General features: G+C 45.8%; 3 protein-coding genes and 1 long non-coding RNA gene across 17 annotated transcripts; 2 read left to right on the forward strand and 2 right to left on the reverse strand.

The window, feature by feature from the left end:
- Positions 1-5,043: 5,043 nt before the first annotated feature.
- Positions 5,044-23,914, forward strand: LOC124653292. Of its 14 annotated transcripts, XR_006987856.1 has the most exons (26): positions 5,045-5,166; positions 5,980-6,077; positions 6,282-6,338; positions 6,495-6,679; positions 7,012-7,102; positions 8,034-8,163; positions 8,282-8,437; positions 9,177-9,347; positions 9,923-10,095; positions 10,474-10,648; positions 10,777-11,027; positions 11,627-11,802; positions 12,200-12,389; positions 12,478-12,577; positions 12,706-12,952; positions 13,523-13,736; positions 14,217-14,314; positions 16,415-16,660; positions 18,316-18,413; positions 19,243-19,402; positions 19,511-19,830; positions 20,336-20,549; positions 21,030-21,127; positions 21,946-22,105; positions 22,967-23,078; positions 23,510-23,914. It is a non-coding gene; the product is annotated as an uncharacterized LOC124653292 (long non-coding RNA). The 14 variants fall into 14 exon arrangements; XR_006987854.1 differs by having other exon boundaries at positions 5,044-5,166; positions 10,462-10,648; positions 12,200-12,577; XR_006987858.1 differs by having other exon boundaries at positions 12,200-12,577; positions 23,578-23,914.
- A 13,434-nt stretch (positions 23,915-37,348) lies between these two features.
- LOC124655617 (uncharacterized protein C6C3.02c-like) lies at positions 37,349-38,832 on the reverse strand. Its single transcript, XM_047194483.1, has 5 exons — positions 38,814-38,832; positions 38,187-38,237; positions 37,992-38,081; positions 37,671-37,837; positions 37,349-37,571 (listed from the first exon to the last, which is right to left on the reverse strand). The coding sequence occupies exons 1-5, from the start codon at positions 38,830-38,832 to the stop codon at positions 37,467-37,469; spliced, it is 432 nt and encodes a 143-aa protein (XP_047050439.1). The 3' UTR covers positions 37,349-37,466.
- Positions 38,833-40,256: 1,424 nt separating this feature from the next.
- LOC124655618 lies at positions 40,257-40,974 on the forward strand. Its single transcript, XM_047194484.1, has 4 exons — positions 40,257-40,310; positions 40,393-40,524; positions 40,623-40,771; positions 40,858-40,974. Exons 1-4 carry the CDS (start codon positions 40,292-40,294, stop codon positions 40,972-40,974), a joined length of 417 nt encoding a protein of 138 aa, XP_047050440.1. The 5' UTR covers positions 40,257-40,291.
- A 2,501-nt stretch (positions 40,975-43,475) lies between these two features.
- On the reverse strand, positions 43,476-47,102 carry LOC124655620 (LRR receptor-like serine/threonine-protein kinase FEI 1). The gene is made up of 13 exons (XM_047194485.1): positions 47,006-47,102; positions 46,789-46,924; positions 46,484-46,555; positions 46,329-46,400; positions 46,166-46,237; positions 45,990-46,061; positions 45,819-45,890; positions 45,378-45,484; positions 45,087-45,266; positions 44,662-44,994; positions 44,289-44,543; positions 43,832-43,965; positions 43,476-43,700 (listed from the first exon to the last, which is right to left on the reverse strand). The coding sequence occupies exons 1-13, from the start codon at positions 47,100-47,102 to the stop codon at positions 43,476-43,478; spliced, it is 1,827 nt and encodes a 608-aa protein (XP_047050441.1).
- Positions 47,103-71,195: the final 24,093 nt, after the last annotated feature.

Consider the following 71,195-nt stretch of genomic DNA (forward strand, 5'->3'; position numbering starts at 1 on the left):
GGCCGGGTGCCAGAAGTAAGTGCCCAGATTAAACAATCACTTGTTCTCGCAATTTGCAGCACTTGGGTGTCTAGATGATGATGATGATCAAACAATCACACCTGTTCGCTTGATCGAATGCATGATAACAAAATAACAAGAAAACGTCTCTTCATAGTTCTACTTTATTCAACTGGACTAGTGACCTTTAACATGTCGACGAGAAGACTACAGCACTGCATGGCAGAGACGAATAAACCGAAACTGATCCACCATGGGTGAAAAGCACTAGCTATCGTGATCAACCAAACAGAAATTAATTCGAATAGGATCAACTATGGACCTATCTAGGCGATGGTGGCGGCGGCGGCGATGCCAGCATGGGATCCGCGGCGGCACTGGTTGAGCATGTCGACGTAGAACTGGCACCGGCTGATGTCGCTGCCGTTGTGGGAGATGCACTGCACAAAATCAATCAACCGCGCGAGGGCCATCAGCATAAAATAAAATCAGTCCAGTCGGTAACACGATATCGGTCTGGATGGACTTACGTCTGCGAAGGCTTTGTTGTGGATGTCGCAGGCGTCGAGGCCGGCGCGGACGCCGGCGCTCGAGACGAAGGAACCTCGGTGACTCGGATGGTGCGCGGCCCGCCGAAGAAGTCGACGATCCCGTGGCCCGGCCGATGCCGGCGCCCCAGGTCAAGCCTTCCACGACGCCGGACACGAACGATCCTCCCGTCGTGAGGCCGCCATTGCTCCGTGGAGCGGCGCGAGGGCCGCGGCCTGTTTCGCGGGGGCCGGCGCCCGGTGGCGCGGGAAGCGGAGCGGAATCCTCCTCCTGCAAATCAGATCATGAGGTAGGGATTGAGTCCTCGATTTCGTAACGATCAGCTGAACGTCGATTGGATCACGAACAGAAGATCAAAACTAACTAACTGCTCGATTGGATCCGATTATACAATGTTACGTACCTGAGCCGCGGCGTCCCATAACCGGCGAAGATGGATGGCCGGAGATGCGCGATTAATATTTCTCCAGGGGAGGAAGATCTTGATCGATGACTGGCACGATCCAACGAGGTATGTGTGGACGGCCCGGGAGCGGTTTTATAGACGGCCGGTTGTTCCTGAGCCAAGCCGAGTCGGGTCCAGAATCTCTCACCGCACGTGCTGGCCCACGCGGGAACGTTGTGATTTCCTCGCGTTAAACGATCAAAGGTCGATGCCCTCGTAGGTAGGGTGAGAAGATGGCTGACGAGGCGGCGAGCTGAACACGTCTCCTCGATCGTGCTGCCAGCCTGGCACTAGGGACCGCGCGGCGCGGATGGAGGCGTGTGGATTTTCTCGATCTTGTCGTACAATACAATACATGCATGTGAACGCGTTCAATATGTCTTTGACTCCCCATCTCGCCTGCTGGGCTGCTGCAAACAAACAAACAAAGATAGTACGTAGCAGCTACCGTAATAAATCCATCTCATTGTTAACTCCGTCTTCCTTCAAAATTAATATAATGCCTTTCCGTTTCTATCTAGTACTAGGCATGATCTTACACGTGTCTGGGCGGACCTTTCGTCGGACCCGCCTGCCAGAGACCCTGTCTCGATGCGTCTTTTCAGCAGCGCCAGTACTGGCGACAAGGCTTCGTTTCGGCAATCTGTGACACGTTAATGGTGATGCATCTGCCAACGAATTTAATGATGCTACCAACCGTGTCATGCCACTCGGCTGCCTCCAGCGTATACAAAGAGGGGCGCGCGCTCGGCTGTCTCATCTCATCTCCTCCCACACAAAACCTAGCCGCCGCACAACCACAACAACGAGTGCAACCTGTCACGGAAGTTCATGCCCGGCGCGGAGCAGGAAGCGAGCAGGAGCGAACGGCCCACGCGGCGTTCGACGCGAGCAGAACGCCGCAGCGAGGCGGCGGCCGTAGAGGACGCCTCCCACAACTCCTAGTTCGAGTGGGACTATGACGAGCCCGGCCCGGTGGCGAAGAGGGCTTTAATCTAGTCTTTCGAGACGCTCAAGAAGGCCTAGGATGCCGCCAACGAGGCGCTTCGGTAGCGGCTGCTAGAGGACGCGGCGGCCCACCTAGATCTGGCGGCCGCACGGTAGGCGGCGGAGAAGCTAAGGAGGAAGGAGGGAGACAACGATGGTGCCAGGCCGTCAACTGCCCCGAGGGGCGGCAACTAGTCTAAGGATTTGTTCTTCTTTTTTGTTTTAGACGCATGGTAGAAAAAATAATTATTTTCGTGTACATGATCCGACACAAACGAAAACGTGCGCGGCTATTTTAGATGTCCGAAATACATCGCCACGCAGGAGATGTCCTAAACGTTTCTAAGCATATGAGCATAGCTGCCCAAGCTAGTCGGGGCTTGGCTCTGCCACTGGCTGCACTTAATCTAACCTGACTACCTGAGCGGCAAGAGTACAGCGTGGATCAAATATAGATACTCGTTTTCAAATTGTGTCTATATGAAACGAACAAACCAGCTATTTATTTGGATTTGGCAGGCACATGCACGCGACCCTCCTCTTTATGCACGTTCGCTGATATGAGCATGCAGAGCCGCTCACTCCCCCCCTCCCCCCCCCCCAAAAAAAACCTCTCTCGTCTCTCTACAATACCTGCCCTCTATTCTCTCCTCGCCGGGTCGCTCCTCCCTCCTCTCCGCCGGAATAGCCGGCTGGAGATGGAGAGGGCAGGCGCCGGAGTAAATACTAGTAGTACTAGGTGCAGTCTTTGGTCCTTCGTGGCGTTTGGCGACGATACCGGGAGGGAGGTGCCAGATCTCAGCGGCCAGATCTGGTGCTGCCCCGTCCTCGTTCTCTGCTTCCTGGAGCTCCGGCGGTCGGAGTTGTACGGGAGATGGAAGAGGGAGACGGAAATCTCCGTAAATAAGGCGGCTTTTTGCGGATCTGGTGGAGAGCGATGCACAGGCACGCTTCTTCTTCCTGTTCATCATGGTGACGAGTGGGGAGAGGAGCTTCTGCCTGCTGCCTCGTCTAGGCCACCACTTCTGCAGCAGGGGAGCATGTTTGCTTCTCACCGGAGGTCAATCACGACGCCGATGTCGCCGTACTCCTTGGCCGTAGGGCGGCCCCTCCAATCGGAGAGCCTTTGTGCTCTCGTCTCAGGAGCTATTCACCAGAGGACTCAAGCAGGCGGCCTGCACCGCCCCACCTCTGTATCTTATGGTCGAAAGGCGACCCTCCTTATCCTCACATCTTCTTCCGCTTCGCCTGGACGACGCTGCTGCGCGCCAGAGCTCCTGTGGAAGCTCATCTCTGATCTCAGCTCGAGTTCCATAGTTGACACCACCCCAAGTGGCATGTTTCCCAGCGGTGGTGTCGACCCCCGAGCGGCGATATCTCCTGTCAGCGGTGGAGAAGACAAAGGACTCGATTGCTTTTCCTTTTTTCAGTCCTAGGGTATGTTCTGTAAAAGTCGCGGCTTTATCTGTTAATTCCCAAATTGTAAGGGGCTTTGATGTAAGTTGTAACCCACCACCGTATTAATGAAGCAGCCTCTCGAACCTTCGGGCCCTCCTTTGTTCAAAAAAAAAAAGTATGAGCATGCATGTGCCGCACGCGCACGGGAAAGCAAGCAGCGTATGGCGCGGAACAGGAGGAGAAGCAGCACGTGCGATGCGAGGCGACGCATCAAATCGTGTCATCCTTGGTTGGCTGGGCATGCTCTTTAATTTCTTCAACCCAATTAATTAAGCCAGCCAAACCAAACCAAACCAAAAATATCGAATCACCTCTGCACTACCCTACATACATCTTTTTTCTGGATTAATTTGAAGCTCACATTTTTCTTGGAGTACAGTACCTGATGAAACACGTCTCCAACAACGAGCTGTCTCCAACGAGCTGTCTCCAGCTAGCTAGTACTATCTTCCATCTAGGAATCTGACCAAATTAATACTAGAACGCTCGATGTTCGTCAAATTAACTCGTCCAGCGCGCGTCTCATCGATTCAGCCAACAATCATATCGATTCAAGTCAAAAATAAATACCATGCCACAAAAAATTATACCATCGAATTCATATTTAAAAGAAATATGATTTTGGTGGTATATTTTTTTTGTTGACTAAATTTGGAGCCACTTTTTCTTTCTTAAAATGCGTAATTACCCCGTAAAGTAGTACAGAGGGAGTACTCTACTCTCCTCCAACCCCCATGGGCCATGGCATCCCGTCCCGCCGCCGCTAACCCTCGAGAGTCCTTCTTGCTGGAAAAACAAGAAAAATCAAAAGAAGATGAAGCGGAGATTTGTATATGTATGCTATATATATTCACACACAAAAAATCGACAGAAAGACATGGTTTTGATCGATTTACATAACAACTTTGGACATTAAGGTGTTTGTCATATATGGAGCGGAGAGCTCTTGCGCAGACAAGCACGACGACGGTGAAGAGATGCTGCTTGCATCGCCGGTGGTGATATCCGACCCCTTCCACTTGCTGTGACCGCCAACGATGCCTCGTCCTTCCACTCGCGCTCGATGGAGGAGCGCATGAAATTTTGAGGTTGATAGAGGGGCGGGTATATTTGGCGGGTGTCACTCACCCCGAATCGCTCCAGCCAATTAGATCACACTAATTGGGTTTTCGTGGATCGCGCGCGTTAAACTCGATTGGAGCCATCCATCCATCTGGGCTAAATCTAACGGACTAATTAGAGAGAGCCTTAGCTCAGCTCCCGAGGAGTCACACGCACTAATTGTGCCCACACTAATTGCGTTGCTGAACCCAACCACCTAAATTAAATCAGTCTCTGTTGGATACACAGCAAGCCGCCCAACCTCCTCTCCCCGACGCCTGATCGATCTCGCCGCCGGCGCCGGCGCCGCCCCTCCTTCCCTCGCCGGCCGCCCTCCACAGCTCCCCGCAGCGCCGACCCGCCCAACGAAGAGGATGCTCGCGGGGCTCCTGGTGGTGGCCGCCCAAGCAACGGGGACAACAAGGGTGGGCGGGCGGGCGGGCGGACCTTAGCCGCAGGAACGGCAGGGGAGTCGAAGGAGGAAGGCCTGCAGGCGACGGCCCTGACCAGGATGCTGCAGCCTGCCGGCGACCACGTCCCTGACCTTCTCCCCACGCCGGCAACATACCTGCTTCTGACGCCATCCGGCTTCCTCTCCGCCCCGGCCCCGGCCCCGGCCCCGCCAGGTGAGCATCCTTCAAGATCCCGTTGCTATCTAGCATCACCTTGAGTGAAACACTCTTAATTTCTGGGTCTCTACTCACGTTACTTTCCTTCACATCTGCCTCACACATGCGAGGTATTCATCGATCTGCACTTTTAGTTATGCTCCTTCAACAAATTGATTGATTTGGGGACAGATCCTGCACAACTGCTTGCTTGGACAGTGGGACATGATTAGTGGACAGCGGGTCGATCTTGCATTTTTCTGCAGGACGTCACTACTTCTCATCATCAGTCCATCTAATTTATTCTTTACCTGGTATGCCATAGCAGATGACCCAGCTTTTGGCTACATGCATAATCCTCATATTAATGAGCCAAGTGTGCAAATGCTGCTCACCGGCCAGAAATGATACGGACATTTAGACGTGCTGAATTTCTACATGTATGTACCTCCTCACGACTATAGTTTCGCACCCGTAATCTTGTATCTTCATCAAGTTATCGTACTGCACATGTATGTATGTCACTCACCCAGTAGTTTATGCGTACTGGTTATGCAAGGGGAAAGGCCTTATTTAGAATAACAGGTTCAGATAAACTTGGATCATTTGACCAGCCATCTCCAACATTAAGAAGAAAAGAAGAAGCACTACAGTTTAGAATTTTAACTTAGCATCGCAGTTCAAGCCTTGCCATGTCCATGAATATCCAATGGCCTTTTCAAAGTGATGATATATTGCATGCGCTCTGTTTTGCTTAGATCTGTGCCCTTTTTTTTTTGTTCCCCGTTGAATGGGTTACTTGTCTAACCCCAACATTTTAACCATGGGCAGTGAGTCCTCTGCTTTTTCCAGACAATTCAATGCCTCGGTTTCTGGCTCGGCGTCGACATTGGTGGTTGTCATGCTTCTGGTTTTTATGGTCTTTATATGTGAGCTCTCCAGCAGCTCCTTATCCATACCTATTATTGTAATTAATTCCTTACTATTCTAGTTGATTGTTTGATCAAACTTCTTGGTCAAGTTCACATGAGTACTTGATATGCTACTGATTTAACTTGATGTCCCATATTTGTTTATGCTATTGTTGAGTTCTGTATATGGAGTGTTCCTTATAGCTGAATAATTGGCAGCAGGTTCAGGAGGACTTCCTCCTCTCGGATGCTGTCGACAAAAATGAGTAAAACGGATAGGTGCATCTTGCTGCCTTTCGATAATAATTTTCTGCTGTTTTGGCTGCCTATGCATTACAATCGCCAGTGAGTGCGATTTAGCTTGTGTTTTTTAATGCTCACTTGTGTTCATGATTCTCTGTGGTGATGAAATGCTGCATTTTCTTTTCTGTGTAGGGTGAATACCCTAGCTACCTTTGTATGGTGGTACAGACCAATGCGGCAGCGATGGCGAGGAACCGCAGCTCCAAGTTCAGGACTACGCCGGAGACAAGAACGACTCATAGTAAGGTGCATCCTGCTGCCTTCTCTGATCAATCCGTGATATTTTGGCAGCCACGCAATTGTTGCTGCACAGAAAGGTTCGAGCTAGTTTCGACCTGACCATTGCTAATTTAGTTTTTGGCTTAGAGTGTTCAGTTGCTATAATGGTGTAACCTCAAGTTCACAACTGTCTTATGACACTGTCTTATAAAGCGGGTTCTACAAATGTCATATTCATATGCTGATGGCCTGATTTTAAATAGCCGAGACATGAGATGTTTGTATTTAAGCTTTGCTGGCATATATTGCAACTCATACAAGTATTGAATTACATTCTATATTGCAATTATAGACCAAACGGAATGGATTGTGTTATTTTTTTTGGTGCTGCTTATGAATCAACACAACTGACAACTTTTATTGCTTTCAGGTTCAGATCATACCAGTGTTGAATAGCACCAAGCTGAGCGTACCAGGAGGCGGTGTTGGAGGGTGGACCAGGACTCCACTTGTGCTTTCAGGTCTCCGATTTTTCTGCATGCATAGGGCTGCTCTTATGATTCCTCTCCTCTCCTTTTCTTTTTGAATGTACAGTCTGTTGTATGCATAGTCTCTGGAAGTATATACAAGATTGCTCAAATATGTATATTTCTGGCTTCTTTGTTCATGGAGAACGGCATCTTAACAAATATTTCTCGACGCTTTGATTAAATCATGAAAAAAAATAGCGCGCTATTCCAACGCTAATAGCACGCTATAGCATATCTGGAAAAGCCGACGCTACGCTATTTCGGCGCTATAGCGCGCTATTCGCGTTAATAGCACGCTATAGCATGCTAATAGCGTATTTTTAGACCCACGCTATTTTGTTATAGCGCGCTATTTTTTTCCTTGGATTAAATTAGTAGTATTGAGTTCTAAGCATCCTCTTCGTTTTTCATCACACAATTTCTTGCGGCCACTTTCCCTTACTATTGGAGCGTGCCTTGGAGGTGCACAATAGGTGGGTTCAGGATGACTTCCTTCACTAGGACGCAGTTGGGGTTAAGAACGACCCAGTGCCTCCAGCCTGCCTTTTACCTTGTAAACAGCACACAACGTTGAGTATTTGATTTAGGGGTTCTTGAGTTCATTCATCTCTTTTGGTGCATAAATGGGATTGTTTCTACTTAGGTTTATGTGCTACATTAGCAAAAATTATCTAACTAGTAAACGACGATCCGGAAAAACTGATAAAGGTGTAGTAATTTTGTAGATTATATTCTTAGGTTTCTGAATTAATGGCAGCACCTACATTGATGTCCTCGTGTCGATATTATATCTACACTCTTTGTTAGTTTATCATGAATCAAATGGGTTCAACCGCAACACAAGGCAGTAGCATGAGTGTTTCTAGATACATCAACACTTTGAGTTTTCTCTTCTAATTATTCTCTTCATTCGTGATTACAGATTTTTTTGCCGCCACTTATCTTGAATGTGGATTGTGCCTTGGAGCTGGAAAATGGGTGGCTGGGCTGCTGCTATTACTGCTTAGGCTCTCATACGACGGACTTAGACTGCTGAGCGCTGGCACATGGCGGTAAGCCTCACATCCTCCTAGACCTGTCCGGATCCCTTTTGCTGATTAAGAGGCTGCGGCTTCTTCATTTTCTCTGTGGTGAAAGATAACCCTAGCTTCACTTATCTGTTCTCTGTAGAAAGTTCATGATTGGGTCATGCTGGTAGACCCCAATGTCGGCGACAGCATTGATGGCGCCGTGCATGAAGGTTCAGTAGGGCGCCTGGGTACATGATGGTGACTTCCTCCTCCACTAGAACGCATGCCGCCACCTGGGATAAGAACGAACCACTATGTGCCTCTCGTTGCCTGCCCTGCACTGATTGATTATTCCGTGATTGCCTGTTGTGCAACACAATCGTTTGCTTGTGAATTTACCTTGTTGTTTGCAGGTTCTGTTGACTGTATGGTTTTGGTATACAATTTTGGCTAGCAATTATAGCAAGTAGATTGAGCGTAATTGTGTTGGATGCTACAATCTCATCCCCCTCAAGTGTGTATAGAGCGTTCCTGTTGCATATGTTTTTGAGGTTGTAAGAAATGGAATCCTGAGATATGTTATGCACCATTTTAAATTCGTGTTGGCGGCAATGTTATCTCTAAAGAAACAATCTACTGCAGCTGGGCGTGCTCAACTAGTTTGTCATGTTGGTAGTTTTGGCCACACCAAAACATAATCACCTTCTAATCTTGCGAAAATTAATATCATGAACCTTGTTTCTTGATGATTGAGTGCAGCAGTAGTCAACTAGCACCAAGGTTTCAATTGTCGACATTCCATTAAATGAACTTTGTGGTTGAGCCTTCGTTTTTAGGATGACTTGTATTTGGGCTATGATTCCGAAGTGAGAGAATATCCATGTTATATATAGTGTTGATTATTAAGAAACAACATTGTTATTTATTCCATAGTGTCCTTCACCATTGTGGTAGTCCTAGACTTCTAGAGAATATCTGCTACAACCTACTGGTTTGTGATAAATTCATCTCCACTTTCTTAAGTTAGCATTATAACCATATAGTTTTTGTGACAGGGAGTAGTCCAAGCGTTTAGCGGGTGGATCTGGGCCAAGGGAGCTGTGTTGCTGGTTCGAGGATGGTGTTTGTTGAGTGCGACCTGGAGAAGAAGAACAACTTGGTATCGTGGCGGCCAAGTACTTACGGCCCATTAGATACTACAATGACCGTACGAGTGTACCGCAAAGGTAGTGGGCTTATTTCCCTGTGACTTGTTCTCATTTGTTCGTACATATGCTCATTTGAGTTGTGGTAATTTTCTGCCACGCCTTTGAGCGGCGTGGTTCATAACTCTACTCCCAGGTTATTTTGAGGCTGTAAAAAAATAAACAATAATATTTGTTCGGCTGCATTTCAGTTTTCTTTTGGTTTCATTATCTCTGAAGAATCTTGTGTAGCTGGGCATGCTCAACTCGTTTGTCATGTTTCTGGTTTGGTCACACCATAACAGAATCACCTTCTAATCATGTCCAAATTAATTATGTACCCTGTTTCTTGATGATTGAGTGTACCACTGCTCCCCTAGAACTTGCCTATACATTACATAAAATGGACCTGTGGTTGAGCACTTGCGCTTTCATTTTTAGGATGACTTGTATTTGAGCTACGATTTTTAAAATATTGTTACTTATTTCATGTTGTCATTGTCACCATTGAGCTAGTCCTAGACTTATAGAAAATATCTTTTATATCGTACTGGTTTGTGATAAATTGCTACCCATCCTCTTAAGTTCTTATTATGACCATATTATTTTTGTGACAGTTAGTAGTCCTGAGCATGGAGGGGCTATAGCTGGGCAATGGGAGCAACATCACTGTCTTGAGGCTGGACTTGGTTGAGTGTGACCTGAAGAATCAGGGCAAGTCTGGCATTGTGGCGACCAAGTGCTTACCTGCGCTTAAACACAATGAAGAGCTTACAGGAGCACCGCCAAGGTACTGGGTTTATTTGGTTGTACTTATGATTATTTGGTATGGTATATGTTTCCCTGAAATTGAGATGGTAAATTTGTGGTACTCCTATGTATGCTTCCAGATCTGCAATGCGGTGCTTGTGCTGCTAGTTATTAGCTCTATTACTCTAAATTCCAGATAAGATTGCAGTGTAATGCTCTTATAGCAGTTCTAGTACTTGTGATCTCTTAGTTAAATCGTATTATCCGTGGTACTTATCCTGATGCTTTTTAACATGACATTGTTATTTAAGTTACACTGTCCGACTTCTAGAGAATATATGCTATATTCTACCGGTTTGTGCTAAACTGCTGTTAGTGAACTAAAGTTTTGATTCTGACCATATAGTTTTGGTGACAGGGAGTAGTCCTGAGCGTGGAGCAGCTGGAGCTGGTCCAAGGGATCCTCGTTGCTGGTTCGAGGCTGTTGTTGGTTGAGTACGACCTGGAGAAGTATGGCTAGTTGGGCATTGTGGCAGCCAAGTACTCATGGCTGCTTAGATACTACAATGATCCTACACAAGAGGACCACCTAGGTAGTTGGTTTATTCCCCTTTGACTTGTGCTTTTTTATTCGCACTTATGCTCAAGTAGTTACACATATGAAATTAGATCCTTCACAAAGATCCAATTCAAATTCGTAACTCCTATTGGTGATTTTTAGGTCAATGAAGCACCAGAACCCACCACCGGTCTCCTGTGCGGGCGTTGGTCTCAGACAATGCATGTCCACGCAGCTTGGAGCTGCTGCCAGCGTCTTCCACCGGGGGATCCGGCATTGCTGTTCGACTGGTTGTGGCCTACCATGCTTCGTGTGCGGTGGTAGGCTTGGCTGGCTCTGGGCTTCACTAAGCTTGTCATTGTGTTGCTACTGCGGTTGCGGTGTTGTCTTGGCATTGGCTACACCCCTCTCCGGTGAGCTCCTCGGGATCGTTTTGTTGCTTTATTGGGCATCGAGCCGTGGCTATTCTGTCCCCTGCCAATGTGCGGAGGGGTTCGTCTTTTTACTCCATGCAATTTTGTTTCTGTATAAAATGAATCTTGTGTCGTGCCGTGATTCTTCATCATTTTAATTTTGTGTTGGCAGTAATGTTTATCTCTACAAAATCTGGTGCAACTAGGCATGTTCAGCTATTGGTCCATCATCTTTTTGGTTTTGGGCACACCAAAACATAATAACCTTCTAATCTTGTGTAAATTAGGGATTTCATATGTCCCTGTTTCTTGATGATTGATTCATGCACTGGTCAACTAGCTTTAAGTTTTTTTTGTTGTCTACTTGCCAAGCATTGTGGTTGTTCTTTCACTTTTAGGGTGACCTTATTTGAGTTATGATTTCAAGTGAATAATCATATGCTATATCTTGCTTGTTACTTTGAGATGACATTGTTATTTAATTCATGTTGTCTTCATCACAATTGTGATAGACAGTATCTGCTATATCGTACCGGTTTATGATAAATTTCTATCCGTCTTCTTAAGTTTTCATTTTGACCATATCATTTATGTGACAGGTAATAGTCATATGGAGCGGCTGTCGCTGGCAAAGGGTGCAGTGTCGCTGTCTTGAGGCTGGACGTGGTTGAGTGTGACCTGGAGAATCAGGGCGAGTCAGGCATTGTGGTGGGCTGGTGGCCAAGTGCTTACGTGCGCTTAAATACTATGCTGAGCTTACGGCATCACCACCAAGGTAATGGTTTTATTTGGTTATACTTATGCTTATTTGGTCTGCTATGTTTTCCTGTAATTGAGATGGTAAATTTGTGGTACTCCTATGTATGCTTCCATATCTGCCTATGGTAGTGTTAATACTGCTAGTTAGCAACTCTATTAAGTTCCAAAAAGTTTGTGGTGTAATCGTGTTATACCAATTCTGATACTATGTGATTTCTTGGTTAAATCTTCTTATCCATGTTATTTATCCTGCTGCTTTTTAACATGATATCATTATTTAAGTCATACTACCCTTTTCACCATTTGCTATAGTCCTGGACTTCTAGAGAATATCTGCTATATCCTACTTGTTTGTGCTAAACTGCTACTGCATTCTAAAGTTTTGATTCTGACCATATAGTTTTGGTTTATAGGGAGTAGTCCCAAGCGTGGAGCGGCCGCAGATGGGCCAAGGGCGGAAGTCTGATAGGGCTTCAAGAGATAGGGAAAACTGCGGTAAGAAAGACCCACTCAGTGAATTGATGGATCGCACACTTGGAGACAGGGACAGATTTCCGACCTAAGCAGAGGCAGGCCACGAAGGGTGGTCAATAATCCATTTAGGTGACTCATCGAACCCCAATTTGACCGCTCACATCGCTCCTTGACACGAAGGCTTGCTTCCCTTTCTTGTTTTTGGTGGCGTCTATAGCGAAGAAGACCTCCGCGAATGAGGGAGAGTCGAGCATTGTGGCGACCAAGTACTCGTGGCTGCTTAGATACTACAACAAGCCTGCAAGAGCACCGCCCAGGTAGTTGGTTTATTCCCATGTGACTTGCGCTATTTTGTTCGTACTGTAACCAGTTTGTACTTATGCAAATAGATCCCTCATAAAGATCATATTCAAATTCATAACTTCTATTACTGGTTTATTTTTAGAATGATGCACCCTGGAGCCCTTTGTCGTAAATGTGCGTTGGCCCCAAACAACACCTCTTCACACAGCTTGTAGCTGCTGCGAGCGTATCCCACCGAGGGCTCCGGCGCTATTGCTGGGCTGGCTGTGGCCCACCATGCTTCGTGTGAGGTGGTAGGCTTGGCTGTCCCTAGGCTTTGCCTACCTCTTGGTCATTGTGGTGCAACCTCCGTGGCGTTGTTGTGTCAGCCTTGGCTGCACCCCTCTCCGGTGAGCTCCTTGGCTCCCTTTCTTGCTTTGTTGGGCGTGGAGCCGCGGCTATTTTCTGCGCTGTCTATGTGTGGTGGGGTTCGCTATTTTACTCCATGTTATTTTGTTGTTGTAAATAATGAATCCTGTGTTGTGTCGTGGTTCTATATCATTTTAATTTTGTGTTGGTTACAATATTTATCTCTGAACAATCTAGTGCAACTGGGCATGCTCAGCTATTAGTCCACCATCTTGTTGGTTTTGGCCACAAAGTTAGGCCTCTGACAAGCTTAATCGGCACTAACAAATATGTAGTACATTTTTGTGATTTTGGTGGAGATTTTGGGCAGTTTAATTCGTGTGGGGTAGATATCTATTAATTGCTTTAATTTCTGGTTATTCAACCATTCCGTTTCTCCTCCCTGTCTTATTTACGCCCAATCTAGAATAATTTTGAAACATAGATGTGCATTATTTCTGTGGTTTTGTACGATTTGCTCACTTTGATCTGTCCATGAAGTACAGAAGTTGTAGCCATGGCGATCCCTGTTTTTCCTCTGGCTATTTGATCAATTTGTGTTTCTTTCTCAGGTATAGAAGCTGTTACCAATAGCAGGTAACAACCAGACGATGGTATGTTGCTGGGGACACGATAAGAAGAGGAGGTGGGGAAAAAGGGGCACTAGGGGCTGTGCTAGTGTTGTGGTGGACATGACACCACACCACCAACTCCTAGTCATTCTCTGAGCAACAGTGTCGTGGTGGATGAGCTCCATGAACCCAGCAATGGAAGAGTAGAGTAGAGGTAGAATGGAAAAATCTCTCTCGGGCTATCTACTTGTCTCCTTTGTATTTATGTACACACCCATACGGGTTCATCATTGTTGCTAAATCATCCGAGTCAGCAAAAGACAGGAAATACTTCCACGTTTAACTGCCAAACCGAAATATGGAAAATAAACTTCTTAGTTAAAATGCAAATGAAATAGCAACATGTTGGGCTCTGGTAGTTCCTTCAGTTTTCTTCCTAGGCTAGTCATGTTCAATACTCTCTCTAGTAGAGTCATGAAAGTCTGAATCTTCTTATACTTACATTTCAGAGTATTGACATTGAAACTCTAATAGGAAAACCTTCTTACTAGTTTGCTTTGTCTGTTCAGTCTGAAGGTTAATCTTCTTACTAGTTTGGTGGAGCAATTCGTTTCAATCTATGTATCCCTGCTATTTAAGATCATAGTATTCTTGCTCTGCGTGTAACTTTCTATTTTCTTTTCTTTCTTAATAGGATTGAGGAAGCATTGAGCAATTATAGTGCATGGACAGAGATACCATCAGTACAAGATAATCATGTTGGTGTAGGATTTCCAACTTATGAATGAAGAGGTACAATTTCATAGTCCTAGTGATGCTCATTTGTTTGGCAATTAAGTGCTGATTTTGGTGTTAAAGAAATATCCATGTTTTCGTTGTGTTAGTGTTGGCTACAATGGTATCTCTTATCTATTACTAGTACGCATGCTAACTCGGTCACACCGAAACAGAATCACCTTCTAATCTTTGCAAGTACGTTAAACTTGTGTAATCACCATTCATTTTTGTTCTCGTTTGGCTACTGTTTATGCCAGAGTTATCGATATAGTGTTTCTGGTTGTCCGGATCTTACTCCTAGTAAAGAATCATGTGTTGTTCATTTTTTAGTAGCTGGCAGTAGGGGAATTGCTTGTATTTTTGCAATGTTGTTGATCTCTGTGCATTATGCTCTTGCTCAATACGAGGAATAAGTCGTGGATGAGTTTTTCTTTTGGTGGTGCACTGGGTCGTGTCCTTCGTGCCACGGATGTGTGTAAGTTTTGTGCTGGCCGTTGTTGAAACATGGGTCGGTGAAGTAGTATTCCCAAGCGTTGAGCGGCCACAGCTGGGCTAAGGGAGTAATGTTGATGGTTCTAGGTTGTTGTTGGTTGAGTGCATCCTGGCCCATGGGGAAGGGCGGAAGTCTGATAGGGCTTCAAGTGATAGGGAAAACTGCGGTAAGAAAGACACACTCAGTGAATCGGTGGATCACACACTTGGAGACATGGATAGATTTCTGAACTCAACACAGGTAGGCCACGAAGGGTGGTCAATACCCCCTTAGGTGACTCATCGAACCCCAATTCGACCGGTTGCATCGCTCCTTGACACGAAGGGTTGCTTCCCTCTTGGAGCCATACCATAGGTAGGACTTGATGGTCTTGCTGGTGTAGGAGTCCTTCACTCCACATAGGTCAAGATGTGTAAACGAATTTTATTAGCAATGCGAGAAGGTGTCAAGCTTGATGGGGCAGTTTGCAGTTGTACAAAACCGGAAAGGAATAGATAAGAAAATAATAAAATTGCAGAGCTCCCCTTGGTGGTGTCTATAGCGAAGAAAACCTTCCCGAACGAGGGAGAGTCGGGCGTTGTGGCGGCCAAGTACTCGTGGCTGCTTAGATACTACAACGAGCCTACAAGAGCACCTTCCAGGTAGTTGGCTTATTCCCATGTGACTTGTGCTCTTTTGTTCGTACTTATGCTCAACAAGTTTGTACTTATACAAATAGATCTCTCATAAAGATCATATTCAAATTCATAACATCTATTACTTGTGTATTTTTAGAATGATGCACCCTGGAGCCCAACACAGGTCTCCTGCACAGCCGTCGTTGTCTTAAATGTGCGCTGGTCTCAAACAACACCTCCCCACACAGCTTGTAGCTGCTGTGAGCGTATCCCACTGAGGGATCCGGCGCTGCTGCTGGGCTGACTGTGGCCCACCATGCTTCGTGTGAATAGGTAGGCTTGGCTGTCCCTAGGCTTTGCCTACCTCATCGTCGTTGTGCTGCAACCGCGGTGGCGGTCCTGTGTCAGCCTTGGCTGGACCCCTCTCCGGTGAGCTCCTTTGTTCCCTTTCTTGCTTTGTTGGGCATGGAGCCGCGGCTATTTTGTGCGATGTATATGTGTGGTGGGGTTCGCTATTTTACTCCATGTTATTTTGTTGTTCTAAATAATGAATCTTGTGTTGTTGTGATTCTACATCATTTTAATTTTGTGTTGGTTACAATGTTTATCTCTGAAAAATCGAGTGCAACTGGGCATGCTCAGCTAATAGTCCACCATCTTGTTGGTTTTGGCCACAAAGTTAGTCATCAGTACATGTCCTGAAGAGCTTAATTGACACTATCAAATATGTAGTACATCTTTGTGATCGAGATTTTGGGCAGTTTAATTCGTGTGGGGTAGATATCTATTAGTTGCTTTAATTTCTGGTTATTCAACCATTCCGTTTCTGCTCCCTGTCTCTTATTTACGCCCAATCCAAAATAATTTTGAAACATAGATGTGCATTCTTTCTGTGGTTTTTGTACGATTTTTTCACTTTTGATCTGTACCTGAAGTACACAAGTTGTAGCCATGGCGATCCCGTTTTTCCTCTGGCTGTTTGATCAATTTGTGTTTCTTCTTCAGGTACAGAAGCTGTGACCAATAGTAACTTGGCTAAGCCTGGGACTGGGAGGAGCTATAGCAGGTAACAACCAGACGATGGTATGTTGCTGGGGACACGATCAGAAGATGAGGTGAGGAAAAAGGGGCACTAGGGTCTCTGCCAGTGTTGTCGTGCACATGGCACCACACCACCACCTCCTACTCATTCTCTGAAGAGTGTCGTGGTGATGAGCTCCATGGACCCAACAATGGAAGGGCAGAGTAGAGGTAGAATGGAAAAATCGCTCATGTGCGATCTACTTGTCTCCTCCTTTGTATTTATGTACACAACCATACGGGTTCATCATTTGTTGCTAAATGATCCGAGTCAACAAAAGACGGGAAATACTTCCACGTTTAACTGCAAAACCAAAATATGGAAAATATACTTCTTAGGTAAAATGCAGATGAAATAGCAACATGTTGGGCTCTGGTAGTTCCTTCAGTTTTCTTCCCAGGCTAGTCATGTTCAATACTCTCTCCAGTAGGGTCATGAAAGTCTGAATCTTTAAGATGGTACCTCCAGTAGGGGATACCGCAATCAAGTGAGGTGATCTCTATAAAACCAAGATATGATGGTAAGTGCTCCAAACTGTGGTGTGGCTAGATGGTACCAGAAAACTACTTGCTCATTTCCGACATTACTATTGGTATAAGTACTATTAGTTGGTCCTTGCTACTTAAGTAGTACGACGATGCTGCTGAAAAAGAATCTAGTTTTTATTAATTGAATTTGGATCGGTAATAGGAATGGAAAATGCCACATGAAAATACTAGTAGCCTTGTACTAATAGTTATATATAGAAAGAGGGAATACATTTTTCTGCTACATTTGACTCCAGTTAAGAAATCTCAGTGATATTTTTACTCTTTTTTATTTGCCCCCAACCTATTTGGCAGCGCCTATTTCAGATGGGAAACAATGAAAGAGTGTTCAAAGTGTTACTGAAATTCCTTAAACAGAGTCACAAATGTCATGTTGGGATCTTCTTTTGGAGCTTTTTTTTTTGGGGAACTGTTAAGAGCTTGCCAAGCAAGTTCTCCGATAATTATCTGTCTTGCTAATTAGTCATTTGATGTTTCATGAAGACATTTGCTTTCCTTGGTGACAGAAGTTTTGCACTCTGCTAGAGATGTGCCCCCGGAACAGAAGGATCAGGGCCATATAATACTCAACGACTCCCATGTGAATGCTGATGTACAAGAGCTTGTGGAACTTGGTGAGGTGCATATGAAGTTGGTGATAGAGTCTTACAGCAAAGCAAAGGCAATGCTACAAGCCACCAGTGCAGTCAGAGATGTCATGGTAGAACATCCCAACTCATCCGCACCTCCAGAAGGTACTTGCAAAGGTTCGAATTACATTTTTCAGTTACAGATTACTACAAAGAGTTTGTTAAATAAGTTAGACCTGTTAAGAGTAAGCTTGTGTATGCTTTGTTCACATTGCTCATAAATAAATCTCAAGTTCCTGTTTCTATGTGTCAAACAAAGAAGTACTCTTCCACACTGATAGGAATATGACATCCACTACTGTTTTGCAAAGGCTGTAATTTCTATCTTCTTGATATTAATATGTTCTCTTTGTCGAAACAAAACATCTTTGATTTATGTGCCACAGGACATGTCACGGCTTATGAAGCCGATAACTTGGTTGGACCTGTCGAAGATGTTGTGCATCTGATGGAAACTAAGGCCACCGAGAATTGACATTGAAACTCTCATAGGAAAACCTTCTTACTAGTTTGCTTTGTTGCTTCAGTCTGATGGTTAATCTTCTTACTAGTTTGGTGGAACAATTCGTTCCTACCCATGTATCCCTACTATTTAAGATCATAATATTCCAACTCTGCCTGTAACTTTCTGTTTTCTTTTCTTAATAGGATTGAGGAAGCATTGAGCAATTATAGTGCACGAACAGAGATACCATCATTACAAGATTACCATGTTGGTGTAGGATTTCCAACTGATGAATGAAGAGGTACAATTTCCTAGTCCTAGTGATGCTCATTTTGTTTGGCAAATAAGTGGTGATTTTGGTGTTAAAGAAATATCCATGTTATCGTTGTGTTGGTGTTGGCTACAATGGTATTTCTTATCTATTACTAGTGGGGATGCTAACCCGGTCACGCCGAAACGGAATCACCTTGTAATCTTTGCAAGTATGTTAAACTTATGTAATCACCTTTCATTTTTGTTCTCATTTGGCTAGTTATCGATATGGTGTTTCTGGTTGTCAGGATCTTACTCCTAGTAAAGAATCATGTATTGTTCATTTTTTAGTAGTTGCAGTTGGGGAATTGCTTATATTTGCCATGTTGTTGATCTCTGTGCATTATGCTCTTGCTCAATAGGAGGAATGAGTTGGGGATGAGTTTGTCTTTAGGTGGTGCACTGGGTCGTTTCCTTCGTGCCACGGTTCTGGTGGTATAAAAGTTGAGATTTCGTGCGTATGTGTGCTTTCCCTAAATTTTGAAACATGGGCCAGTGAAGTACTAGGCTTTGAGATGAAATTCTCAGGGTACACTTTGGTAAATCATGAATAACATATTACTCATTTTGCATTCATCTGTCATGAAAAATAAACTCATTCCAGTTCTTAGAAACATGACGAAGTTTCAAGAAGTTTGATATATCGTCGGTTTATCACGTTGCTCATTTTCCATTCAGATTTCAGATAAAATAAGTACTTATATTATTTTGTTCATACAACATGTTCTGTCACTCAAGATCACTTTGCATCCCATCTTAATTAAATACTGCACCTCACTAGAATTACCCTAGAATGATCATCTTCACATATGTGATAGGATCCTGCCGAAGCTAAGAAGCAAGATACATGGCGGCCCAAGTCCATGCTATTGTTGCTGCCGTGTTCGTTGACAGATGCCGCCAGCTTTGCCACCTACAGCGGCATCGGCGGGAAGTGGGTGTCCAGAATGTGGAAGTGCGGCTGCCAGTCACTCCAAGGTTTGTCCATGTCTTGCTTCAGAATTTTTGGGCTTGAATGTCTAGCAAATAGACCCCTCATAAAGATCATATTCAAATTCATAACTTCTATTACTGGTTTATTTTTAGAATGATGCACCCTGGAGCCCTTTGTCGTAAATGTGCGTTGGTCCCAAACAACACCTCTTCACACAGCTTGTAGCTGCTGCGAGCGTATCCCACCGAGGGCTCCGGCGCTGTTGCTGGGCTGGCTGTGGCCCACCATGCTTCGTGTGAGGTGGTAGGCTTGGCTGTCCCTAGGCTTTGCCTACCTCATGGTCATTGTGGTGCAACCTCCGTGGCGGTGTTGTGTCAGCCTTGGCTGCACCCCTCTCCGGGGAGCTCCTTGCCTCCCTTTCTTGCTTTGTTGGGCGTGGAGCCGCGGCTATTTTGTGCGCTGTCTATGTGTGGTGGGGTTCGCTATTTTACTCCATGTTATTTTGTTGTAAATAATGAATCCTGTGTTGTGTCGTGATTCTATATCATTTTAATTTTGTGTTGCTTACAATGTTTATCTCTGAACAATCTAGTGCAACTGGGCATGCTCAGCTATTAGTCCACCATCTTGTTGGTTTTGGCCACAAAGTTAGGCCTCAGTACATGTCCTGACAAGCTTAATCGACACTAACAAATATGTAGTACATGTTTGTGATCTTGGTGGAGATTTTGGGCAGTTTAATTCGTGTGGGGTAGATATCTATTAATTGCTTTAATTTCTGGTTATTCAACCATTCCGTTTCTCCTCCCTGTCTTATTTACACCCAATCTAGAATAATTTTGAAACATAGATGTGCATTATTTCTGTGGTTTTGTACGATTTGCTCACTTTGATCTGTCCATGAAGTACAGAAGTTGTAGCCATGGCGATCCCTGTTTTTCCTCTGGCTATTTGATCAATTTGTGTTTCTTTCTCAGGTATAGAAGCTGTTACCAATAGCTGGTAACAACCAGACGATGGTATGTTGCTGGGGACACGATCAGAAGACGAGGTGAGGAAAAAGGGGCACTAGGGGCTGTGCTAGTGTTGTGGTGGACATGACACCATACCACCAACTCCTAGTCATTCTCTGAGCAACAGTGTCGTGGTGGATGAGCTCCATGAACCCAGCAATGGAAGAGTAGAGTAGAGGTAGAATGGAAAAATCTCTCTCGGGCTATCTACTTGTCTCCTTTGTATTTATGTACACACCCATACGGGTTCATCATTGTTGCTAAATCATCCGAGTCAGCAAAAGACAGGAAATACTTCCACGTTTAACTGCCAAACCGAAATATTGAAAATAAACTTCTTAGTTAAAATGCAAATGAAATAGCAACATGTTGGGCTCTGGTAGTTCCTTCAGTTTTCTTCCTAGGCTAGTCATGTTCAATACTCTCTCTAGTAGAGTCATGAAAGTCTGAATCTTCTTATACTTACATTTCAGAGTATTGACATTGAAACTCTAATAGGAAAACCTTCTAACTAGTTTGCTTTGTCTGTTCAGTCTGAAGGTTAATCTTCTTACTAGTTTGGTGGAGCAATTCGTTCCAATCTATGTATCCCTGCTATTTAAGATCGTAGTATTCTTGCTCTGCGTGTAACTTTCTATTTTCTTTTCTTTCTTAATAGGATTGAGGAAGATTTGAGCAATTATAGTGCATGGACAGAGATACCATCAGTACAAGATAATCATGTTGGTGTAGGATTTCCAACTTATGAATGAAGAGGTACAATTTCATAGTCCTAGTGATGCTCATTTGTTTGGCAATTAAGTGGTGATTTTGGTGTTAAAGAAATATCCATGTTTTCGTTGTGTTAGTGTTGGATACAATGGTATCTCTTATCTATTACTAGTGGGCATGCTAACTTGGTCACACCGAAACAGAATCACCTTCTAATTTTTGCAAGTACGTTAAACTTGTGTAATCACCATTCATTTTTGTTCTCGTTGGCTACTGTTTATGCCAGAGTTATCGATATAGTGTTTCTGGTTGTCCGGATCTTACTCCTAGTAAAGAATCATGTGTCGTTCATTTTTTAGTAGCTGCAGTAGGGGAATTGCTTGTATTTTTGCAATGTTGTTGATCTCTGTGCATTATGCTCTTGCTCAATACGAGGAATAAGTCGTGGATGAGTTTTTCTTTTGGTGGTGCACTGGGTCGTGTCCTTCGTGCCACGGATGTGTGTACGTTTTGTGCTGGCCGTTGTTGAAACATGGGTCGGTGAAGTACTAGGCTTTGAGATGAAATTCTCAGGGTACACTTTGGTAAATCATGAATAACATATTACTCATTTTGCATTCATCTGTCACGAAAAATAAACTTATTTCAGTTGTTAGAAACATGACAAAGTTTCAAGAAGTTTGATATATCGTCACTTTACCACATTGCTCATTTTCCATTCAGATTTCTCATGAAATAAGTACTTATATTAGTTTCTTCATACGACATGTTCTGTCACTCAAAATCACTTTGGAGCCCATCTTACTTAAATACTGCACCTCACTAGAATTACCCTAGAATGATCATCTTCACCTGTGTGATAGGATCCTACTGAAGCTAAGAAGCAAGATACATGGCGTCCCAAGGCCATTCTATTGTTGCTGTCGTGTTCGTTGACAGATGCTGCCAGCTCTTCCACATACAGCGGCATCGGAGGGAAGAGGATGTACAGAATGTGAAAGTGCAGCTGCCAGCCATTCTCAGGTTTGTCCACGTCTCGCTTCAGAATTTTTGGTCTTGAATGTTTAGCGAGTAACTTCAATCTGTTCAGATACTCATGTGACAAGTTTCAGTTTAGAAGGTCAAAATGTGTGTTGATCTGCAGCTTTCTGGATGTACCAGTAGCTTGAGCACACTGATTTTGAGGATTAGCCTCCTTTTGCTTTGTTGGTTATCTGATTGTGTGTTGAACCTAATGAGAGGAGAATTGACTTGAGCTTCTCTCTGTGCTAATGTGTACATCCAGAATTGTCATTGATTTATATTTTCTTTGCAAATAACTTGGCAACATCATGATTATAAGTCGTGGTGTACTCTTTTGATAAGCTTGTTAACTCCTGACACTTGTTTTAGAAATGATTGGGTTTTATTTAGAGCATTTTCTTGCGGTTTACGAGTAAAATTTCTCTTTTATGTTACTTAAGCGACCGAGCTCGTGATTCTTGTCTACCATGTTATCCGGCATGAGAACGCACGTAGTACTAAAACTATGGCTTGGCCAGCTTAATTTGCTCCATTTGCTAGGCCATGTCCACATAGAATAGGATTTCTTCTTTTTTGATTGGTTGTGCAAAGTGTATAGGCCATCTCACTGCTTTTTTCTGATGAGCACCAAGCTCCAGGCTGGTTGTTTGTGTTACGGAACTCACATCATGTGCTGATTTGGTTTTAATATGATGAGCTCATAATCCTGTAGAAGATGCATGCGTGGGTGTCATGTTTGTCTGAGTTGAAACAATCATTGCAAATATATTTAGTTGTCGCCAATGAATAGTTGAAACAATCTGCTATATATTTAAATCTGCTATATAGTTGAGATTGATGTTTTGTTTCTCGTCATTCCAGGATTATTGAGAGCAAGAGTATATGGCAGCTAGCATATGAATTTAGAAGCTGCAGATGCTCCCCGCAGCAGCCTGGTACATCATGGCCTTGCTCTTTGACTCTGTTTGTTTTGGTAAGAACTTGACTCATGGTCTTGGTTACTAGGCCCTTGTCCTGTTATGTGTCTGTGTATACCACTGGTTGGTCATTGTGTGATCTTGGTATTTGATTTATTAGGAAAAGAGTAGATTATCATCCTAGTAATGCATGGTTCAAATATTCCACGTGCCTATTTAAACAATGAAGGTATCATTACTTGCTAGAAGAGGAACTATGATGTTACCTTGTTGTATTTTCTGCCTTTGATTTGTGTGCTGAGTTAGCTGATGTAGTCTTCTACACTGTTTAGCTCCTGATGTACTTGTTTTGATGTACAAGTCAGTGACCTTCCTTACCCCTGAGTGTGCTTTAAATCGAATGTTGTCAGTTTGAATGCTTTGTGTTCATTTGTTCTTTGACCTGGTACTTGTAAACTTTTAAAATCATGCTCTTTTGATTATGTAGTGGCATGTAGACGTACGGTTGCTGGATTTTAGTCGAAACCCTATGATGATTTTAGTCAAAACCATCAGGTTTTGGTCTTGTACGAGGATATCATGGAGGATTAAATGACGGACCAGGTAGCTGGGACCGGAAACTTCCTCCCTCAGTGGCAATATATGCGGAAAGCTGTCCTGGCTCGTGTAGTGGTCCTGCTCCTGCTGTGCTGGACAGAGGCGGGCTGGCGTTGCAGCTTCCTTTTGAGCATTGTTTGATTATGTCCGGCGAGGCTTGTGAATTGTACTATAAATTATTTATGTATGTTGTGTATGTACGACAAAGAACAGATGTCATGCCGAAATTTTTAGTACTCCGGCGAATAAACCTTGAATTCATATTTAGCTAAGAAAAGGAGAGGAAGTTCTCAAATTTCTTTTGTTTGATCCTTCAAGTTTGCAGCCGCTAGCTAGATAACTTCAAAATTTCTTGGTTTGATCATTGCACTTCCATCAGCAAGTGCAGACTGACGCAGCTAGCTAGGCCAATGAGCACACGTGAGATTGCCGCCCACAGTTATGCGACTTCATTGTGTATGGGTAAATAGTATCAATTCTGAAGCACTTATGTTGTACGTCTAGTACTAGTAGTGCTTGAAGCCTTGTGCTAGCATGGCCCATGACGTTGTGCTGATGTTCCAATCTCATGTATACCTTGGTTCCAATCGATCTATGGATTTGTGTAGACAGTCCAAACGAACAGTGTACAAGTAAATGTATGAACTCCAGACAGAGAAATGCAGCATAATAACTGTTTTGGATAACAGCTCTTAGCCGCAGCAACAAGCAAGGAAATACTCATGCTAATTTCAGAAACAACCGAGAAAATATGGGGAGCGCACCCAAATCCTCATGCTACAAACTAAAGAAAGTCGCCGTAATGGAGATAGAGGTATAATAAACCTCGGCACCAGAGGCTTACACTATGCCCTTGTGTTGTGGGTGCCTCTCCTGGAGTTGGGCTGCGAGCACAACGGCTAGCCTTGCAGGCAACGGAGACTATATCTGTGGAGATACGGAGTGGCTGTGTCTGTGTGACGTGATTGAACTAGCTGCTATTGTGTTGTGTGTTGGATGTGGAGATCGAGCTGCTATTTTGTATCTGAAAGAATCGAGTCAGTTTGACATGCCTATATGAGCGAGTTGTGTTGGGAGATCGAGCTGAAGCCAAACTGACGTCGGCATCTTGATTCTTGTATACGTCCAAGTTTAGGGCGCACGGCCAGCTCTCCGATATCTCTAGCTACGGGTCGCCACCATGGTGATCACTGATACAGTCAAACTCGCAGGGATCCTTAGGAAATTGACAGGCCAAATGCTGAGCTAGCAGGGCATTGTTTTTGGAAGATTTCTGCAAGAATATATCTAACCTGCGGCTGGTCGGAAACACAGCGGATGCACGGATACATAGAATACAGAGGATTCGTACGATAGAGCGCCCCAGATGATGGAAACAAGACTTGCCAATTAATCCATATGAAGGGCATCAATATGTAGCCATGCATACAAGGTTGTGGGGGCTCACAAAACACCCACGCAACCCATAATAAATAATAAATTATAGGAAGAAGAGCCAATGCATGCATGGCTCCTTGGATTCAGCCGCTGGCTAGCTTAATAAATGGCTAGTTTACCGGGGTGCTTGTTTGGTTTCCTAGACGAACGAAAATTCATCTTCTTCCCGCCCTCTCTTTTTTCCTGAGCAAAGTTCAAAGCCGTCTCCCCTTCCTATAAGTACACGTCCGTTGCAAACCACCGCGTGTGGATTGCGCGTGTGACTATGACTTAGACTTTGACTTTGTCGAGGAGAGGAGAGGAGAGGAGAGCCGACGCCATGCTCGTCAAGACCTGCTCGCCGTCGACGACTAGATCTCCGGCCGACCAGCGACGAGCCCATCTCCGGTGAGGCAAAGATTCATCCTCGGTAGAATCTTCTTTCCATCATAGTACTAGCAGTACCGATGTCTTTTCTGTAAAAGGAGAGCGAAGGAGGCAGGATCTCCGATGAGTCAATACAATCTGCTTCTCATCCTGCTACTAGCAGTACTGATGGCTTCGTTAATAAAAACGAGAGAGGATGATGGCAGCCGGCCGGGACTGGATCGTGGCGTCTCCCTCGTTTTTTTTTACGCGGCGAAGAGAGAGCGAGCGCGTGGGACATGCCGCTGCCCGTCCAGCTCCCTCGCCCTTCGCGGGCCTTGACGTTGTGCATCACTACCACGGAGGCGAGCACCATCATCTAGTTTAACCAACCGGAGGCGAGGCGAGGTCATGGCGTCGCGGATCATTGGGCGGAGGCGAGGGGAGGCCAAGTCGCTACAGATTTCTACGGATTCAGGCTGGGGTTCCCAAGCTGAGTATTTTATAACCAATTTCGTAACTCATTTGTTAGGTATCACTGTCGATTTCATTCTGACGTGATGGTCAGTATTCAATTCAGAATGTTCTTGCCAAGATTCGTAACAGAAAGTGACCCTTTTTTTTCTTCTTGTGAACTGCACTACTGCAGAGATTGCAAAGGAGCTGGACGTGCAGGGCCGCGGGATCCCGGCGACGGTGGCCAGCACGACCTGCATGGGCATGTCGAGGAGAGGAGAGGAGAGCCGACGACATGCTCGTCAACACCTGCCCGTCGACTCGATCTCCGGCCAACCGGCAACGAGACCATCTCAGGTTCGTCGATAGAATCTTCTTGCCATATCAGTACTAGCATCCAGCTCTTCAGGGAACAAACCATCACATCTTCCGACAGCTAGGTTTCTTAGGATTTTAAGTTTTCCAATGCCTGTCGATGACATCTTGGGGCACCCCGCAACTTTAAGTGTGCGCAAATTGGTGCAAGATACCTCCGAGAAGGGCATCATACGGAGATTGGGACACTTGTCAATGCCTACAAGTTGTAGACTAGGGTTTCGTTAGATGTAGAGGGCAAGTAGATCTCGAAGGTTTCAGCCGAAAAGTACTCGACGATGTAAAAACTAGGGTTTGTGAGACAATGATTCGATGCTTTCTTTGTCCCTCGACTCCCCCTTATATAGGAGGTGGAGCCGAGGGATTCGTGATGTACAAGTTACAGAGTCCGGGAAGGTTTCTAACTCCTCCCGTAATATTACAAGTGTTCTCTCCTAATACAACTCTAGCTTTCCTTAACTAGCAAGTTGGGCTTCCGAATTCTCCTTATCCTACGGGTAGTGGGCCTTCAACAAACTCCGGGTACCATATTCGAAGGGGTTGGCATGATATGTTATTTCCTTTTCCTCTTTTCTTCAAATTGTTAGCAGCGACATCTGTCTACTGATCACAAGCAATACATTGACTGAAATGGAACAAAAGGAGCATTATTTCTTGACAGAAGATAATATTCATGTCCATATCTCACCTTCACTTTTCAGTTTTTGAATTAAATACTGGTCAATATAAGAAGCCATATGTTCTAAAAGTTTGAGCAATGAACCATGTTGAAGAAGTGATTATTACATGCATTAATGATAAGAAACAAGCATGGATCCAACGATAATGTACTTAGCATACTGTAATGAACACATCGACCAACGTCTTTAGGTTGCTCGTCACTGTATGTTATTCAACTCCTTATCTGTCCTGCGGACCAGACGAAAATCAGTATTCACTAAAGTTTAACCTTCCTTATATCAGAGAAACTAAGTACATGAGTCAAATCGTAAATCTTAATAAAATACCAGGCACTAACCACACGATTCATGAACTTGAGAAACTGCTCATTGGAGAGAAGTAGATTACAAATTAATATATATGAGAAACATAAGAGGCCATGCTTGCACGCTGATGTGGAGGCCTTCTACAAGAACCTGATTATAATTTGTACATACTTGTGTATCATAATGCATCATAATGACATAAAATGTGTATAAAACATGACATAAAATGTGTATAAAACATGTGAGTATCATCATAAAAGTAGCATCGAACATAAGAAATTATAGATACGTTTGGGACGTATCAACCACCAACACAACCACCGATCCGAGGCCATCTCGTAGCTTCAACAGTTTAAAGCTTATATTATTTTTTAAAATTCCAATTATGTTAAGTTTGACTAAGTTTTTACCAAAAATTATTAACATGTAAAATAAAAATTTAATATAATTATATAGATAGTGAAATATATTTTCATATGGTATCTAGAAAATATCATATTCGTTGATAGATTCTTCTAAAAAATTAGTCAAACTTTACTTGGTTTGACCTTAAAAAAAGTTTTAAACTTTGGGATGGAGGTAGAATTGATCTATAGTTTGTGGATGTATCCTTCTAAATTATTTGTTTCATAATAGTATGTCGCCAAGTTATAGGATATTCGTATTCGTTCCGAATTGAGAAAATATCTGATCCGCATTCGACTAACATCCAATCCTTATTCCTATTCAACAACATCTATATATATTTGTATTTGTTTTTAAACTATGGAAACATATATGGGAAGAGCACTATCCGTCCGTATCCGATCTGTTTTCCACCCCGACTCCATGCAAGAGTTGTATCTTAGCTAGATACAACACTAATATCTTTCCACATTAAATATGGTATGATATATCATGAATTTACCTATAATACTGCCCTAAGATACTAGCATTGGGGAAGGCCTACTCAAAAATCGAGAACCAGAATTTTCATTACCAAGAAACGTGGAATCAAAACTTTGAACTTTTGGAAATGATTTTTTTTCAAATATTGAATTTTAACATTTACTTATTAACAACAACATGATGATGGAATCTAATCTCAGCTTCGCATGTTAGGTTTAAATTTTTCCATATGAGCATCAATGACTCCCTATTGGTACGAGCATTTATTATGTGGATAGCTATATTTGTTACATTATTGTTTATATTGATGTTGTATCTATTACTAGACTTTTAATATCAAGTAGTAGATACTCCCTCCGTCTCAGTTTACTAGTCGTCGACATATCCCTAGGTTGTCAATTTGATCTATATAATTTAAATTATATAATGCAAAAATTATATCATTAGAAAATAGAAAATCTAAATTTTCTAATGATATAATTTTTATAACATATAACTAATGGTAGGTTGATACAATTTGCGACCTAGGGGTACGCGCGCCTAATAAACTGTGAGAGAGGGAGCAGTATTATTTTCTTGATAGCTCTATCGTATCATATAATCGTATCATAGTATCATGTTAAATTTGGACTATATGTTCCTCTCTTTTTTGGACTAAACTTGAATAAAATCATGGCACTTGTTATGGATAAGGGGGTGTACCTCAAATCGATTTAAAATTAACTTTTAATTTGAGATTTGAGCATATTCTATGTATTTTGTGGAGGTTGATCATGTTAATGATGTATTTATATAATATAAATATAGCCAAACTCGTTCAATGAATGATAACATTACGAGCCTCCAAAATAAAAGACTAGGGACATGCAAATGGCTAGTTGATTGCTTTGGTGCACCTACAAAGTCTCTTTTATACCCATCTCACACAACAAATGAACATGTATTGTTTAAATACTTAGTTAGCCATGAGCCCATGAGATTAATAAACAACCTTCAGTTTTCAGCTTGCCATGCCGTTGTGTCGTGGCATTTTAGCATAGACATGGGATCATATGTTATCGTCATTATATCATGATACTAAAGATATCATGATACTAAAGATATCATGATACATATCAGAATGTCAGTAACATATTACTGGATTAAGATACCATCAGGATGCATATCAATTGGTCGCGGTAATCTAGTAAAATCATGAAACACTACGATATGTCATACCGAAAATTAATATTTGTCCTACTTGTGATAGTTGGAGCTAATTTAGGGGACATAAGTGTTATTCCAATTAACAAATCAAATGACACATTTCAATCCTTAACGTTGATGAATTATTTTCATGAGGTAAAGGCGGTGGTATCCATCGTCCTATTAGATAGAAGAGAGTGGCCTAGTTTGTGATTGAAATTGTGTCCCAAACCATACAAACTATGCATTGCCCGGTTTATAAGGAAAACCGGGACAAAAAACCACACAAGCAAGGAGAATCGACACCGCATGATGCAAGCCCACAAATGCAGCAAACAACACCTCTGGTTCTTGGGCCGCCACCCTGACTTACACCACTTAGCACCGAAGTCATACAAGAGCCACAACGCCAGACAAACCAGCCGTCTCTTAACCCTCGCCACCCAAATGTTGCCCCAAGACCTCGAATGTAGCGGGAAATCCTCGGCCACTGCCCCAGCATCGCAACTATATCAATTTTCACATTGTCTGAAGTTGAATCAGCCAGGTCGATAAACTTTTCGTCCACACCGAGAATCATGCCACCACCCAAGGCCCATGCTAAGCCATGGACAAGCTCCATAGGACTGGTTACTGTCTCGATACCCAACGACCATCTGAGGCACCGGTGCCACGAGATGCGCCTCCCTGACCACATAAACACGTTGACTGGCAGCAACGAACCATTCGCGGCATGAGGGCTAAGAGCCTCTTAGAGACGCCTTCAAGAAGGTAGCAACGCAAACATCATAGCCACCTGCTTCGATGTAGCTTATTTATTCACCTGGAGATCTTAGGACCACTCACACGGGTCGTGATTGAGAACTTCACAAGGATGCTAATAAGAAGGTGAACGATGCCCGAAAGCGCGCCATCATCGGTACCGACCAATGTTCGTGCAAGATCTAGACCTTGAGATCGACCTGTCCACGAAGCCGAGAGGAGTAACAAATCGGATAGAGAGACTATGTCGCCGCTCACCAAGGTCCTACGCATGACACGGGAGTCACGACAACCACGCCTCCACCACCAGCACAACCATCGATCCGAGGCCATTCCTTAGCTTCAACACAACCACGGGAGTCACGGACAATAACGTGGGATGCCACACCAACTGTCGCACCGGCATCCCACCTCTCCACCAATGGAACCCACAAGTCACGAGAGCCACCTCATACACCACATCAGCACCACCAGGGAGATCAACGTCTGCCCGTAGAGCTGTAGTACCTCCCAGACGTCACCCACGCTTCTTCACCAAGGCTTGCCTCTCCTGCTCCTTTGGCACACACATGACCACCATGCACTAACGATGCGAACACCTCCTATCTTCTAAGCCCTCGTGCCTAGAACCGGGTTGGGTAGCCCAGATCTGGCCTACCTACGACCCCTTTGCCATGCACCTCCAGGTACCACCATAGCCGACGGTCCTCCCGCATCGATGTCACTGTGTCGCATCGGACACATCCCCTAGTGCCACCACACTCAACTATATCACCACCCCCACACCCTAGAAACACCGGTGGGAAAGACGGGAGATAAAAAAAAACGCCACGCCGCCACCATCTTTGACACATGCGGCTTTGCCGGTGCCACTCCAGCTGTGGTGATACATGGGAGGGAGGGAGGGCCCTTAGTGGTGGCGACAGTAGGGTTCTCCATGTCGCCAGAGAAGTGTGACAGGGGGGCAGGGGATTCCTTTAACGATGATGAATTATGGTCATATTGTTATGGTAAATAAACTGAGTAAATAGGTTGTTGTATTATTCTGCCGAACAAAAAGTCTACGGATCATAAAAACGAGACAATATAGATTGGATATAATCCGTGGACCACATATACTATAGCTAAAAGCCACAATACTCATCGACCATCGATCACATGCAAATATATAGAAAGGAAAGGGCTTCCACATAATTGACATTTAATTATTTATAAATCCTCCTCCAAGTTCACATCTCCTTGACTCCCATGTATTGTTCATCATCCAAGTATTTAGGACCAGCCCAGGTCATGGTCATCAGAGATGTCCACCTGACCCTGAGCTTGGAAGTGTGATCACTCCATTGGGCCCAGGGATCTTCACGCACTGATAAGCATGGTGCAAGACGGCCATGAACTTGGCGATAGCTGGTCGCCCTAAGATAGCGTTGAAAGGGATCTCAACGTCGTCGGCCACGTCAAACATGATATCTTCTCTTCGAAAATTTTCTGGCGTCCCAAGCTGCACCGAGAGCCATATCTGCCCGATGGACGTGACCGTGGTGCCGGAGACGACCCCCTCGAAAGAGCGGGTCACCGGCCCGATATCGGACCGGGAGATCTGCATCTTGTCGAGCGTCTCGGCGGTGATGATGTTGAGAGAACTCCCTCCATCCATGAGCACGTCGTGGACCGAGTGGCGGAAAATGACGGGCTGGACCACGATCGGGTTGCGCCCAGACAGGTCGGAGATGTCTTTGCAGTCGGCCTTGTCGAAAGTGATGTCGACCTCCGACAACTCGAGCTGCTTCTCCCGCGCCTCCTTGGCCTTAATCTTCGCAATCTCCTTGTAAGCACAGCGGTCGGCGGCGTCGGAGCGCTCGTCTTTGCGGCGTTTTCGGCGGCCGGAGTTGTTTTCTCGGTAGCAGTCTTGGAGCAGCATCCCCGCCAGCTTTACTGCCTCGAGCAGCATCTCGTGAACGCAGCGGTCGAGGCTGCGCTCGGCCCTGGGGCGCCGACGGCGATCGGAGTTGCCCGCCGTCGTCTCGGTTTCTTTCTTCTTTATCCTTCTCTTTTTCATGGACGGTGGTGGTGGTGGTGATGGCGGCGGCGTGCCATCGAGGTTGTAGGCGGAGGCCATTGGTGGATGCTTTACCGCGGCGGCTGGTCAGGATGTTGGGGTACATCCGTGGGAAGCATCTATATATTGATTGCCTGCGTGCGCTTCTTTGGTGAGCAATCTTTTTAATTTCGAAAATGAGATCAGATTTAATTAAGACCTCCATCACATTACAAAACCATGCCATGGCGAACCGATTATATATATAGGTATTCCAAAAGTGACCAAGATAGAGGGAATAGGAAACATCGCGTTGGCACTTGACATGGTTCGGAATGGTATATCACTCATCCCAGATATCTTTGTTACTCCTCCGTTATGTAAAACAAAAAACATTATTATATAGCGTAAGTTAAAAAAAGGCAAAAGGTATGTAGTACTCCGTATCAGATTTGCTAATTCTTAGTATACTGAGATCTAACTTTGGGCTCAGTACGTAGATTTTATCATCGTCATGGCCTCAGGTTAGTTTTTTTTAGAGAACGCCCGTGCTTTATTAATCAACCAGAAATAGTCATTACAAATGGCAACCCGGATATACTCCGGGGGCATACCGCGCCACACAGACATACTAGCAAACTCACACGAACGAGCTAAGTTATGCGCTACAAAGTTTTGCTCACGACCAACATGTCGAAAATAACAGCTAGAAAAAAATAACTGACAACTTCTTAATATCATGGATTATCGATCCACAGCTCGAACGGTCGCTTTTATCGGCCTTGATCCGCTGTAGAACAGATAGGCAGTCAGAGGCCACAATGAAGCCATCTAGACCTTCATCCTTCGCCCAGGAAAGGGCAAGCCTGATCGCCATCGCCTCGGCCAGCTCAGGGTTCGAAACACTAGGGGAGCTATCACCAATACCAGTGATGAACACACCCATTTGATCACGTAATACGGCCCCGACTCCCATCCTGCCCGAAGTAGCAAAAATAGCAGCATCTACATTGAGCTGAAGCATACCTTCCAGCAGCGGAGACCAGGAAACTGCTCGAGAGGTCTCACGGCTTTGGAAAGGCGAGGGCTTGGATAGATGTGTCAGAATCAGCTCGACATATGCTTTAATCTTTTAAAGCAATATTGAGGGGATTAACAAGCCTCGGGTTAGTTGAGCAGGAGACTTCATGTAATAACCAGTTTGGCTAGTTTTGCTTGGTGCAAGAAAAAGATATAAATGGGCGGTTTTTGTACTATACTATTATATACGGTAGCTATAAAATTTGTCTTAATATTGTACTCTTTTAAATACCAGTAGTTGAACCGGACGAATCAGTGGTCCGACCAGTAAACTATGAACCAGTTTTTGTGTTGTATTTGAAACTTTTTCAGTTGGAAGTATGGTTGCAACTGGGGTGTGAGAGTTTTTTTCTAGTTGCAAGTGCGGTTGAAACTGAGGGTGTTTTGCAGTTGCAACTGAGTTTTTTTCTAGTTGCATGTGTGGTTGTAACTAAGACTTATTTCTTTTATTTGCAGTTGAGATTTTCTTTTGGAGTAATCACTGAGATTTTTTTCTACTTGCTAGTGTTGCTGCAACTAGATTTTCCCAGTTGCATGTATGGTTATAACCGAGACTTTCTCTAGTTGCAGCAAATTCTTAGTAGAATGAGCCCTAGAGAAACCCTTAAAAGAGTGGGGTGCCAGAAGTAGGAGCCCAGATTAAACAATCACTTGTTCTCGCAATTTACAGCACTTGGGTGTCTAGATGATGATGATGATCAAACAATCACACCTGTTCACTTGATCGAACGCATGGTAAAAAATAACAAGCAAACGTCACTTCATAGTTCTACTTAATTCAACATGGACTAGTGACCTTTAACATGTCGACGAGAAGACTACAGCACTTTATGGCAGAGACGAATAAACCGCAATCCACCATGGGTACGTGAAAAGCACTAGCTATCGTGATCAACCAAACAGAAATTAATTCGAATAGGATCAACTATGGACCTATCTAGGCGATGGTGGCGGCGGCGGCGATGCCAGCATGGGATCCGCGGCGGCACTGGTTGAGCATGTCGACGTAGAACTGGCACCGGCTGATGTCGCTCCCGTTGTGGCTGATGCACTGCACAAAATCAATCAACCGCGCGAGAGCCATCAGCATAAATAAAATCAGTCCAGTCGGTAAGACAAGATCGGTATCGGTATGGATGGACTTACGTCTGCGAAGGCTTTGTTGTGGACGTCGCAGGCGTCAGAGGCCGGCGCGGACGCCGGCGCCTGAGACGAAGGAACCTCGGTGACTCGGATGGTGCGCGGCCCGCCGAAGAAGTCGACGATCCTGTGGCCCAGGCTGATGCCGGCGCCCCACGTCAAGCCTTCCACGACGCTGGACACGAACGATCCTCCCGTCATGAGGCCGCCATTGCTCTGTGGAGCGGGCGCAGGGGCCGCGGCCGCGGCCGGTTTCGCGGGGGGCGGCGCCCTGCTGGCGCGGGGAGCGGAGCGGAATCCTCCTCCTGCAAATCAGATCAGGAGGTAGGGATTGAGTCCTCGATCAACTGAGGTTAGATTGGATTTATTGGATCAACGAGGAGAAGGATCAAAGCGCGCGGTGGGAAGATGTGATCCGATTACACTATACTATGTTTCGTACCTGAGCCGCGGCGTCCCATGGCCGGCGATGGCGAAGGTGGATTGCCGGAGACGTACGTGCGATTATTTTTTTCTCGAGGTGAGGTGGTTGGTCTTGGTCGACGACGGGCACGAACGAGGTTTGTGTGGACGGCCCGGCCGGGAGCGCTTTTATAGGAAATTAGATACATCTAAACCATTGAAAGGAAAGATACATCACGAGAGAGCCGAGTCGGGTACTCGGGCGCAGAGTCCTCTTCTTCTACCTCTACCGGAGCACGTGGAGTACTGCAAAACAAAAACGGTTTGTTTTTGGATCTGAATTTATTTTCATTTTCATGATTAAATCATCTTATGTCTATGACCTTGATTTGTTTTTCGATTGTATATCCCAACATATTAAGGATTCCCCTTTTGGTTTTAGAGCACTAGGTGCGCCCCAACCCCCAAGTTTGGCAGCATCTAATATGTTCTCACATCATCTTTCTTTTGCGAAACACGGTACATATATAGACGAAACACGGTATAGATGTAGACGCTCACATATACGTAATACACCCACCTTTATAAACGCACGAGCACACACACCCTACTGCTATGAACACCTCCAAGAGATTGCGTCCAAGAAATTTCATCCGACGGGTCTTGAGATTGATGAAGTCACCGCATACGTCTCGTTGTTGACGGGAACGTCGCCTCCCACTGAATAATATTACCTTTAATGAGACACCAAAGTGTCAAACTTGGGGTTTGAACTATAGTGGGTTGGGGGTGCCACTACCCTCCTGACCACCCAACCATAGGTTGGTTCTCATATGTTCTCAGATCATCACTATAGGTGACCTATAATAGGCTTAGACTTGTTGATTGTAACAAAAAAAAATTATATCCAATTGGCCCAAAAATGCCTCTCCAATAGATTAAGGTGATGTATCCGGCAATTTATATTTTTAGTGCCGTGATGTATACCTAACATTGGAGGTGATGTAACCGCTGTGTGCCTCTTCACCACGCGATAGCCCGCAACCACCCCACCACGCCACCATCGATTCCCACCTCGAGACCATCGGATTCGCCGCTGCCGTTTCTCTGTTGATTCTGCGCGAATCGTGACAGCCGCTTCAAGATGTTTCCACCCCAAATCATTGGCGGGCTTTATAATTATGTAGTTGCGGTAGTTTGGCCGCTAAGTGGCGGAGATCACCGTCAATGGCATGCACTAATGGCCGGGGACATTCGCACTGCTAGAGCTCGCCGTGTGCGCCTATGACTTCGCCGCGCGGATTTGGCCAGCCGCTAGTGGAGATGAATTCGCCCGATGTCGAGAGCCTCGAGGAGGCGGATTCCTCTCGCTGGAGGTGCGCATCATCACGCGTGAGCAGGAGAGGGAGGATCACGCACATTTCTGCAGATTAGGTCTCGCGTGTCCGACGAGGTGTCAAAGAAGACGTAATATAGGGCCTAGGTGACCTATTTCACATCACCTTCTGTGGCACACGTGCCCTATTTTGTATCATTTGAGACCCCACAAAATGCGAAGAGGATGAAGTTGGTCCTTGTGAATAACCTGATGCACTATATGTCTTCAACCCTTTGAGCAGAATGTAGCAAAAGGAAGGAAAAAAACATGGGCTGATCCTATTGTCTCCACCGCGTAGGAACTACGAGACCCCCCCCCCTCCCAAAAAAAGAAGTCTTCACAACCGTGTTCAATAAGTATAACACATTAGCCGTCCGCTCTCCGGTTGGGCAGTAAGCGTCGAGGAAGGGCAATCACTCGTTCTTAAAATCAGCATTATGTGTAGTTTAAGATCAAAGAGCCGGGCAAAAAAATGGGAGATTCCCCAGAACAAGTATTGTAAAACCCTCCTTTTTGGTGATGAAATTTTTTACATCACCGTGCCCAATTATACATCTCTTTAGTGATGTTCTCATATCGAGAATCGAGTATGTAACGCATAAGGTATCCCATCCTCACTTTATGTTTTCATTATAAATTCAAGGTCGACAGAAAGAAATTGCTTGACTACATCTGCATTGATATTCTTTTTTGGCCAGTAGATAACATTGCATGAACAGTATCCACCGGATACCACTAGAAGGAATATTCACCAAGCTAGCAAAAATTTCTGCTTCTATAGAACATTTCTTCCACTGTCCTTCGAGTGATTTTATCCCAATAGTATACATAAGATACAAAACTGGGCTTGGTTGCTTGAATGTGATACGCTCCATCCTAATAGCATGATCAGAAACTTACCCAAAAACCTCGCCTTATCCAAAAACTAAAAGTTCAGGTAATGAGGGCAAAATGAAAAAAAACTCCAACAGCGTAGCTATAAATGTTCTCATCTATGGGTAAGACTACCCAGAGACAAGCAAATAGTTACCGCAGATAAGTTCCTCATCCTCGGATAAATAAACAAACAAGGAAATAAATCAAGGATGAAAAATTGGACAATGAGGAAGAAAAAATATCTTAAATAGTTTTTGTGTTTATTACACACTGGGGGATGCCAACGAGATGACGAAATTAAGACACAGGACTACACGACATAACCTATTGATGATGATCATCTACAAACATAGAATCAAAAACTGCATGCAACAAAAGAAATACAAGCCTAAGCAATGGTGGCGGCTGGTCCTCCTCCTTGTCACAATAATTAACTATCATCATCATCATTATCGACAGATGCGGACTGAAACTACATGCAACTAAACGAAAAACGATTCTAAACGATGGTGGATGCTCCTGCACCTCCTTCGCGGCGGCACTGGTTGAGCATGTCGAGGTAGAACTGGCACCTGCTGATGTCGCTCCCGTTCTGGTTGATGCACTGCATATCCATCGACGTACATATGTATATCAGCATCGATCATCTGAATTTTGGGTGCAACAAAATACAAGGTATAATAAATCACTAGGAGTAACATACATCACCGAAGGCCTTGTTGTGGATGTTGCACGCATCCAAAGGAGCAGGAGATGCAGCATCGGTAGCAGCCGGAGATTCGTGTCCTTCGACGACCCTGATGGTGCGCGGACCCAACACAGAGTCTAGCGCCCTGTGCGCCATGCTAATCCCGACGCCCCAACCAATCCCTGAACCCCACCAAAAAAATCCACATCATCTCATGATACAGACCGTTATTTTGAGATTATACAGAGAAATACTTAGGAAACATCTTGTATATTTGGTACTCTCCAATTTGATTGTATATCAGGTAGAATTAGAGGAAGCAAGATTGATACAAACCGTCAGCGATGGCAGATCCGACAGTTCCGATGATGGAGGTCGGAGCGCCGCCTCCCTGGGCCGCCGGCACCGGAGCAGATGTTTTTGTTGCTGCAAGCTCGCAAGAAAGGAATTTTCCGATTAAGCACCATACATGTACATATGTGGTTAGATCTAGCGATGTATGTGAGAAATAGCATAGATCAGTGTTAATACCTGGCTTGGGAGCAGGGGTTTTGGCCCGTGGTGCGCTGCGGAAACCTCCACCTGCAAATCAAGTTAAATATTCAGTAACACTGTCGGAGTTATTAATTTCTCTTTCTAAAAAAAAGTTAAATATTCAGAGCGCGATAAAAAAAATAGTAGTCATGATCTTGAGTCAGTATCAATGTACTTCACCTACTCCTACTTAGCAAGAGATCGATGAACTCGTCATCACGGTTAAGAAAAACAGAGTAAATAATATACAGACGAATTGACATGCATATAGATGGGATCTATCGATCGAAATTTAATACGACCAGAAGATGGCAGATCGTCCGCTCGGAAAAGATAACAGATCGGTCATTAGAGACAAATTATCATGGCATGCGTAGATCCGGAACAGGGAAATCGTAACAGACCTTAGGTAAACTAATTAAGCGGCTGACCAATCAATAGAATCAATCAGTACGTACAAATGGCCTACAAATCACATAAAAACTTGCAAGATGGATGGGAAATTAACCGAGGAATTATGGGGGCCAACAATAGATTGATTACACGCACAAGGTAGGATCATATCGCTAGGAGATGGATGACAGCATCATCTTGATTTTGAGGAGATGCATATGTTATATGTACCTGAGCTGCGGCGTCCCATGGCTGCTGGCGAGGTGTTGATGGATGAATGGATCGGCTGGAGACGATGGAAGAAGAGAAGGCCGGCCAAGAGAATGAACGAATGGATGGATAGATGACGAGGAGCGCTTTTATAGGCGGGCGCGTACTCTCCGGTAATTAAGTTAAGGCAGCGTATCAATCATATCCGTTTAAATTCCGGAAAAACCAATACTAGTCAGCAGGGTCCAGTAGATTCTGGAATTATCCCAGCTTAGTCGTCTACGGTAAATATGGCTCGATCGAGTACGTATCCTAACAAAACATGACACAACACACGTGTCAGGCCTAGTCTAGAAGACCAGAATGCATTCCACGCCACAGTTTATGCTTTTGGAGATTCAGGCTAGCATTTTAGTTTCATCTTGAGTGCCTCACCGTGTCCACCCATACTCGCATGGTCTTGAGATGTAGCCGTGCAATGAAGCTCGCGAACATATATGGTGCCGCATTTCAATTTCTTCGTGCATGCATGAGTGGTACATGGGGGCACAATGGGACGGCCATGTCCTCGCCTACCTACTTCCCCATCTGGCACGTCTCTCTCCTCTCCAAAGAAAGCGACAATACATGCGACTTTTCCGGCACCGTCTCCGGCATGATCTCCTCCCCATGGATAACCCATTGGTCCATTGTGCGAGGGAGAATTAAGGAGTCGTTGAATCCTGAATTTGGATACGTATTGTCGCAGAGTAGGGTAGTTTTCTTAGCCAAAGTCTCTGCCCGCCATGTCCCAGAATCTCCGATAGTTCATAGTGGTGATGAATAAGGTATCTCCAGGGAACAATATCATGGCGGCAGCAATTGGGTAACCTAAGAGTTTGTTTAATCCCATCATGCTCCTTCTCTAGCGGTGTGTTCTCTAAGATTTTGATTGTGAAGTCGGAGACTTTTTGGGTGAACAATATATGCGGACGGATATGGCATGGGCCTCTCATAGCCAATATCTCCATGATCTTCTCGGAGTAAAACGGGGCAAATTGTGAGGGGTGAAAATAGAAGGTGAAACAAGTTCCCTCAGATATATACGTTTGGAAAATAAAGTACACCTTATGATTCCTAATAAGTGGTGTGGTTTTTTTTACTTCGTGCTAATTAAATCTGAACTAAAATTATTATATATCGCAAATTTAAATTAAAATGACGGCACTATCAAACATTATACTATATATGGAGTAGATTTTTGGTCGTAAAAGACGTGGGCACCGAGAAAGTCCCCAGTATTGGCCTGGAATCTGGCCAACGAAGTCTCGGGAGGATCTCCGGAACAGGAGAACGAAAAGGATTCTGGATTCTGGATTCGGCTCGGCTCGGTTCGCCTCTCCGGCCGTTGCATTAAAAGGGTTCCCGGCCGTCTACTCCACCTCGTTCGTGCCCGTCGTCGATCAATCACCTCACCTCGGGAAAACTGCTTCACACATCTCCGGCCATCCATCTTCGCCATGGCACGCCGCAGCTCAGGTACATAACCAGGTCCGATCGTGCAGTTAGTTCTTGATCTCCAATCCGAGCTCGATTGATCGTTACGAAATCTGAATTGCAGGAGGGGGATTCCGCTCGACGCCGCGCCGGAGGACCCCGGCGCCCGCAAAACCGGCGGCGGCCCCTGGCCCCGCTCCACACAGCAATGGCGGCCTCATGGGAGGAGGATCGTTCGCGTCCAACGTCTTCGACGGTTCGTCCGATCGGTTAATTGTTCATATATCTCGTCATGTCGACCTAGCTAGCTAATCTGATGTCTCATCCACGCGTTGTACGTTCATGATGATCCAGGATTGACCTGGGGCGCCGGCAGCAGCATAGGCCGCAGGCTCGTCGACTTCTTCGCCGGGCCGCGCACCATCCGAGTCGCCGATGCTCCTTCTCAGGCGTCGGCGCCCGTCTCGGACGCTTGTGACATCCACAACATGGCCTTCGCAGATGTATGTCTATATCCATACTGATCTTGTTTTATTGAGTGGGGGTAAATTTATGCTAATAATGGCTCGCGCTTGATTGATTCGTGCAGTGCATCAAGCAGAACGCAAGCGACATCAGCCAGTGCCAGTTCTACATCGACATGCTCAACCAGTGCCGCCGCGACTCCTCCGGTGGTGGCATCCCCGCCACCACCACCTTCGCCTAGATTGAAAGTTTCCATCCAAATTTCGGTCTAGATTATTAATGATCACGATAGTTAGTCAGTGCTTCTCACCGTGGTGGATTGCGGTTTGTTTGGATGTATTTTTGTGCATACATACAAGGATTTGCTAGAAAATAGGCACCTGACTTTTATTATGTCTAAGTTTATTCTTTAGCCATTGAATTTGTCTCGTGATTCGTGGATTGCAACTCAGATTCTCCAAGTTGTAAGTGGGTTGCGAGATTTCCGTAGCTGCAAGTAGGTTGCAGTTAAGATTTATCTAGTTGCAACTGGGTTGTTGTGACTGAGAAAAAAATATCCAGACCGTTGAATTTGCTTTAAGATTCGTGCTACCCTATGAGTTGTACATGAGTTGAAACTATGTTGTAACTGAGACTTGATGACACGAAGTGACTGAGGTTTCGTTAAATCTAAGTCGCCTGAAATCTAGACATGCCCTATATCTGTCTATAGAAAATGTTGTGACATTTATTTTAGAACTAAGGAGTACAAAGAACTAGTTATCTCGTAGGCCTCGTCCTCTTTGAATAAGTGCAACGATTTAAGAGATCTGTTTCAAGATTATTATTTTGTCATGTGCTTGGTCAAGTGATTGTTTGATCATCGTCATCTAGACACAAAGGGGCGTAAATTTTCCAGGCTTAGGCCCCTCTTTCGGATGGACCGGCAGATTTCAGATTTTAATTCGACCAACAGCTGCAGGAGAGACCTAAAGCTAGGTCGCCCCTAATGTTGTTAATTAGCTTGATCACGTCCCTAATGTGTTCTTACTTACCACATTCCTTCTGTATTTAAAGCATGCGTTTAGCTACATGTACCATCTGTGTTGGTGTCTAGATGTTATATGTAAACTGTTATATCATTGCCAGCAAAAACAGATGGTAATATAGGCTAACGATAGCCAACAAAGATCAGTTAGTTACATAGTACTACAAGCAATTGTCTGACTGACAACACGTGATATATTTAAATGATTCAAGGCAGTGCAGTGTCCTTCCCTCTCATTGTGTCCTGTACTCATGTCGATAGATGCAGCAGGCAAAGGTGGGCTCGACCGTTACTGACCTGGATCTGCATTTTTTTTTCGATAAAGACCTTGATCTGCATGCCATGCCATGGTTTGAAAACACATTTCTTTCCTTTGCTCTAGTTTCCAGGAAGAAATTGCTTTGATCTTTGTACGTTTGATCTTGAGCACTGTGCATCGTATGATTCATATAGATCTCACTCCTGCCATGTGGAACTCTCGAGCATGATCTGTAGTTCTTCTATCAAAAGGAATGGAGATTTTGACCAAACGGCTCGGTTTTCCAAGTGGCATGGATGGATGAATTCACCAATGCTACCATTTCTGCTTGAAGCATTGTGCATGATACTTGTGCAAGGTTGCAATATTTGCAGCCAGTAACATGTTCTTCATTCCCTGACGCATGAGTTTTTTTAAAGAAAAAACAGGAATTCCCTAATGCATGGGTCTGATATATTACTACTTAACTGCTCTGAACTAGTTTTGCATCTAATTTTTCACCTTGGCCTGCAAAAGTAGTAGTAGTTAACCTTTTTCATCCCTGTCTAATGGTGATGGTAACCTAGCTTACCTCTCCTACATGATTTGGTTCAAGTGCATAAATTCAAAATGGTAAAAAGAAAGAAACGAAAAACTAGTGAGATGAAAAACGTGACAAAAAGAAAAGGAACAATCAAATATCTACTATATGTACAAAGCACGGTGATTCGGAGTCTGAAGCACTAAACATGGCATGATTCAGATCTCACTCATCTGCAAGCTACCAAGCTTAGATGCATTCCTTGTCTTAAAAAGGATGGAGATTTTGATGACGAGGAGCTCGGTATCCCAAATGACATGGAGGAATGCACAAGTTTACTGGTACTATTCTTCTTGGAGCATTGTGCAAGATTCTTGTGCAAGACTGGAATATTTGGAGCCACTCAGCAAGTAACATGCTCTCCCTATAATAAACTACGCAAGCCAGGAGTAATGCTAGTGCATGAGATTCTAAACTATCATAAAGTTGTTGACAAAGGTCAGAGTACTAGTCCTAGTTAACTGGCCATGACAAAGTGATTCCCTCTAATTTTCCACTTTGGTCTGAAAGTACTCCCCTTTTCACCCTTGTCGGATGGTGATGGGAACCTAGTTTACCTGTCTTCAGTGATTTGGTCCATGTAATCATGCAGTCGAAATGGTTAGAAAGAAGGAAAAAAAAACTGGTCAGACAAAGAACTGCAAAAGGGAAAAAAAAGGAAAGATCAAATGTCTTACCAGTCTCTATGTACAAAAAAGCAAGTGACTAAGTGACATGGTTCTGTCCCAAGAACCAAGGCACACTTGGAACAACTAGAGACGAGAGAAAATGTCCAGCCAACAGTCCTACACGGTTCCTCCACGTATCTACAAAACTTTTTTCTTCTCCATCACAAGCAAGCAGGAATTACTGTTGATACACTCGCTCAGAGCACACTCAAAACTCCAGATGCTGCTCGTAGTACAGTTCGCTCAGAGGCGGGGACAGGATCTCCTCCTCCAGCATCTTCAGCACCGCGCTCATCGAGGGGCGCTGCCCCGGGACAGCGTCTGTGCACATCGCCGCGATGTCCAGGATGGCTTCGACAGCTTCTACCTCCACGTCACCCGACCTCTCGTCCACGATCTCCTCCAGACGGTGCTCCCCTGTCAGCGTGTTCAGCTGTAGGCAGAAAGCAAAGTTCAGGATTCAGATTGCTTTGAGGTTCAGCTAAAGACAAATATATGATAAGTGACACATTTGAAAGATATCTGTCAAGTTCAGATTGCAAAGCAGACTTCAGGATTCCTTACCCAGCCAACGATGTTGAGTCCCTTGTTGAGGAAGCAAGAATCAGTAGGCCTCTTTCCTGTCACCAGCTCCAGCAAAAGCACTCCAAAGCTATACACGTCTGATTTCTCAGTTGAATGGCCATTTTGCAGGTACTCTGAGGTAGTAGTAGAAGAAAGGCAAGCTATTTATTCATTTATTGTTCCCAACGTGAGGAATCTAAATTTGTTGAAACTACACAACTGTCTACTGTGATGAGGTTTTTAGGAAATGCCATGGAAAGAGTAATACAAATATCCATATAATATGTTTAAAAATGAACAAAACATCTTTTCCTCAAAAAGCATAAATACCCATATAATGCAATACAATACCGACTAGTGAGGTAAAGAACAAGTACCTGGAGCTAGGTACCCAAAGGTTGAATAAATACCCATATAATGCAATACAATGTCGACTAGTAAGGTAAAGAACAAGTACCTGGAGCTAGGTACCCAAAGGTACCCGCCACAACAGTCGTGACATGGGTCTCACTGTCCACGAGCAGCCTCGCAAGGCCGAAATCAGATACACGGGGTTCCAAGAATCTGTCGAGAAGGATGTTGCTGGCTTTGATGTCCCTGTGGACGATCCCCGGCGAGCAATCATGGTGCAAATACGCTAGCCCTCGAGCGGAACCCAGGGCAATCTTCATGCGTGCATTCCAGTTCAGTGGCTGATCCTCCTGTGCGTCTCCTGCCATTGGCAACCCAGCGTGGTAAGCATCAGGTAACATGAACGGCATTAAACCAGCAGTAAATTCGCACCAAGCCACAACGATCATCATGAAATAGTATAAGAAGATAGGCCTTACCATGAAGATAGCCGTCCAAGCTGCCGAGCTCCATGAAATCGTAGATTAGCAGTTTGGCTGTGGAGAGGCGGCAGTAACCTCGCAGATTGACGAGGTTAATGTGCCTAATGCTGCCCAGGATCTCGAGCTCCTTCTCAAAAGTCTTGTCCCGCCTCTCGCGGTTGAGGTCTATCCTCTTGACGGCAAATGCCGTGCCATCGTCCATCACCATCTTGTACACTGTACCAAACCCGCCGCAACCAACCACGTCCTCTTCATCGAGCAACTCCAGCCTTCTAATGATCTCACTCGATGAATATGGAAGGTTCCACTGGTACGTCACAAGCTTTGCACCTAAAGTCATGAAGGATATCACGGATAGCAACAATTAGCTTCCATTCAGCAATCCTTGACAAAATTTATCAAGTGATGTAGTGAGACGTTACCATCCGGGACAGTGGGCTTGTCCATTTTTACATAGTCCACACCGTTCTTCTTCCTGGACAGCAAGCATACCCAGAGGAAACCCATTACCGCGATCAGCGCAACAGCCATAGTTGACATTGAGCCAATCACAATGCCATTCAGGAAGTGCGAAGTCTTGTTACTGCTGATCGGAGTAACACCTGCTTGTTGAGCAAAAAAAAAAACAGAACAGTTAGTCACACACATTGAACTAAAGCTGCTCCCATCATTGGGAAGGTGGCGTGTTTCAAACAGTGAAACGTAAGACTTACCAGATGAGGAGAGGGGATCAGAATGTGGCAGCACCGCAGGAAATCCGAGGGTTCCACGGCAGGCTTTCTGGATAGGCAGCCCGCAGAGCTCGAGATTTCCGACAAATCTGCATTTATCAAGCACCATGTTAAAATTGAAGAAATGAACTACTTCCTCTGTTTCAACATATAACAAGTTTTAGTAGGCCTTTTATATTTTGGTATGGAGGTAGTAGATGACAAAAAGAGCCAAGTCTAATTGATAAAAAGCAAGCTAAGCTAGTGCACTAGAAATGGACTAGCGCCATGTTCTGAATTTCCAATATATACATTACTAATTAAGTCTAACTTACAAAACTAGAAAGACATCATCCCTTCATATTTGCAGCAGCTAAGCTATCTCATTCTTCCATCATAAGCAGCACTGACTACAAGAAATGGGGAGGTCAGGGCCAAACTTACGAGCTGCTCTTGAAGGTTCCAAGGACACCGACGTTGGGGATCTCCCCTGAGAAGAAATTGGTAGACACATTCCTAGCCCAACAAAAAAAAGAACAAGTTCCACATCAGCATTTCTGTTAATTCAAACTGCTAAGAAACGCCAAGAAGGTTCAGTGCACCAGAGAAACTCACAGGAAACGCAGATGAGTGAGGCTCCCGATCGACGCCGGTATCGTGCCCCGCAACAGGTTGCTCGACAAGTCCCTGCATTGGAGTAACAAACATCAGACCAGACAAACATAGAATTGGAGTGTAAAGAACAGCAGCAAAAACAGGCAGCCAGAGGGGGTGGTGTCTGAAGAACGTACAGGATGGTGAGGTGTTCGAGCTCGCCGACCTCCGGCGGAATGCCCCCTTGCAGGTAGTTGGCTCTAAGGTAACTGAATAATAGACATCCCAAATTTTATTTTAGCAGGCAACCCAATGAACTTACAGAACAAATGGAAATGAAGTGCCAAGACCAGATCATACATTGCTCTGAGCTCGGTGCAGTTCTTGATCTCCAAAGGGATCGAGCCGTGCAAGCTGTTCTGGTGTAGAGCTCTGAAGAGGGGGCAGCAAAAGGGAGGAAATGTCAGAGGCTGCTGCATGCATCCTGCTGAAACTAGAGGGTGGAGAAATCTTACAGTCTCTGTAGCTTGCTGAGCTTCCCGATGCTGGGCGAGATGATGCCTCCAAGCTGCATGTAAGGCAGATTTCTGCCGCACACACAAGAAAAAGTTGAGATACGGATTATTCGTTCACGGGCAAGGAATCCAAGAACGCATCGGGAACCGTGCCACCACGCAATAATCCAATCGAGAGCAGGGATGGGGGGAAATCTTGTAGCAAGCTAAGCAGAAGATGCTAATCTGATCTATTCTACTGGGATGAGAAATGTACTAAGAAATTGCGGAGGGGAGATTGAGAAGCGAGGTAGAGCAGTGCGTACATGGATTGGACCCTGAGGTCGGGGAAGGAGCAGGAGATGCCCTCCCAGCCGCAGGGGTCGCCGTCGGCGGGCCTCCAGCTGCCCAGCCTCCCCGCCGTGGCGTTGAAGGCCGTCTTCAGCTCCAGCAGCGCCTCTCCTGCAACCCAGAGGCATACATCAGTTTTCGGGATTTCAGAGAGGGATAAGAGACTGGATGCGAAATGCGGGCGGTACCGACCGTCCGGGGTGAGCGCCATGGAGGCGGTGGAGCAGAGGAGGAGCGCCGTCGCGGCGACGAGGGCGGCGGCGTGCCCGTTGCCGTGGCTGGCGGCCATGGCTTGCTTGGGACTTTGGTAGGGGTTTGAAGTGAGTGAGAGTGAGCTTGGGAGAGTGAGGTGTGGAGGAGAAGGTACTTAGCTGCCTTTAATTATTTGCGCGCATGTGTGCGCTGACGGGGAGTCCCAGGCGGGTCACTGTGGCGCCGCTGACTGGTGGGCCCGGGCGTGTCGGTGGTCCCGCCGCAGATGTTGGTCCACGGCAGCGGTAGCTTTCGAAAAAGGTATGGGTGAACTAGCAGGGAACTTGGACAAGATTAGACAAAACAAGAACTGCCTTCTTCAGCTTAAATCAGCTGGCCAACTAATCACATCTTGCTGTAGATGGATAGACATTTGTATTTTTTCACTAAGAAAATGTTGGTGATCTTGTAGTCCTCGTTCATTAAAAGAAAGTACCAGCAAACTTCATCTCATCGTTTCGAAATCACTACGGAGACAACAAACGGGGTTAGAGTCATATCATGAGCTAGCAAGATGAGTTAAGTTGAGGGGTCGTGTTGGAGGGATGGGGAGCAGAATCCGAAAATGGTGAATGAACTAGCCGTTGATGATGGCATGGGATGGAACCGTGGCACTCACTGCTCAGTGCTCACCCACTAGCTGCTGCATGACAAACGGAGGCCTGGCATACATGTTTGAAAAGAAACACGAAGGCCGCCACCAACTCCCCGATTCCATCGCACCCAGAACAAAAATAAATAGTGTACTAGTGTTTAGTGGATAAGAAGCAGCAGCACAAAACAATAAAGATAGTGAGATTTAAATAAAATACTTCAGTAAAGGTACTAGTGTCTAGTGGAATGGCTCTAATATGACAATAATCGATTGCCTTTTTTTTTATAGCTGATCAGAATACTGGATATAGCATCATTACCCGATCATTGGGATATAAGCTAAGGCTGGTACCAATGCATCACCCCACTATAGCCTCGCCACGTCAGTTTTTACCCCACTCTCACCTCACTCTCACCCCACGGTGCCAGTGCACGGGCTATAGTGCCAGCTCTCACTTCTCTCTCCTCTCTACCGCCTCCCTACCGCCCCACTAGCACCGCTATCGCCTCCCTCTCGCCCCGCTCTCGCCTCCAACGCGGGCTATAGGCGGGCGGTACCGCCCCCTACCGCCGGGCGGTGGATCCACCGCCCGCCGCTAGCGTCTCGCCTCCCTCTCGCTACAACTTAACACATTGTAGCCTGGAGTGTCCTCTGGATCATCGCTGCTGGTGAGGAGGCGATGTTGGCGGAGGTACACTCTTAGGGGTGCCGTCCTCCTCCTCCTCCTACTCCCCCGGCTCTGGCTTAGAGATGCATAGGTTAGTCCCGGTGGATGCTGATTGTCGCGACTCACCTATCACGACATTGTGAGAGGTATTGTGCCTCCTCACTAGGGTCTCGAACGCCTCCTCCTTTGTTGCTTTTTTGCCCTAGAGGCAAATAAATAAAGATAATTTTATTATCATATATATTGTTCATAAGGAACCTGTAACATCCCAAAAATTTAAAAACAAAGAAAATGAATTTTCCTTTTTCGAAATTTTGGAACCAACAAAAACTTTTATTAAATTAAGTTTGATACATAGTGATCATGCTTATATGTTGTGATCTTGCCAAGATTGTTTGTTGAAGTATTTTGAAATGATCTTAAACCCTAAAACCCTATCCTTTTCACCTTCCAAGGTAAAACCAAATAAAAAGAAATTGAATAAGAAAAGGGCCTATGTGCCTATGGCTATTTTTGGTACAACTTTTACCTAGGCTTCTCTACCTTGAATAGATGTTTTGAAAACATTAACAAACCTAACCTAGTACCTACCAACTAAATCAGGTGAGAAACAAAAATAAAATACACCTATGCATAGAGGCATATGTGGCACATAGCCATTTTACCAAATCTTGACCTATGCACTCACACTTTCCCCAAATGGTTTGGACCCTTTACCAAACTCAATCTAACCCTAAATAGACCCTACCACATGCCCCAATGGGATCAAGTGAACCAAAATAGAAAATAAGAAAAATCCAATTCAACACACACTTGTGCTTATGGACAATTTGCAAAACTTTGACCTAGGCCATTTTGGCTTGCACCATTGGTTGGAAATGGTTCTTAAACACTTATTAACACTTTTTGAACCAAAGAACCCCGAATCAAATCAAGAGAAAATCAAAAACCTATTCACATATGATAATGGTCATATGTGCCCCTTTTAATATCCTACCCACTTTGAGCCCTTTTCTTAAGAGATTCTTAAACCAAACCCTGTCAACTCTTTGTACCTCATCCAAGACCACATCAAGGTGAAAAAGTTTTGTGTTGACCACCATGGTTGACTCTGCCTCCATTGCTTAGAATAAGGTTGACAAGTGGCAACTTTGAAATAGAGAGAAGATCATACACATTTTGTGATTTTGCAAATCAACTCACATTGGACCACCACCACCACCACTCTACTGCAAATCTTATATGATTTCAATCCCCCAAAATTCATTCAAAAATTCCAAAGTTTGTTTCTTGCGGCCATTTTACCAAGCACCTTGTGTGCATCATATCTACCAACTCCCTACACCCAAAAACCCATCAGGTCTTGGCCTAAACCAGCAAGCTCTGGTCATCAAATGTACTCTCCAGTACTCCCTCCTTCATGACAAGCACTAGAGACACCAGGTGGTACACGATTGCATCACCATTTGGGTCATGCCGATCATGACATGAGCACCACCATGCCATCCCTCTCTCCCTTCACCTCAGCTAAGCCACACCATGTCCTGGAGGTTCTCCACGTCACACCGAACTCGCTCGTGTCAGCCCTTGCCCAAGGAGACGCACACACGCACCAGAACAGGACGTGCCCTGGACTCCCAGGACGTGCCAGAGCGCGCACGGCGAGCGCTCTGGACACGCCAGTGCACCTGCTCGCCCTCGTCACTCCGTCCTCCTCTCGCCTCCTTTTCTTCACCCACCTGCTCCCCACGACACCAGCAGCCGCCCAGACACCACCATTGGCTCGCCGGCGCCCTGTAGACGCCGTCATCATCGACCTCTGCCGCCACGGGTCCGGCAGTACACGACGTCGCCTGCCCACCTCCGTCAACCCATGTCCTCGCCACGACGCGCATTAGGTCCGCGGTGACATCGCCAACACTGCTGCACCCTCGCCCGTGACGCTAGCCCACCGTAGCCTTGACGATGACGACTGTCAACACCCGGATTTTTAAGTCCAGATGCCTGTTATGCCATACATCGCAATCCCAGGAATATTGTTGTTGCGAGACATAACAGTTGAATATCATAAGTCATCATTCATTACATACCATAGTCGTCTTACAAGTCGAGATCACATGATCCAATATTACACAAATAGTTGATCTATTGATCAACGGACACAAAGTTCATAGTTTCATAGCGGAAGCGTAAATAGAAGGGACTCTCTAGTCCACGAGGCCAACGTCCGACGTCGAAGATTCCCTAGTTGTCGTAGGCGTCCCGCCGATCGACATCTTGATAGTTCTCGCTCCTCTTCATAGTCTGGCCATTTGAATAGCCAGGGACACAACCGTGAGTACTTTAAAGTACTCGCAAACTAATACTAATGTAAGTGCTAACAATTCTAGTAAGGGGTGCTAAGCTCTAGTTTATTTTGCATAAAGCCAATTTTAGTTCACAAGTATTTGAGAAAAGACTTATTCAAGTGCTAACTAACTCAAGTGGGAACATTAGTGTCATTCCCACAACTCTGTTGTGATTGAAATTCAAAGTCACCTTTCAAATTCAAATTCACAAGTCACCATTCATATTTTTAGAAAAGTTCTGATGACGGAACAGTATGGCCTTCCCAACTGTCCATGACCGAGGACGCGGCTATTCGAATAGGTTAAACTCTGCAGAGGTTGTACACTTGTGCCACAACAATTGCAATAGTTCGTCGGGGTAATCGGCCTCGATTTATCGTACGCGATACGCGAACTACCAATCCTAACCTTTCATTTACATACTCTAGTATAGGCACCTCTCCCCATGAGCTTGGCCTCCCGGTGAAAACAAACCGTCAACTCGGGAACTGCACAGGGCTTGGGTAGGACATTCACCTCATTTCACGTCAATTCACTTTCGATGGAGGCAGCCTCGGCATAACCCCTATGACGCTTGTTCAGAGGGAACCCATACTAAAATACATAAGTTTCCGGCTAAGCCTTACCCAGATTCAGGTATTGTGAAGGTACTTGTAAAATTGGAATGGTATCGCATCCGAACCCAACCATCAGTTTTGGTAAAATTCACCAAGTCATTCACAAGTCATATTCACCTTCAAAATCTTTCAATAGAATGACTCATCATTCCAAGGTTTTCAAAGTCATTTCACAAACACATGTTCCCATCTAGAATAGTCATCTTTAACTTTAGCACTAGCATCTAAGTATGAGGGGTGCTAAGTAATTTGCTTTGCTTCTAGGCTAACCTTGATACTCTTGTACTAATCAAATACTAACCAAGTGAATCATAAATCAAAAAGTACTTTGATAAAACAAAAGTAATAAAGCTTGTAAAGTAAAACTTGGAAATAGGGTCATGAACATAAAATAAATGGGGGATGCCTTGCTCGTGCTGAGCTTTGCACTTTGCAAGAGTATTATCTTGCCTTGGTTGGGGAATTGGTCAAGGTGGTCTTCTTCTCCTTGGAAGTAGGCCTCCTCCTCCTCTTGACACTCCTTGGTACTAGCGTCTAAAATACGAATACTGGGTACACAATCATCATACCACACTTAAGTACTAGACTAAGCACACACATGAATCACACAACTTAAGCTAGCATCACACACTACTTATTAAGTTGGTGGATGTGTTTTTTCTTATTTAAGAAAATTAATTTCCTCTCATACTAACTGAGGTGTTACTTTTAAGTACTTAGAGAAATAATTTCCTCTCATTATCTTATTAAGATTTCATCTCTCTCATGAATAATATATGACCTAGGTTGACCAAAGTCAACCTCTTCATACTTATCATTTAAGAAAATGATTTAAATGAGGTGTAGAACCTCATACCATTTAATCCTAACATGGTAAAGATTTAATATCATCAAACAATTCTCATGAGACCTAAATGACCAGAGTCTCTATCTCATTTTGAAATGTTCATGACAAGATTTAAATGAGAGAGGAACTCCCATAGGATTTATTAATAGTTTTGGACAATATCTTTGACTAGAAATAGCCATATAGTCCTTTAATTAGGCTAAGCCATTATCATTCAAAGTAAGCATGGCATATTTTTGCAGAAACAATTAGTGCAAGTGAAATGTGATTTATAGGAGTTGGAATCAACTCAAAAGCATTTTTGGTTGATTTTTAATAATTATTCTAAGTCAGAAAAGTCCCTGTCTTGTTTATTTTGCTACTTTCAATGGAGGCAGCCTCGGCATATGACAAGGTATCAACTTGTCAATGCCTATGGATTGTAGGCTAGGGTTTAGTTGGAAGTAGAGGGCAAGTAGATCTCGAAGGTTTCAGCCGAAAAGTACTCGACGATTATGAAAACTAGGGTTTGTAAACAATGATTCGATGATCTCGCGTCCCTCGACTCCCCCTTATATAGGAGGCGGAGCCGAGGGATTCGTGCTGTACAAGTTACAAAGTCCGGGAAGGTTTCTAACTCATCCCGTAAGATTACAAATAAGACTTTCTATTACAACTCTAGCTTTCCTTAATAATATCTTGGGCTTCCGAATCTTCTTATTCTTCGAGTAGTGGGCCTTCAATAAACTCCGGTACTATCTTCGGCAGCCCATTAGGGATGCCCATGTCGAGTAGCCCCCGAGATTTTGCTTGAATCGTAGAGTCAGGGAAAATCTCCACCGTTTATTTTTACTCGACAACTTAAACTTTTCTATATTTCTTCATATAAATTTCTATATTGTACAGGGATAATGGTATTTGGGGCTAGTTCATCTGACGGATCAGGTACTAGTTAACTGCTCTAGTGGCAATCCGCAAAAACCTACTTCAAAATCACGTCCCTGGACATGATTTCGGGATACTGGTGTAAACTTCGACGAGTGCCGCTTAAGGTCTTACCATTCCGTCGAGTCCCAGTTATATTTATCGGGTACCTAACGCGTCCGTTAGGATTTTTCTTCGTATCTGTTGATACGGATAAAAGTAGCAAACCGACGTCAGAGACGGCGCTACGCCTCACAGAATAGATCTGGGGTCTTACCTTCGCAAGGTTTTGCGGCATTCAGAAATTGATCGCAACTGCGGCGTTCTGAGAATATATTGTCGAGTGCTTATTCGGCTGATGGAATGGCACATTTTATCGAGTCAAGGATGACTTATATTGCGCTCCCGATGGGAGTATATGCAGAGTTATTTATAACTCGAAATATACTCTTTTGATTTTCTATGTTTCTTCTTTTCATTCTGACTTTCTTTCTTTTTTATAATTTCATCTGGCACGCGAACAACGTTCCCGATGGGAGTAGCCCCCGAGGCTACAGCCAAGGACTTGTGCTTGGTTGTAGGCTCCACGCTATATGCCGCTATATTTTATTTCTCTCCCGAAGTTTTATAATTTCTCGGGTGCGCGAACAGCGCTCCCGATGGGAGTAGCCCCCGAGGCTATGAACAAATATTTGTATTTGATCATAGGCTCACACCATTTCTATTTTGTCTTTCTTGATCTCTTCATTTTTCCAAAGTAGCCCCCGAGCATTTGTTCAAAAACTTGTATTTGATCAAAGGCTCTCCAATACTTTTGCATGTCGCCTTTTGATGCAAATTCGTTGAGTCGAATTTTTCTTCTGCCAAGGTGACGTTATTGCTGACGATAGCCACGATTGCTAGTTAAAAAATTTCGACAAGTCTCTTCTCGCTGCCATGCGGGCCCAATTGATCCACTATCTTGACACGTCGTGCAAGTGGGGGACACACGTCCTCCGCTTTTTCTGGCGCACGCACCGTAACTTCCCCAACGTTAAGTTACTTTTTACCCTTGTTGCCACGTGGCTATCATCTGTCACACATTTTCCTTATCCAACGGTCCGTCGTTTCACCGCACCTCTATATAAGATCGTCTTCTTCCTCCTTGAACACTTCCGCTCACGCCGTCCTCCTTCTCTCATCTCGTAAATTTCCTCCTCGCGATCCACAACCTCTTAAGCTCCTCGCCTCCAAACTGCAAACCCTGCGCCATTGTTGATGCCACCGCGTCGATTGACAAGGCACAGCACGCCGGAATCCTCCATGGCCGCCGCGGATCTTGGGTCGGCGGAGTGGGAAAGATCGAAAATTTCCACTCAAGACATCAACATGCTGAAGAAGCTGGGGATTAGCAAGAAACCCAAGGCACTGTGCTTCCCCAGTGAGGAGAGCTACCCAACCCCTCCCATGGGGTACCGGGTAAGTTTTGTCGATCACCTCATCCGCGGTCTGTCCGCCCCCATTCATCCTTTTCTTCGTGGACTGCTTTTTATCTACGGTCTGCAACTCCACCACCTCACGCCAAACTCCATTCTTCACATCTCCATTTTCATCACTCTTTGGGAGGCCTTCCTTGGCGTCCAGCCCTAACCGGGCGCTATGGAAGCGCATTTTCTTCGCCGCCGTAATGGCTCGCCTCAATGTCGCCTATAATATAGGCGGCATTGTAATTTCGTTCGGCCCACTGTTGACTACTTCGACATCAAGCTTCCTGACTCGGTTCAAGGATGGCGCAAGAAGTGGTTGTACATTCAGGAGGAGAACCATGGATGTGCGGAGGACAACATCCCTCCTTTTGATGGCGCCGAAAAAATCTTTCGCCGCCGCTCCTGGGACGCGGAGGCCACCGAAGAAGAAAGGGCGTCGACAGAAACCTTGATGGCTCGTATCCACGAGTTGCAAAATACTCGCGGCCAAGAATTATCGGGTATCCAAATCACAGCATACTTTCTTAGGACTAGAGTGCAACCGCTTCAAGCTCGCAAATATCCTCTCTGGAAATATGCCGGCGACAAGGACGTAGATCGGCTGTCGGTGAATTTGGAGGTCAAGGATTTAGAAAAACTTGTCCGAAAAATTTCATCTCTCAGCAAAAGAGATGCTGTCCCTTCTTCTTGCCGTGTGACACCATTCAGCTCCGCCAATCCACTTCCCGAGGTAATCTTTGTCTATTGTCTTGTTGTTGCTTTGCTATCTTTTTGTAACTTCTTTCCTGACATCTCTCCTCGTTTTATTTTGCACAGAATCATCCAGACCTTGTCTCGCTTCCTCCTCTTCCTGAAGGTGGAGAAGTCGAAGAAAGGGCCATTGTCACTGATGACAATCAAGAAGCTCCGTCTTTTGTCAATGAACCCGTGGATTCTCGAAAATATGCGGGATCTTCCGAAGGCACTGCGTCGGCACTATCTCCTCCTCCCGCTGTTTCTCCAAAAGGCAAAAGGAAGAGGAGTAACGTTGATGGCGTGTATTTCACACGTTCGTTGGGCAACCCCAAGAGGAAGGTATGATGCGCACAGCAGCAAGTTTTCCCTCAGAAAGAAACCAAGGTTTATCGAACCAGGAGGAGCCAAGAAGCACGTTGAAGGTTGATGGCGGCGGGATGTAGTGCGGCGCAACACCAGGGATTCCGGCGCCAACGTGGAACCCGCACAACACAACCAAAGTACTTTGCCCCAACGAAACGAGTGAGGTTGTCAATCTCACCGGCTTGCTGTAACAAAGGATTAACCGAATTGTGTGGAAGATGATTGTTTGCAAGAAAACAAGTAAAAACAAGTATTGCAGCAGATTTGTATTTCAGTATTAAAGAATGGACCGGGGTCCACAGTTCACTAGAGGTGTCTCTCCCATAAGATAAAAGCATGTTGGGTGAACAAATTACAGTCGGGCAATTGACAAATAGAGAGGGCATAACAATGCACATACATGGCATGATAAGTATAGTGAGATTTAATTGGGCATTACGACAAAGTACATAGACCGCCATCCAACCGCATCTATGCCTAAAAAGTCCACCTTCAGAGTTATCGTCCGAACCCCTCCAGTATTAAGTTGCAAAGCAACAGTACAATTGCATTAAGTATGGTGCGTAATGTAATCAACAACTACATCCTCGGACATAGCGCCAATGTTTTATCCCTAGTGGCAACAAGACAACACAACCTTAGAACTTTCGTCACTCGTCCTGGTGTCAATGCGTGCATGAACCCACTATCGAGCATAAATACTCCCTCTTGGAGTTAAAAGCAAAAACTTGGCCGAGCCTCTACTAGTAACGGAGAGCATGCAAGATCATAAACAACACATATGTAATAACTTGATAATTAACATAACATGGTATTCTCTATCCATCGGATCCCGACAAACACAACATAGAGTATTACGGATAGATGATCTTGATCATGTTAGGCAGCTCACAAGATCCAACAATGAAGCACAATGAGGAGAAGACAACCATCTAGCTACTGCTATGGACCCATAGTCCAGGGGTGAACTACTCACTCATCACTCCGGAGGCGACCATGGCGGTGTAGAGTCCTCCGGGAGATGAATCCCCTCTCCGGCAGGGTGCCGGAGGAGATCTCCGTAATCCCCCGAGATGGGATCGGCGGCGGTGGCGTCTCGCAAGGTTTTCCGTATCGTGGTTTTTCACCTCGGGGTTTCGCGACGGAGGCTTTAAGTAGGCGGAAGGGCGAGTCGGGGGCCGGACGAGGGGCCCACACCATAGGGCGGCGCGGGCCCCCCTTGGCCGCGCCGCCTTGTGGTGTCGCCACCTCGTGGCCCCACTTCGTATGCTCTTCGGTCTTCCGGAAGCTTCGTGGCAAAATAGGCCCCCGGGTCTTCGTTTCGTCCAATTCCGAGAATATTTCGTTACTAGGATTTCGAAACCAAAAACAGCGAGAAAACGGGAACCGGCACTTCGGCATCTTGTTAATAGGTTAGTTCCAGAAAATGCACGAATATGACATAAAGTGTGCATAAAACATGTAGGTATCATCAATAATATGGCATAGAACATAAGAAATTATCGATACGTCGGAGACGTATCAAACGTCGAAGATTCCGGCACTTCCAAAGCCGAAGAAGTTGATCCTGTTGACGTCAGAAACCCACTGGCGGGCAGAGACGGGCAACACCGTAGAGCCGGGAACAACTAGGGCTGCGGCTGGCCCTAGTCCCTCTGAGCGACGGCCCGCAAAGCCTTCTGGTCGCACGCACCGATGTTTATCACAAGGGCGTGCCACCCGACCTATACCTGGTCGAGAAGGTGTGGATGATGCCTCGCTTAGTTTCCTGCAGGGCACACACGTAAACGTTAAATACGAGCCTCGATCGGCTCTCAGGTTATCCTGTGAATCGGCTCAAAGAGCCGATCCACCCATGATTCGTACGAGGTGTCCGAATATATGGTGGTCCCGCTTGATCAAGGTAAAGCTAATGAGATCTACGACGATGTGGGGTTTTCACCGCATAATCGGATCATCCTACTCCAGGTTGGGCCTCGCGGCCACGCACGGTGATCGTAAGCCGATCCTAAGCAAGGCCTAAAAACCAACACGAGGTCGATCCTCGGACATCCCGCTTAGGGCCAACGAACGACACCCTACGTGCCGCTGGATCCTCCCCCCTTTGTAAGGCCTAACTATTGCGGATATTAAACTAATCGTTGTAGAACAAGGATGCAATCGTAACGGATCAGATCTACTAAACTATGATCAAGCGGGTGCCGCCCTTACGCCTAAGATAGGCGTAAGGGCGGCTAGACATGCAAGGGTTGCACTACGAAAGCATGCAGCATGAAGAACAATGCTAACCCTAACATGTCTAAGATAACTACGTTGCTCGCCATCAAAAAGGCTTCGATACGAGCAACGCGTGAACAACGTAGGCAGGCTTTGTGCTGCCTAGATCGCAAGATGCGATCTAGGCAGCATGATGCTTACCGGTAGAAACCCTCGAGACGAAGGAGTTGGCGATGCGCCGAGATTTGTTTGTGGTTGAACATTGGTTGTTGTTTATTCCATAAACCCTAGATACATATTTATAGTCCAGCGGACTTTCTAATGTGGGCGTGCACTAAACCGTGCACGAGTAAGATTCTATCTCTAAACTAAGATGCGATCTAATATGTTACAAATACACGGGCAATTAAGCCCAACTTGGTACAAAAGGCCGATCCACGTATTCCTTCCATATATATTTCTTCAAACCCATCTTGATCGCGGCCCACCTCTGACTCGGTCAAATTCTGGTGATAACACATGCCCCCCTGGTTTTGGAAATGACATTTCCAAAATCATTATGCTCTTCTTTCGTCGGGTCATGTCGTGGTAGAACCGTTACAGTATCCTTTACCATGATGTCTTGCTCCTCGCTCTTTTGCAAAACTTGATAATTTTAGCACCATTTCCTTGGACACCGCAATGGCTTTAAATCCCCCATTAGGCTTCTCCTTATTAAACTGTGCCGAACGACTCCTCCTCCTCCACTGGATACCCGCCGGCAAAGCGTCTCTGTGTTTGGGCAAATAGTGAAGCTGACTACGACGACGCAGAGGAAGAAGCTCCGGTCGAAGACTGGAGCCAAAGTGACGAGGAGTCCTCCAGAAAAGCACTGGTGACTGCTACGATACCGACAACGTGGGTAGCGAGAATTAGCGACATAATATCAGTAGTTATGCGAGCAATCGGCTTTTCTTGAGCAATCGGCTCTTCATTAAAAACCCCTCCTTTGTTAATGAAGAAATGTTTCCAGTCAATGGTTTTGCCGATAGTCAAAGTCACACAATCTTCAAAAAAGAACCGATGGCATCGCATCGGTCTCTATCATAAAAACACTGGTAACGTCGACCTAGCCGCCCTTCCAAACGGTAACCCGCGACCTCCATCCGAAAAGGCAAAGTCAGATCCCCAAATCGCCGCCCGAGCAGTTCCAATCCACAACCACCTGCACAAATCTTGACCGCGCCGCCCCCAACTCCTTCAACGCATCTCATGGCGGAGTCATCCAATACCGATACTACGGCTTCCGGACTGAAGGTAATCCTCAACCTCTTCTCGCCATTTGACTTGACATGGGATTAATGGCAAACACCTGAATTAATGCCTTGCTCCGCTACTAATTTAGGTTTCAGACATTCTTCTGCCACATCCTTCTCTCGCAAACTCGATGTGCCTCGGTCCTCGTTCTTCTGAGAGTCCTGCCCGTTAATTTCGTGCGAAGCTAACGGAATCCCCTTTGTGAGCCGTAACCTAGATCCGACTTCCCGGGCCGACCGCTCGCGAGCCTGGCCTAATCCTCCTGAAGGTTGGGTGGCATGGTACAATAGAGTATCAAAATCTCACTATGCCACTTGGGAAACCATAGGGATAGCCGATGCCCTGACATTATCACTATCCCCTCTTGAGAAGAATGAGAATATCCTGAAAACCATCGGCTACTTCTGGTCTGATGCACTGAACTGCTTCATGTTTGGTCATGGCCCTATGACCCCGACCCTGCTGGATGTGGCCATGATCACGGGGCTAGACATTGCATCCCCCGACCCTTCCGCATTTAAACCGCCAAAAGTCCCTTTCACTCTCTCCTCTAAAAAAGAGTGTACTAGCTGGGGCGCCTATCTCCATCGTTATATGAAAACCAAAGGCCCTGTGACAGAGAGGGAGCACACAGCCTTCCTGAATTTCTGGCTGGAGCACTTCATATTCTCGCGGCCCATCACTTGCTCCCACCAAGAACTACCTCTCCCCGGCCTATGAACTTGCTAAAGGCACCCAACTCGGCCTAGGCAAACTATTTCTTGGAGAGATTTATCGATCCCTTCAACCGATGTCCGTCAAACCTGTTCTCTCGCAAGACAGTCAAAACCGGCGGCCCCCGGTGGTTCATTCGGCTGTGGGCCCAACTATACTTCCAAAACCAAATCCCGGACTTCCCATCGCCGACCACCCGCACCTTTCCGGACGTAAATGGAAAGGAAATTCGATGCACCAGCTACGGCCAAGCCCCGTATGGTCTGCCGGGCAGCAGGCTGATTCCCCAGGAAGCAGCAGGGTGGTTTAAGATTTTCTTCCAAGGTTTGGACAACCCCCTGTTCCACCCTTACACTGAATCGGCAAATTTTGAAAACCCAGTCTCTTTCCGATTGGATGACTTCGCCGATGACGCCAGCACACAGCACTTGTACTCCCTCATGATTCGTCCTTGCTTCCTCCCTGTTGGCATGAGTACCTCGAACCGGATCATCAAGCCCGGTTATGAGTGTTATCAACCAGTAGTAGCAGCTCGGCAGCTTGGTCTCGGACAGGTGCCTCCACTTCTTCTTACACCACCTGACAGCAAGTAGAGCTGAACTGCCTGACATCCTCACTGCCCAAAGGTGCTATACCTTCTTTGACGCTTTAGCCATCCCAATTCCCCATAACCTCCGTTTCTCCTTCACTACCGATGGTTTTGAGACTTGGTGGTCTATGTGGAAGACCCATGTCTTCAGGAGGGCCCTAGGGCCGCCGCCGAAAGAGCTTGACGCCGAGTATGATCCCCCGCGTACTGTGTACCGTCACTTAAGCATTTCTTGTAACTCGCTTTATAGTGATTGTCTCGTGACCCGACTCTTTCTCCCGGCAAGCAACAAGATGGTCCGGCTCCCACTCAAGCCGACGGTTCCCCTTTCGTATTTCTTCCTCCGGCACCGCGTGGTTCTCTTCGCCGCGAGCTCGCCACCCCCGAAGAAAGTCATAATGCAGAGCCGACCGATTTCACCGAAATCGGCTCCCAAGGGTAAAGCATCTTCGTGGGCCGGCTGCCCCCGAGCCTCGACTCAGGCGAGGACGGCAGTGAGGAAGGTGGCGGCCAGGAAAACCCTGAAGCGTAAAGCTCCGGCTCAAGAAAGCTTGCGTGTAAGTTAGTTCAGACCCTGTAGGCGCTTGTCCGCTTTCAATATCTTTGTTTATAACACGCTTGTATCCTTTCCTGCAGGCCTCTACTGACGGATCCTCCAGCGGGGCCGAAGAAACCAGCCAGGGGGGCTCGAGCTCGGGTGATTCCGAGAGGTCCACTACCCAGAGCCAGACGGCTTCGCCAGCGCCGGCTTCCAAGAAAAGGTCGACCACTGAACCCATCGCCCCCGTGCCCCGACTCGGATCGGGGTTACGCACGAAGCACCGCTGTGTCAAAAGGGCTCGTAAGAACCCACGAGCCTCTTCATCAAGCCAGGAGGTCTCGAATGTAATTATCTTCTTGGTTACACTTTCATGCTATCCCGCTGTCATTTGGATCGGCTAATCACTTCCTCTTGCAGGCCGCGGAAACTTCTAGCGGAGACGTTGAGGAGGTACCGAGGCCGTCCGCTACTCTGGATCTAGCTACCTCGACGACAGCGGCTTCCCAAGTGGCTGACCCACCCGAGTCCACAGAAAAGCCGATCGTTACTGCGTCGGCTGTTCCTCCTTCCTTGGGAGAGGTATGTCTCCCCTCCTTGGCTCCATCAATTCCCCCATTTTCTGCTAAACTCACTTTGTTTACCTTATCAGGGTTGTGATCTCTCGAGCTTGCTTACGTTTGACCCAGAATCCATCGAACCAGCTTCTTCCAAGGCAAGCGGAGAGCCGACCCCTAGTACGGTCCGTGGTCAACTCCAGCGTCTCAAAGACTTGCTTTCTGCCTCAACTGATATTCTGATTGAGAATTCCGAGGAAGCCAAAGGCATCTTCGAGGATATCCGGCCTCATCTCCCTATGACCCTGCAAGTGCAGCTCTGGCCCGCCGTTACCTTGTCGGCCTTCAAGTCAAGGGTGCAAACGGCTCGCCAAAGGATTACTCTTCGCCACTCCCAACTTCCGCTGAGAGCCGATATTGCCGAAAAGTGTCGACGGCTCAATGAGAAAAAGGCTGCTCTGGACGCCAGGACGGACACTTCTGCCACTCGCACCGAACTCGAGACCCTGCGCAAGGAGCTGGAGAATCTTGAAGAGAAGGTAAGAGTGACCAAACAGCTTATCCAGGACAAGGAAGCCCTTATTGCCCGTTCTCAAGACGAAGCAAGAGGCCTCACAGCCGGATCCGAAGACCGATCCGGCCGAGATCCGTACCCCGAGCAATCAGCCGGTGACGGGTAAGGACGAGGATGACCAGGCTGAGATTGCCGAGGCAGCATCGCATCCGTGTTGACGCCGTTCTCGCCCTCGGCGTGTTTCTTCGCAGTGAGGGCCTTCGCAGATGACGTGATTTTTTTTACCGGCCGATGATTTTCCATCGGCTCCTGACATTTCCTTGCCCATGCGTCTGTCTGCTGATTATATGCCTCCCCCGAGCCGAATCTGTCAGGTGACTGCAGATATCGGCTTTGCATTATGCCAAGGGACTGTACTCGTACGCCGGCCCCGTTGGGATTTGTGTAGCCGTCGTGGCTGCTGTTCGTTAGATCACCATTGAACCCAAGCAGGTCGCACGGTGCAAATAACCTTGGCCGACTCGCTAGAGTCGGAGCGCTCCATGAAGGTTCCGTAACATCCCTCGTGTAATCCTGGAGCACTAGGCTCCGTAGGGAGAACGAGCACCGTGTTCGTACCAGCCGATTTCTCATTTGTGCTTGGGTATTCCTTCAATAGAGCAATCATCTGACTCCTGAGCTGTGGATCCACCTTCTTGCTGATAAAAGTTGGTCGCGGCTTGTCTCCATGGTCGATGTCGATTTCCTCCAGCTCATTAGCCGAGGTGAATCCATACCCCAGCTTTCCGTCTCCTGTGAGGTCGACGCCAAATACTGGGAGAGCGGGTGGCGCGGATAACGCGGTCCGATCGCTAGAATCGGCCTCCATCTTGATCCTCACTAGGACTTGGTGGCAGTGTCGGAGCCGATCGCGTGGGTCGGCTCCTTCTTCATCCTTGCTATGAGAGCAGCTGCCCTCATCATTACCCTTACCGGGGCGGTACCCAAGTTCTACCATGTTGATGCTGAACAAGTGTCCCGGTTGACCCTGGGAACGGGTTCTGTGGAAAGAGCCGATGAGTTCGGCTTCGAGGACTGCCTTGATTTCGCCATGCTTCTTCTTGAGCTCATCAGGCGGGTCCTCGTACTTGACCGGAGTGCTTTCCGCCATCTCGGATGTAGATGGCGACGTGGTGGATGTTGAGGGTGGTCCCACCGGGCGTGCCAGAATGTGTTGACGTCAGAAACCCACTGGCGGGCAGAGACGGGCAACACCGTAGAGCCGGGAACAACTAGGGCTGCGGCTGGCCCTAGTCCCTCTGAGCGACGGCCCGCAAAGCCTTCCCGGTCGCACGCACCGATGTTTATCACAAGGGCGTGCCACCCGACCTATACCCGGTCGGGAAGGTGTGGATGATGCCTCGCTTAGTTTCTCGCAGGGCACACACGTAAACGTTAAATACGAGCCTCGATCGGCTCTCGTGTTATCCCGTGAATCGGCTCAAAGAGCCGATCCACCCATGATTCGGACGAGGTGTCCGAATATATGGTGGTCCTGCTTGATCAAGGTAAAGCTAATGAGATCTACGACGATGTGGGGTTTTCACCGCATAATCGGATCATCCTACTCCGAGTTGGGCCTCGCGGCCACGCACGGTGATCGTAAGCCGATCCTAAGCAAGGCCTAAAAACCAACACGAGGTTGATCCTCGGAACATCCCGCTTAGGGCCAACGAACGACACCCTACGTGCCGCCGGATCCTCCCCTTTGTAAGGCCTAACTATTGCGGATATTAAACTAATCCTTGTAGAACAAGGATGCAATCGTAACGGATCAGATCTACTAAACTATGATCAAGCGGGTGCCGCCCTTACGCCTAAGATAGGCGTAAGGGCGGCTAGACATGCAAGGGTTGCACTACGAAAGCATGCAACATGAAGAACAATGCTAACCCTAACATGTCTAAGATAACTACGTTGCTCGCCATCAAAAAGGCTTCGATACGAGCAACGCGTGAACAACGTAGGCAAGCTAGGCTGCCTAGATCGCAAGATGCGATCTAGGCAGCATGATGCTTACCGGTAGAAACCCTCGAGACGAAGGAGTTGGCGATGCGCCGAGATTTGTTTGTGGTTGAACGTTGGTTGTTGTTTATTCCATAAACCCTAGATACATATTTATAGTCCAAACGGACTTTCTAATGTGGGCGTGCACTAAACCGTGCACGAGTAAGATTCTATCTCTAAACTAAGATGCGATCTAATATGTTACAGATACACGGGCAATTAAGCCCAACTTGGTACAAAAGGCCGATCCACGTATTCCTTCCATATATATTTCTTCAAACCCATCTTGATCGCGGCCCACCTCTGACTCGGTCAAATTCTGGTGATAACAGATCCTTCACGTCAGAAGGCAACTTATGATCCATATCTCGCATCCCTCGTCAGCTCGTAAGTCACCTTGATTTCCCCTTATTTCTGTAGTCGAAGTTTTTTTGTCTCATCTTGCTTTTTATGCTGTCGATCTTTAATTGCAGTGATGATGAGGAAGAAGTACCAACTCGTGACGTGGCTCCTCGGACGAGCGCGTCACATACTTTACTTGTGTCGGAGACGCTAGTTGAAGGAGAAGAATCCTCGCCTCCTCTACAAAACGTCGTCACCACCACTCCTCCTTCAAGCCCCCTTGCTCCTTCACCAAAAAGGACAAGGGTTGAAACGATCATCGAGCCTGCCCCTCAATTGGGTAGCTCTTCTACTCCGCTCTTGGATGATGTAAGTTTTTGACTTTCCCGCTAGTATCTATATTTCCTCTCGTTTACTTCTTTTTGTGCCTTCATTTTTTTCTCGTACCGATATTTTCTTTCTCTATTCTTCTTTGACAGCCCATGATCAAAGAGCTTGTTCGCATTGGGTCCCAATTCATTGGGTACCGTGAATACGCCAGCAGGACTGAAGGTAACAACTTTTTGCTGTCATTGTTTCTAATCTTCTTGCTCCTATTTTTGTCGCAATTTTGATTGTTCTTTTCTATTTTGGCAGAGAAACTTGCAGAGGCCAACAAGCTTGCCGACACTCTTGCTCAGAAATTGGAGCAAAGTGAAACGGCTCGCCAGAAAGCCGAACTTGATGCTAGCCAAGCAAAAGTGGAGGCCGACGAGGCCAAAGCAAAAGCTGCTAGTGTCGAAGAACTGCAGAAGAAACTTGAAGATGCTCGAAGCTGCTCTAAATGAGCACAAAGCCGCACAAACCGCCCGTGAAAAGGGAATCCTCAAGCGCTTGAACACACAAAATCGTCGCTTCCTCGGTAGCTTTGTTGATCCCTTCTATTTTTCGTAAGACTTGCTTTCTTTTGTTTTTACTTGCTGTCAACTAACATATAATTTCTATGGTAGGTCAAACAAGCCAAGATTTTGACCTTGAGAATCCCACCAATGATCCTCTGCTTGACGCACTGTCTTATCTGGAGTTTCACGGCCAAGAAATTCGCGAAGGCGTGGTGAATGCTGACGCAGGATTGTCGAAGTTGTTCCCCTACTTCTTCCCGAAGAAAGAGGAGCCTAAGACTTTCCTTGTCCTTGCCAAGGACTTCAATCCCCGTGAGGATCTTGGACCGAAGATGCGCCAGAGAACATGAAGGTTGCCGTTGAGAACACTATTGCCTTGAGTCACCGACGATCAACAAACCGTTGATCGGATGAAGGTAGGCGACACCGAGCAGATAGAGCAATCAAGATGGAGGTCGTTGATCAAGGCAGCCAAGCCCAACACGAAGAAAATCCTGGCCTACCTCGGGATCAAGCCATCTTCAACTCCTAGCTCATCAAGGCCGGAGGTCTAGTTGAATGCCTTTGCTTTTTCTTTCCTTTGCTTTCTTTTCCAGTTAATATTTGATAATTATTCGACCAACCCTTGCTCTGCCGATGCTTCACCTGCGTCTTCCTTCTCGAAGAAAATACTAGTCGATGATAATCCCCTCGAAGGTTCTTCAAGCAAACATTTGTCGGAAGATTTGCAAGAACTTCGACAACAACTTCAATCCATGAAGAAACAAACTCCGGCAATGATGGAACAATCTCTGAAAGCGTCCGAACAAGAAAAACTTGCTCTCCAACAAGCCAAAGAGGCTATGGCTGCCAAGGATACCGCCGTATTGGAAGCAAAGGGAGCCACTACCCGAGAAAATAGCATGCTCGAGCTAATGTTGGAAGCTAGCACGGATATGTTAGGTATGTTTTTCCAACCTCACAATGCCTCCTTTTATTTTGTCTGTGCCTTCCTTCAAATTTCTTGCCTTGTCGCTTAATAGGCTCTGGTTCTTGATGCCGCTGCCGAAGATCGAAGAGTGAACGAGAGAACGAATCTTCTTGTCAATCTTTCCCTTAACCATGGCCGTTTATTCCGGGCCACTCTCGAACGAACCCAACAAATTGTCGAGTTCCAAGATCGTGCTTGCCAAGTGCGCGAATTTCTCAATTTTTGCACGACAACATTAACCCTTGTTTACAAGACTTTGTTTCCTCGAAATGAGGTTCCCAAAACTCTTCCCGAATTGCTCGGAGATATTCAGAGATGCTCCCCGCATTCATAATTTTGTGCGAGCTCAATTGACTGCTGGAGCAAGGTTCGCCATGATTATGATAAATATTTGTCATCCAAAATTAGACCCGACGAAGATTGTTACTGATTGCCTGGCCAAGAAAACGCGGCGAAAAAAAGATATTGACACAATCGATGAGATGGTAGCTCCTGTGGCCGAGTCGATGATAGATGAGCTTCTTCGGATGGACTCGTAATTCTTCATCAAGGGGTCCTATGCTGAACATAAAACAACCAGAGGCTTGTCCGTAGATAGTATTTTGGGCTTTGACTGATTTGTACTATATTGGAAACCTTGTGTCTCTATCTTTTTTGATTTCTTTTTTATTTCCGAAGAAATTTGTTGTATATTGCGAAGTGCTCTATATTGTTGGAGCCCCCGAGCCTTCTGGCTAGAGTTTGTACTATTTTTTTCCATCTTGAAGATTTTTTCCTTCTGTTGTAATAAGACATCCTTGTTTTTTCATTGATGGATTGCAAGCCCTCGAGTATCTTAATATCGAAGTTCTATATTTTTGTTGCGAGGTTCTTGGACCAAAGCAATAAGATTTTTGACGTGTACACTATGTTTATAATTGTTGGCTTCCGATTTTTATATTTGGCGAGGTATTAGTGTACCAAGGCGAAATATTTCGGTAAATCTAGTTTGTCTATATTGTACGTATTTTGAGACTTAAAGGCGTTGAGCCCCCGAGCGTGTCGAAGAATAAGAAGTATATCTCCACTATCTTTATTATATTGCAGCACCGCGAGCCCGCCTCATTAAAAACCTTTCCGGCCCCACTCGGTGCCCCGAAAAGGAAAAGAGTGCGTCTGAAAACTCGCGGGCGTTTCAGTACATTGTATTTTTACAGAGAAGGACTATATTTCAGCTCTAGGCGTAGAACCGCCTGAGCTGCGACACGTTCCAGGGGTTTTTCTCGGAACCCCTGTCTTCTTGTCCTTGATCCTCGTACGCTCCTCCGTCGATGACTTCCGTGACGATGTAAGGACCCAACCATGGTGACTCGAGCTTCTCCGCACTTTGCCGGGTTGAGCCGTAGGACCAAATCACCGACCCGGAAAGATCTCGGCCGCCATCGTCGACTGTGGTAGTTCTTCAAGTCTTGCTGGTACTTGGTAACCCGTGACAGTACTTCATCTCGAGCTTCATCGAGTGCATCCATATCATCCTCCCGAATTTTTCGTGATGTTTCTTCGTCATACTCTGCTACTCTTGGAGAATCGTGCTCTATTTCAATTGGTAGTACGGCTTCAGCTCCGTGGACGAGGAAGAACGGGGTTTCTTGTGTCGCCGTGTTTGGTGTTGTTCGGATGCTCCACAAAACACTTGGCGGCTCGTCCGGCCAGGTGTGTCGAGCCTTTTCAAGCGGTCCTAGCGTGCGTTTTTTAATGCCATTGCGGATGATGCCATTGGCTTTCTCGACTTGACCATTAGTTTGGGGATGTGCAACCGACGCGAAGTGCAATTTGATGCCTACTTCGCGCGCACGCCTTGAACTCCTTCGACGTAAAGTTGCTTGCCATTATCCGTGACGATGCTTCGTGTGCTGATTGTGCATCCGGTGAATTTATTGGCTTCGCTTCTACCCACTTGGTGAATTTGTCGACGAGAACCAACGAGTACTCGTATCCTCCCGGCGAAGCTTTGTGCAACTTGCCTACCATGTCGAGTCCCCACCGGGCAAAGGGCCATGACAATGGTATTGGCATTAGTTCTCGCCGCCGAGAGTGCGGTTTTGCGGCAAATCTCCGGCACGCGTCGCAAGTTCGTACTATCTCTTTTGCGTCCTCGATTGCTGTCAACCAAGTAGAATCCTGCCCGAATGACTTTGGCCGCAATAGCTCGATCGCTTGCGTGGTGACCACATATTCCCTCATGCACATCCTTTAGGATTATTCTTCCTTCTTCCGGTGTGACACACCTTTGCAAGACGCCTGAAATACTTCGCTTATATAACTCCCCTTTGACCACCGTGAAAGCTTTGGATCGTCGAATAACTCGCCTTGCTGCAACTGGATCGTCGGGTATTTCCTTCCTGAGGATATACGATATGTACGCTTGCATCCAAGGAACTTCTATCATCATCACAAGTTGTTGGTCCTCTTCGTCCTCCACGGTTTCTTTGGGAGACACCGAAGTTTTTCCTTCTTTTGCTTTTTTCTGCATCTTCTTCGGCTTCGTTGATCTCTCCGCTATTTCTTCCCAAAATACGCCTGGCGGGATTGGGAGGCACTGTGACCCGATGTTTGCGAGGACGTCGGCTTCATCATTGCTCGCCCATCGATATGATTTACCTCGCATCCATCAAACAGCTTCTCAAGCTCATTGTACACCTCCTTGTATGCTATCATGCTATCATTGACTGCATCACATTGGTTCATAACTTGCTGAGCCACCAATTGTGAGTCGCCAAAGATTTTTAGTCGAGTTGCACCACAAGCTTTCGCCATCTTCATCCCGTGTATAAGGGCTTCATATTCTGCTTCATTGTTGGATGCGTTTGGGAACGTCATCCGTAGGACATATTTTAACTTGTCCCCTTCAGGTGATATGAGTATCACTCCTGCGCCAGCTCCTTCTACTCTCTTGGATCCGTCGAAATTCATTGTCCAAGTTCTCGACAAATCTGGGGTCCCGTGTTTTGCGACTCCATCCATTCTCGCGATGAAATCCGGCAAAACTTGCGACTTGATTGCCTTTCTTTTTCATACGTGATGTCCCGAGGGGAAAGTTCTATTCCCCAAAGGGAGACACGCCCGTAGCTTCTGGATTGTTCAAGATATTTGAGAGAGGTGCTTCATTGACTACTATTATCGGGTGTGCCGAAAAATAGTGGCGCAAATTTCTTGCTATTGTAATCACTCCATATGCTAGTTTCTGGTACTGCGGGTACCGCTGTTTGGAAGGCGATAAAACTTCACTAATGAAGAATACCGGCCTTTGCACTCCATGGAGTTTTCCTTCTTCTTCTCTTTCGACAACTAGCACCGTGCTAACCACTTGGGGTGTGGCTGCGATGTACAGCAGGAGAGGTTCATTTTCCTTCGGCGCCACCAAGACTGGTGGTGTCGAGATTTTGCGTTTCGCATCCTCGAAAGCTCTATCGGCTTCTTCGTTCCACCGGAATTTCTCCCCTTGCTTTATCAAAGCGTAGAACGGTAGTGCTTTTTCTCCCAGCTCGGCGACGAATCTACTCAAAGCTGCGACTCGCCCAGCTAATTGCCGTATTTCTTTTAACTTGGTTGGCTTCCTCATCGTTACGATGGCTTGTATTTTGTCAGGATTTGCTTCAATCCCTCTTGCTGAAACTAAGAACCCAAGAAGTTCTCCTGCTGGGACACCAAAAGAGCATTTCGTCGGGTTTAGCTTGAGACAGAATTTGTCGAGGTTATCAAAAGTTTCCTTGAGATCTTCGATCAACGTCGTTCCCTTTTTTGACGTTATGACTACATCATCAATGTATACTTGCACATTTTTTCCAATCCGTGTTGCCAAACACTTCTGCATCATCCTCTGATACGTTGCTCCCGCGTTTTTCAACCCGAAGGGCATTGTTTTATAACAAAATACGCCATACGGTGTGATGAACGCTGTTTTGGCTTCGTCGTCTTCTTTTAATTTGATCTGGTTATAACCAGAGTATGCGTCTAAAAAGGAAAGACGTTCACATCCTCGCCGTGGAATCGATAATCTGATCGATCCTTGGGAGGGGAAAGTGATCCTTTGGACAATGTTTATTGAGACACGTAAAGTCGACACACATGCGAAGGACTTTCGTGTTTTTCTTTGGCACCATCACTCGGGTTAGCTACCCGTGTGGCTTCTGTGGATATCTCTTTGATAAAACCAGCTTCTCTGAGTCGATCAATTTCTGATAGCATAGCTTTGCGGTTTGGTTCCGAAAAATGTCGCAAAGGTTGTTTGATTGGTCTCGCTAGTGGATCCAAGTTTAGGTGGTGCTCGGCAAGTTCCCTGGGTACTCCTGGCATGTCAGCTGGACACCATGCGAAGATTTTCCAGTTCTCACGGAGGAACTTGACGAGCGCGCTTTCCTATGCGAGGTCCATGTCATTTGCGATAGATGTCGTCTTTTTTGGATCCGTCGGGTGAATCTGCACCTCCTTAGAATTTTTCTTAGTGTTGAAAGTTGATTCTTTATTTGGCCTTGCAACGTCTGGCAGCACGTCGTAGTCAGTCATGAGCCTTGATGCCAAATACTCAGCTTGCATCCCGAAAGTTTCTGATAGTCGATGAAAATCCTTGTCACATTTATCGGCTAGGGCGAAGCTTCCTTTGATTGTGATTGGTCCCTTAGGTCCGGGCATCCTCCACAATAGGTACGTGTAATGTGGTACCGCCATAAATCTAGCATATGCTGGCCGTCCCAACGGAGCGTGGTATTGTGACGGGAAATCTACGACTTCAAACTCCAATTTCTCGATTCTATAATTTTCTCGGTCCCAAACCGAACGTCGAGATTAATCTTCCCCAACGGATAGCTTGGCTTCTCCGGTGTGATGCCGTGGAATCTCGTGTCCGTTGGTTTCAGGTTTGCTAGGGATATATTCATCTTCCTTAA

This window comes from Lolium rigidum, chromosome 5, assembly GCF_022539505.1.
Source record: "Lolium rigidum isolate FL_2022 chromosome 5, APGP_CSIRO_Lrig_0.1, whole genome shotgun sequence".
Lineage (NCBI taxonomy): Eukaryota > Viridiplantae > Streptophyta > Magnoliopsida > Poales > Poaceae > Lolium > Lolium rigidum.

Coding starts and splice junctions, on each gene's coding strand:
- LOC124655617 (XM_047194483.1), bottom strand. Junction 38,082..38,186: donor AACCCCTGCTCCCAAGCCAG/GTATTAACACTG, acceptor GCGAGCTTGCAG/CAACAAAAACATCTGCTCCG. Junction 37,838..37,991: donor CGGATCTGCCATCGCTGACG/GTTTGTATCAAT, acceptor GGTGGGGTTCAG/GGATTGGTTGGGGCGTCGGG.
- LOC124655618 (XM_047194484.1), top strand. Junction 40,525..40,622: donor CGCGTCCAACGTCTTCGACG/GTTCGTCCGATC, acceptor ATGATGATCCAG/GATTGACCTGGGGCGCCGGC. Junction 40,772..40,857: donor ACAACATGGCCTTCGCAGAT/GTATGTCTATAT, acceptor TGATTCGTGCAG/TGCATCAAGCAGAACGCAAG.
- LOC124655620 (XM_047194485.1), bottom strand. CDS start 47,102: ATGGCCGCCAGCCACGGCAACGGGCACGCCGCCGCCCTCGTCGCCGCG. Junction 46,062..46,165: donor CTCGAACACCTCACCATCCT/GTACGTTCTTCA, acceptor ACTCCAATGCAG/GGACTTGTCGAGCAACCTGT. Junction 45,891..45,989: donor CTCACTCATCTGCGTTTCCT/GTGAGTTTCTCT, acceptor TTGTTGGGCTAG/GAATGTGTCTACCAATTTCT.